We start from the raw sequence: 59,010 nt of genomic DNA on the forward strand, positions 1-59,010 counted from the left end.
TCGGATCTGTTTCAGAGATTAAATATGCAGCGTTCACTCTTCATCTTTGTGTCATCTTTCGGCACAAAAATCAAGACATTCTAGAGCAATCAAGATTCTAGATCTGCTGTTCTGCTGTGAAGACAGCAGTGAAAACAACACCAGCAACTGCTGATTAATTTAACCCAGAGGGAGCTAATGGGGTAATTGATGGGAAGTGGGTTAAACCAATCAGTGCCTGGCAGCAGGTGCGAACTCCCTGTATGGAATCCAGTTGCATTGTGGGGTATCCTTCCGCTATTCCTCTTATCTAATCAAAACCCACACAGAGGCTCATGGTACCAGTTCTGCGAGGCAGTTAGTAACAACTGACATTCCAAGATGAGGCTGTAGGGCATTCGAGTGGCGCACAAGAAAAAAAAAACCATGATATAAGTGGATGAGAAGCATGATCATTTACAGGACTGTGCTGGATCTAATAGCTGAAAAGGGGGAACTAAGGAGACTGGATGATGTAGAGCAAAGAGCCTGATTAAACACTCAGATCATTATTTCTACAAAACACTGATGGTAATGATCTTGTTTCTATACCTTGGCCTGTCGCTGTTTGAGATTAAAGTGAATCAGACTGACAGAATTATACCTAGTTTATGAGGAGACCCATCTGCTGCATATAAATGAAAACCAGGAAAGTTAAGATGGTTCACGTTGCCAGAAATCTCCTTAAAGCAAAGTTTAATAGCGACTTGGAAGTGTGTGAAATTCCCAGTGTAGGGCAAAGCAGGAACAGAGCAGGTGTGTAGAACGTGGGACATCTGGTGAATTTTTACCCCACTGACCTCCCCCCCCCCCCAGTGTTGGAAAAGCTACCTTTAGCAGGACCTCAGCCAAGTGCACGAGTTTCCAATCAGCAGCCAATGCTGGCAAGTTTAGGTGTGATATTTAGAGAGGAAATGAATGTGAATGTGAAAACTTCTACTGTATCTCGGCCCATGACTTAAATCTTTAATGGGTGTCATCTGGATTTTGCTAGTCATCTAAATGGAGCAGCATGTGCTACATAAAGCAGAGATCACCCTTATCTGATGAAGATGAAGGTAAGACAGACAGTGGGAAGAAGATAGAGAGAAGGAGGAAATACCCTCTGCGCATCTTCGCTGTGGAGTGGTTACACTGGACCCTCTGAATTTTTAGGTCAGTCTGGTCTCCAGGGCATCCATCGCTATGCTAATCAGGAGCTGGATGTCTGATGTGCTTCCTTAACATTTGGCCAGCAAGGTTTTCCGTTGGGTTCCCCTCTTGGGGTCAATATGACCCCCTGTGCAAGGCTGCCAACTTTGATACCTTTTCCAGCGTTTTATCCCCTCTGGTCACTTCTCTTCTGTCATTATTGTATCATGAGAAACTAGATATTGAGGTTCAGCACAAATGCAAGGTGACTGGACACTAAGGTCCTGGAAACCCCAAAACCCTCAAGTGGAACCACATATTCCAAGACCAAAGATTGCTCAGCCGACCCCAGGCTGCAGAGACCTGTGGGAAATAGCTATGTACCGGACTTGCACCGTGTTTACCGTGAACCACCATCCAATTCGCAGCAGAAAGGATTAACGAGATTGCCGGCTGACCGTGACCACAGCCATTATTCCGCGTGTCAGGCCATCTGCAAGCTCCGCTGCCCCAACCGTCGAATGGAACCTTTAAACCACACAGGCCCATCATGGAGACAATGCCAAGCAGTTCGGAGATGATTCATGGAGATACAGCTCAGTTAGTAGCGGATACACGAGCAGACATGACTCTCCTTCCCCGCCCTGCAGCCACGGTCCTGCATGGAAGATCTCCTTGCAGATGCCGTCATACTTGCAAGTCACATGGCAGCAAAAAATATCTACGATACACAGAGTTTACGAAAGCGTTAATACAAAAAAGCAACCTACTCCGAATATGTATTTAAACTTTCTCTTTTCATTTATTTAATATGTGTTATTTAGTATGTATCACTAGTATATTTTTGTCATGTTTTTTCTATGAAGGTTGAATGTTATAGGGGAGTAAATCTGACTTAGTTAGCGGTTTGTGGAACGGATTACTTCTGTGAGTTGAGAACTGCCAGTACATACTTATATGTTAACAGTGTAACTAACCCCAAACAACCAGGGAAAAAGAGGCAAAGATGTTCCCACTCGTGACAGCAGCATTTCCAAGAGCAGGGATTTGCAGCTAAAGGAATATTCCCCGGGAAACCCAGAGTAGAATTACAGCTGCAGTAGATCCCGCGGACAAACAGCCAACCCCCAGTGTCGGTGACCAAAAAATGCCCCCTTTATCGGGTTCGCTTTGATGCTAGGAAACGTGTCACAGATACAGATCGGAACTGCAGCAGCAGCGTGATCTAAATGCCACCCGGCTTCCGTGCCGCTCCTTTGGGACAGTGTCGTAATCTCTCCCCCCGGATTATGGATGCTCAACGTTTAACGTTAAGACTGCCGCCCGCCGGGCTCTTGGGGGCTCCGTCCGTGGTGGGACAGCCGGCTGTGATGAGAAGGCGCGTGACGCGTCTCGCATCCATGTGCGTATATTTTGGGCTGGGGGCAGGTCTGACTCAGCTGTCACATTACAATCTCTGAAATGACTTTGCTCCATTTTCAAAGAAAAAGGTAGAGGGATGGAGGCCAAAAGGGGCAGATATTGTTTTCCGAATTCACTGTCATTGCTTCCTTATAAGGCCAGTACAAAGGCTACTTTCACTTTCACTTTCTATACCAGCCCCTGACCATCAAGTGCATTCAAAATATAACATAACAAAATTTACTCCATATTTCATAAAAAACTAATGAGCTACTGACTCAAAGCCAGTTCTTATTAGTTATTAAAAAAGAAACTTTAATAGGGTCCAGTGTGGGTAGACTGATAAGCAGTCTTTGACATTTACTGATAAGGAACTTTATCTGATTTCTGGTCATATCCAGAATGTTTCCCCTGTGGTCAAAAATGTTGTCTGTCTCTGTCAGATCTTTGATTTCAGGTTTCGAGTTTCAAAGAATAAAATCACATTCTTCAAAGGCATTTAATGTGAATTTAACACAGTGTAATGGCAATAATTCCATTTTTTGCTGGGAGCAGGAGATGGAGATTGAGAGAGAGAGAACTAAGATGATAAGATGGCCGCAAAATAAATTTATGTGGACGGGAGGGGGCGACTCGGTACCGAAATCCCCCTCCCATCTCTGACTCTGAATATGTACCGTCGACAGACAGGGCTTAGCTTGTCACTTTAGCAAAGGACCAGTGTCAAATATGATTGACTCTGATAAGGTAGCTCACTAAAATGATGATTTTCTGCTAACAACCTAGTGTGTAGGTGCTCTGGCTTGCAGGTTGGCTCTGTGAGTGACCTCAGTACGTCACGGGATGGTAACAAGTCCCCATTCTCCTGACAGTTAAAAGTTCATCTGTTTAACAAGGTCCCCAAGTAAAAGGGGACATGACATCACCCTTTGGGAAATTCCAGCAGCTTGCTACCAAAAAATTAAGTTCAGTTTTTTTCCTTAAAAAGAAGTGCTACTTTTTTTAGAAAACAGTTCTTAAACCCCAATACGGTCAACCCAGAAAAATGGCTAGTAATTTGGAGGACTTCATACAAATATTTTTTTTGCAACATGATTAAACCTCAGAGAGACTTTTTAGAAAGAAACCACAGAACAAGTCACAACCTTAAGACCCAATTCCTAATCTGGAAATGAAGACACATCAATGTTTAAACGTGTATCAACCTGCTGCTCTGTGAAGAATTGATCAGAGAGTCACTAACATCGCCATACCATGAAATATAGAGACTGGGCCCACTGGCATTCTGGGATAGATGGAGGCTCAGACTTCAACCCCTTTTTTTCTTTTTATTTCAACCTGTTTATACATTAGAGCTTCCTGATTAAACATTACACCACATACGGGAAATTGTGATTATTTTGTTAGCTGACATTTTTATTAGAGCCCTCCAAGGAAATATCTTCAACCATTTATTCAAATGGCCCCAGATATCTGCTAAATTAAAACTGCATTTTTCTAATGAGATCAACTGAACTTTCAACATGAAAACATACCAATATCCCCCCCCCCCAAAAAAAAAATCCCAGTTGGTAATCGGCTGATTACTGTGGAGACAAAATTATCAAAATGAAAGCTAATTTGAAACGGCAAAAATTAGCCAAGCGATAATATGCCCATGATGGTTGTCATGACGATACAGATTTGTCGGAACACAGTATACTTGTATGGTGAATGAAAGTGAGATGGGTGGGGGGGGTTCTACACACAACACATACAACATGGCAAGTAATGCTCCCAGCTTTGACTGGCTGGAAAGGTGGAATGGCAGAACCTGGAAAAAGTCACCCATCACATTTACGAAGTCTCAGCGTGTGAACTTGCGCTCCATCTTTAATGGAACCTAAGTAGGCGACAGATGTTGATAAAAACTCACAGCTGCAGGCATTTCCTGCTGTTCCAGTTCTTCCCGCCCCCCCCCCCCCCACCAGCAGTTTGCAGCCTTGAGCAAACTCCACAGCCCCTGCTGGCCCCTCCTCCATCCGCACTGATCGCCAGAACTGTCTCCATTCTTGTCATGAGCCATCCATCCATCTCTCCATCCAGCCATCTATCCATCCATCCATCTCTCCATCCATCCATCCATCCATTCATTAACCTTTGAGCATGTCACCCAGTACAGGGCTGCAGGCATTTCACATCAGTATATATTATTAATGACTCATTTTCATATAAATGTACTGGTTGTAGTTAATTAAGGAATAAAAATAATTTTTTCTTGGACCTGAGTGTGGTTGAGTCTTTTTCACCATATACCCATAAAAAACAGTCTTTGTAGTAAAAACACTTTAAAGTAGCAACGTGAGACTGAAAAGGATGAGAAATGCGATAGTCAAACAAAGAAAGAGGTGAATTGTACTAAATAAATCTGCATATAAAAGGTGTCACAAATATGGATTGAATAATTTCTTCTTGTCTAATTTAATTTACCTGGTACTTAGGTCGTCATGGAGACTGTGTCATCAACAAGACAGGACCCTCGTGTATCCAGTCTTTTCGCCTTTGTGCGCCTCCGATTTGCCGAGGCCAGTTCCAGTCATCCTCACGTGTTATTTATATGACCGACGAGGGAATCATCCCATCATCTTGGAACTGCAACCAACAGAACTCAAACGAGGAAGAGATAACAGAGTCGTACTTTAAGGCAGAGGCTGTTTGCTCCTTTAAGGAAGACTGAGTATATAATGCTCAGATCAGATGGTGTTTTATTGTGCATAATAAAACGTTATTGCGCTCAGCACATCCCCTTACAGCACAGCCTCTCCCGCCTGACAGCGGGCAGCGTTTAAACCTCCGGGAACATTTTGGCGGCACGCAGAATGCAGCCTGAGGAGGACTGATGGGACACGGGAAGCCACCCAAGTACCCAGGAGTCAGCAGGCGGGACGGACGGCACCTCTGGCGGCATCCCGCTTCACCCCGGAGTGATGGATCATTTATGGCGTTGGCACTCGTACCAAATGGAGCCGGGGCAGCAAAAAGCTGATTAAATAATAGCAGAGGAGGAGACTGACTTAACACCTTCAGCCTGAGACCGGCAAGTGTAAATGTTCTTAGTTCTGTCCCACTGGGAGGGAGCGCTAAAGGTGTTGGTGTGGCATTGGCTCCACCCACAATCCATGACACACACCCACCCCCACACCCCCAGAGGCTCTGGCCCTGGTTCAGAGGGCATGCGATGCAGGATGCCAGAGCCATCTCCGAATTAAGCTATATCCTCTCAGGGCTCCCTGACCTCATTTTCCTTATCTGCAGCCCACAGTCCACACCCCCCCCCCCAAAAAAAAAATGCATCCCTTTGCCGGGAGGCAGGATCAGATACACATGGCATGGACTAACTGGCACTGGGGGGCTGAGTGTGTGGAATGGGACAGAATTTTGGGACGATGGGGTGGGGGGGGGGGGGGGGGGGGTGATTTCAAGGCCATGTATGTCACAGGAACTCAGTTTTTGTCAATGACACCTTGGCAGTGATGCTAATTATGGGAAGAGCAAAACCTACAGAGTGGCATGTCTGAGGAATCCGGGGGCATGTTTAAGTTGGTAGGGGTGGGGGGAGGGGTCACCTCCTTCAGATAAATTATGACCTACAGTATATACCATCTGTAGAGGCTCCGATAATTGTGCAGGAGTGAGCAGGAATAGCTCATTATCGCTCCGGTTAACGGCTCTGTGGGCCTGTCAGGAGTTCGCTATCGCGGCGTCGCACGCGGAAGCCGACAAACCCGCTAATGGGCCACATGGATCCACCCTTTCAGCTGGATAACTTTGGTAACTTATGCCAAGATCATCACTGGCCAGCAGAAATAACACTGACTAAGACCAATAATAAGGTGAGGATTTTTATCCACACACCCCCTCAAACTTAACTACCCTCCAATATTACAGTAAGTGCTCAGAATTTAGTGACTGAGTTTAAGTTATTCACTGTCTCCCTCGAGGACCATTTATATTCCTAGAACTGCAGAACTGAACTGCAGAACAGAACTGCAGAAAGGAACTTTAAAACAGCACTGCAGAACGGCACTGCAGAATGGAACTGTATAATGGCACTGCAGAACAACACTGCAGACTGGAACTGCAGAAAGAAACTGTAACCCGGAGCTGCTGAATGGAACTGAGTATCAGAACTTAGGAACAGAACGGCACAGACAGAACTGCAGAATAGAACTGCAGGAAGATACTGTAAAACAGATCTGTAGAATGGAAGTGCAGACTGGAACTGCAAAAATAAAAATAATTCCCCATAAATAAATAGCAGAGTTGCTGAACTTAAGAGCAAAACCTTGCTCCACAATCATCCACGTGATGTTCGTCCTTATAATCCCTCCAGAGGTATCTTTTCCTTAAATAAAGCACGGTAAAAGGGGATGCAACATCTAGAATAGACTGGAAAATATGATTCACAGCGGCACTTCGTTCTGGGTTAATATTATGCAGAAAGCTTTCATTCGGCTGCAACCCCCCACCGAACCGCAGACTGCAGGCGCACCGAGCTCTTCGCGGAAATGCGGAAAGCGCGGTGCGCTGATGATTAATGCGGTGAGCGTGCAGCGACTCCCGTCACCGCTGACCACCGCAGTTACACGCTACAGAGGAGCGTCTGATCGCAGCGCGGGGGGTCGCGGCGTTTATCCGGTGCGCATCTGGATGTTGGGGGGGGGGGGTGAACAGACGCCGCGGGATTTTAAATGTTCGAATATGCTGATGGAACAAACGCACAAGTTTATATCGTTCTTTACGGAATTAGAAAATACGCTGGTATAAAGTAAGGCAGGACTTAATGACGATTTTAATGGTGTTATGGTTGGATATCTGCAGAGCTGTGTGCTGTTTTCAGTCCAGGACGTACCTTCTGAGCGTTCGTGTAGCAGCTTGTGATTACAAGTAAGCCAAGTACTCCACCATCGCAGGAAACTCAAAATGCACCAGTGACAGCCTTGATGAGAACTGGGAACGCCTGAGGTATCCTCACTACTGACGGTCACATGCAATGACAGATAATAACCACAACTGGAAATTAATTAACACATAGGAATACATTTTTAACTCCGCAAACTTCCAAACCTCCCTGTTATCCCCCTGGCACAATTTAATTAAAAAATTGCAAAGCCAGGGTCAAAAACAAACACACAGGACCTCCATTTCCCCAAATGACTAAAGTATACATTTACAGTTATTTAAAATATTCCACTGAGTGCCAAAATGAAAGAGATGATGTTCTCCTGCAAAACAATCAATTACGCCACGAGAGAATAACAACTAAGCAGAAAATAACAAGATTTTTTTTATCACTATTGATCTTTCGAAGGAAAAAAAAAAATCACTGAAGTATTACATTAAAACTGGCTTCCATTTTCTGTCCTGCTGGAAATACAGTGCAGCCCAGTGCATCTGATTCATAAGTGCAGCCTCATTAGAATTTCTGTATGAGTGTGGGGTGGAAGCCGGGGTCAAAGGTCAACCCGCCATGAAAGCGATCTGGGAATGACGCCACTGAAATTTGCATTGCACATGTCTTCCGAGCTGTACAGTGAATATATTTCAGGGAAAATGGGGCTCATTTGTATTGGTCCACATCCACTATCATTCCCCGTGAGTGTAAAGGATTCGCTAACAAGGGTTGCAGGATGGGCCAGTGGCTTGCTTGACATTTAATGACTTTCGTTCTGTGCTTGTTAAGAACAGTTGACATTTGTATTGTGACGTTTGTTTGCTTGCAGTCTGGCCTGATGGCCAAAGCATGAGTTTGCTTTGCAGAAGGAAAGACAACATTCTCCTTTCGAAAGATTAATAGAAAAGAAATGGCTGAGATCTTACAACAATAACCCCCCAGGCCGGGATGAGCACGCTGTGGGATGTCTGTAAGCTCACAGTGCCTGAAGGTTGCCCAATAGCAGGCTTCAGAGGCTCCAGTGCCAGTGGGAACGTGGAGAGGAATGCAGTGCGTTCACCTTCTCGGTGTTTAATGAGGGCTGGGTCCTTGCAGAAAAAAAGGGAGGGTTTCCTCTGGGTAACTGCCAGGTCTGTTACGCAGTCCTAATACGCATAGCTATGCTAATTGGCATCTCTGGGTGTGCCATGAATTTGTGTGTCTTTATGTGCCCTCTGATGGACTGGCATCCTTACCAGGGTGTTACTGGAATACAGTCTAGGAACCCTGACCAGGGTGTGACTGGAATACAGTCTAGAAACCCTGACCAGGGTGTTACTGGAATACAGTCTAGGAACCCTGACCAGGGTGTGACTGGAATACAGTCTAGGAACCCTGACCGGGACAACAGACCCCACTGCGGACACAGAGCCGAAACGTCTTTAACCACAGTTTTAAATAATATGCGATCATCCTCATCATGTTCCGTTCGACCCGACGAGACTCTGTCCATAGCGAACCATTTCAGCTACGTGAAAACGGGCGTTTCCTTTCTCAAAAAAAAGACAGACTTGACTACTGTGAGAAAACAGCGCAAGAGTCAGGACACTGAGTCTTGAGTCGTCGACTCTTAAATCTGAGGCCCCAAACTTTTGTTTTGTTGAATTTAGTTTTTGCTTGAGACCACAGCATCGTTCCTGATACAGGTCTGTCTTTTAATGCTCTTTAAATCCTCTTCCAAGACTCACTTCCTAAAGCTCTGAAATATTGCTGAGGGGATTTCTTACTGTTCGAGATATTGAAAAGGGAAACACATGCATTTCTATACTGTAGCTCAGACTATTACAATAATTCTGATCTGTACACTGCACATTCTCTGCTGTACAGCAAATTCCAAATGCTGCACCCACAAGCAGAAAGTGTATCACACCTGCTCTCTCATCTCCCCAGTGGCATCCTCTCAGCTTTGAATGGATTTCCGAATTGTTCTGCCTGCTTTAAGCTATTGAAAGGTCAAGTACCCACTCCTGTAATTAAGCTAATTAACGTGAGCAATCCAGACTGCAGTCTCAGTCTGCAGGGTGCATGCTATCTTGTGTCTTCTTGAATATCTAAAAAAAAAAAAAAGTCTACAAGCTTATGAATTGGCTTGAATTAAGACTGAAGACTTTGTAGTTTAGCTTACCTTAGCCTACACGAGGGGAATTTATTATAATAAACTCTGTCAGTGCTGCTGTCTTACCCATCATGCCTCTGTCAGTGTGCTGGCTCTGCTCATCCATGCCTGACCTCGGTCAGCACCTGGGGAAGCATGAACGTGAGAAGCACGGCCGCTTACCCACAGATACCGCCATGCTTCAGAATGATCTGCTGACCCATGGACCATCGGCGGTTTACTCCAAAGCTTCACTGTAACAACCCCTGCAGGCTTATTTATGAAGTGTATAAGGTCAGTACCCGGACTCTCCTTGGACTCACTGCTCTCTATCTAACACAGATTTCCAGCTGCTGTATGTCAGTAACTGTTATGTTGATCTGATAATGTTCTTGGGTGCAAAGGACGCACTATAAAAGTAAATTGAATTTTACCGAATTAAAGGCATCTCTGAAAACATCACAGGGGCTTAAATTTGAAAACCAACTCGGCAAGGTAATGCAGGAGATTCATCTCATCTACAGTATAAGCATTGTGAGAATATTAAAGTATATGAAAAGCATTAAATGCTTTTTTTCATTTTCTCCCCTGGTTTCAGCCTATAGTCTTAATTATGCTGTGCTGAAATTTTAATCTCTTTTTTTTTTGCCTGGTTTATTCCTTCATTATAAGGAGAAACAATTTAGACAATGATTATCCTTCATGGTGTTAAAAAGGAGACACTCAGCATTTCACCAGAAGGCATACACACAACACTGGAAGCTATAGGAGATCCTGGAGGTCAAGCCGTCTTCGAGGAAGCCAAGGGTGGGGGGGGGGGGACGACCAGGGAGGGGAGGGGCCAGGGGGGGCGCGGGCTGCCTGGCACTGAGCTTCAGGCTCTGGGCCGCCAAGGCAGCGAAAAGCACCGAAAGTTTTAATGCCCCTATTCATTTTCTGGTGGGTAATTGATGGAGACTCGCGGCCACAGCTAATGTGATTTATGTATCCTATTTCCGCTGTTATGCTTCATGTACAAATTGTCTTTGGTGATATAAATTCGCCGTCTTTTCCTGATTTGCTGACTTGAATCTCGTCCACGACACCATCGCAATTTATTTATGTTTTTGTCCCGTGACCATTTTTTTTCTTTTTGCACCAGACATTGGCAAATCAGCCCAAGTCAAATGCTAAGAGACAGATTACTTCATCTTCATTCGTCCCCCTGCCTCCCTTCTCCGCATGCCCCTCAGATGTGACCTCCCCACTAGAGAATGTCTGATTGGCTGACCATAATCCTGAGCTCTCGGCTAAATCAATAGCGGTGATCCTATTGGCCGTCATAGAGCAGCGTATAACTGGCTGGCCAGGAGGACTTCATTCCCATGGCCAGCCAATCAGCCGTTGACTTCTGGATACTGTAGTCTCACTTTGTGGTTTTCCCATATCTCCAGTTTCACTGGAGCAACAATTTAACTGGATTAATTGAATGGGCAATCACTCATACATAAGTATCACTATAACAGTTTTATAAAATGATGAATACACATTAAACATCTAGTGGAAGTTAAGTGTTAAATCCATCTGTCCGTCCATCCATCCATCCATCCATCCATCCATCCATCCATCCATCCATCTAAAGCTTTTCAGGATCATGGTGTGGGGGGAGGTTCTGGAACTTATCAAAAGCAATAAAAGCAAAACATATTCTGTTTGTATTGATTATTCTTTTTTCATTTCTGCCTGGCGTTTTATTTTTTTAATCGTAGTTATTAGATTTTATTATTCTGTCAGTCTAATATAGATGCCAAATCTGTTCTGCTTTGTTTGATTAGTATATTGTGGCTTTTATTTTCGGTGACGGTGTTATTAAAGTTTGAGTTCATCATTACATTTCATTTCCTGCAGTAACGTTTTTCCTTTGAAATGAGAACTTAAAGGGCAAAGCACACTAAATAAAACAGCCTGATTCAGGCTTGGTCTCACACGTTTATTTAAAAGACTGTGATTGAGCACATCAGTCTATTACAATTCCTATAGTTTTATAGAAAGAATATAATTTAAATATCATAGAGGTAACCTTTTCTAGGCTGTTTTTAACAAGGTGGCCATTGACCCAAAAAAGATGCCAGTCCTTTCTTCATGGTGGCTGGATTTAAAGGTCTTGGCTGGAACATTAATCTTTGGGCACTAATGATATTGTGCAAAAGATCAAGAAACTGAATTGAGCAGGTTTGGTATTTCATGATGTCACAACAAAAGCTGGGGGCACAGTGGACTGAGAAAGGAGCAGCATTCCCCAGATTCTGGAATTATTTCAGAAACTAAGACCTCACAGAAGTAGACAAATCACCCTTTAGGTCTTCACAACTACAGAAAGTAGTTTGGTACACACTAAAAATATTAACACCAAATACTAGGTTGGCCTGAGATTGTGAAATATCTAGCCAGCAGTACAGGACAACCTGTTCCGAGTAAGGCATGTACTCACCCTTAATGGTGTGTAATTCTCACCTGGCATGCGGGACGCATCGGTAAGTGCTCCTTCCCACAATGCATTGCAAGTGGCTCGTTGTATAAAAGAGCGATTACCTGGATCCCATAGCCCAGCAGTAGAGTAACACACATATTAGCAGTGTAAATTTATAATTAGCTGCATTAGAGTCTCTCACAGCGCCGCACAAAATATGCTTACGTTTTATCTTTCCTTAAAATTGCCTCATGGGCACTTAAGGTACATTTGATTAGATGGAACGACTGCTGAGTTGGAAATGGAAACCATTCCTGCTCTTAGAATACAATGGTTCAATTAGAGTGTTTCTGTTCACCTCTGACCACCCCCCCCCCCCCCACGGAAATTCTCCAACTTCAGTGAGCATTACGTCACATCAGGAGCCAGCGAACTCAAGACTGCTAACCAATAGATCTGCTTAGCGGTCGCTTCCTGATTAGTTGGAAATGAATTCTGAAAAGCTGCAGGGAACAATTGTTGAAAGAATTCTTTTTTAATTATTTGTTTTATATATTTTGATAATATTTTAATTATATTCAGGCAACACAGGGGCATGAAGGAAAATGTAAACAAACCGTTGTGATGGGTAATTATGTTTTTGTATTAGTGTAAGAAAAATGACATGCAGTTTTTACTGTACGTGCTTTGAGCAGCAACCGGACGACTGGATCTGTGCCAGCGGCATGAAACGGTGCCAGGGGCCACAGGGGCCGCAGGGGCCACAGGGGCCGCAGGGGCCGCAGGTGCCACGTGACGAAGATTTGGCAGCAACGGGCAGATTTATCGCTAAGTTTCACCTTTCCAGGGATAGATGGTGTAAGGCTGGACCGACGCCCACACAACACACACACAAATTCTAGGAGCTGAGCTGACAGAAATGATCTAACACAGAGCTGAGGTTTAGGGGGTCAAACATGGAGATTATGGATCTGGAGAATGGAACCAACTTGGGATTCGAGGTCAAACTAACCACAACATGCTGATATTTATATATATATATTTTCAAGGGAGACTTCCTTTACCAGGTTCCTCTCTTGTTTTTACGACCGGCTTTGGTCTGGCACTCTGCTGAGCCACCTTTGGCTCTGTGTTTTTTTACAAACGTGAGGTTTTACGAGGTTACATTCCGTAATTGCTGATCGAACAGCGAGGCTCAGCGGCCTCACAGCACGAACGGTTCAGGATTCAAGGAGCCATGACTGAGAAACAGGGACACCTGCGGTCTGCTGCTACTTAAAGATTAAAAAACAAGAAGCAAAGAACATTTACGCTCGCGAGTTACGGACATCTTCTTGAGGACCCTCCCCTTCAGAAGGTCTGTGCTGCTTTTGTGTCAAAGCACAGCCAGAATCATCCCTCCATGCCAGCTGACCCATAACAACTGGAAAACTTTTCGATTTTCAGTCTCCCAACAGCTGGATAAAAAGTGAAAGTGATGCGGAAAGTTTCCTATCCAGATGATCTCTAGGCAGAACAACTACTGGAAGTAACCACAGCCCCACATACCAACATTAGCAGGGAAAACGCTTCCTGTCAGACAGAGAAGCAGTAAAGCAGTGGCTGAGGTTAAACGTATGGCCGTAACTCCTCCCAGTCCTGAGGTTCTCTGTCTCCTCTGCGCCAGACTGGTTGCCCAGCTGAGAGCTGCAATTTTCATCTGGCCCCATATGCCCAACAACATGCATCAGCACCGATCAATGTTTATTACTGTGTGCTGTTGTTTTTTTATAGCTGATTGTCATAAATAGGCTGACAGTGCTGCACCCCCCCACCCCCACCCCCAGTGTACTACCTGCCTTTGTTCTTAACGCCTGTTATGTCCAAATACAGAGACATACAGTACATGACCACAGGTGTGTTTCCAGTTGCTAGCAGTTGCTCGTTTGGGATGGGGCTGTCAGGGGGGCACTGTGCAGAGAGATCCAACATGGTAGTGTTAATGCCAGTACATGTAACATCACTGTAACACTGCTGTAACACCATTGTAACTCTGTAATATCAGTGTAACACTGCTGTAACACCCATATAACATAACATCAGTGTAACAGTGCCGTAACACCATTGTAACTCTGTAATATCAGTGTAACACTGCTGTAACACCCATATAACATAACATCAGTGTAACAGTGCCGTAACACCATTGTAACTCTGTAATATCAGTGTAACACTGCTGTAACACCCATATAACATAACATCAGTGTAACAGTGCCGTAACACCATTGTAACTCTGTAATATCAGTGTAACACTGCTGTAACACCCATATAACATAACATCAGTGTAACAGTGCCGTAACACCATTGTAACTCTGTAATATCAGTGTAACACTGCTGTAACACCCATATAACATAACATCAGTGTAACAGTGCCGTAACACCATTGTAACTCTGTAATATCAGTGTAACACTGCTGTAACACCCATATAACATAACATCAGTGTAACAGTGCTGTAACACCATTGTAACTCTGTAATATCAGTGTAACACTGCTGTAACACCATTGTAACTCTGTAATATCAGTGTAACACTGCTGTAACACCCATATAACATAACATCAGTGTAACAGTGCCGTAACACCATTGTAACTCTGTAATATCAGTGTAACACTGCTGTAACACCCATATAACATAACATCAGTGTAACAGTGCCGTAACACCATTGTAACTCTGTAATATCACTGTAACACTGCTGTAACACCATTGTAACTCTGTAACATCACTGTAACACTGCTGTAACACCATTGTAACTCTGTAATATCAGTGTAACACTGCTGTAACACCCATATAACATAACATCAGTGTAACAGTGCCGTAACACCATTGTAACTCTGTAATATCAGTGTAACACTGCTGTAACACCCATATAACATAACATCAGTGTAACAGTGCCGTAACACCATTGTAACTCTGTAATATCAGTGTAACACTGCTGTAACACCCATATAACATAACATCAGTGTAACAGTGCCGTAACACCATTGTAACTCTGTAATATCAGTGTAACACTGCTGTAACACCCATATAACATAACATCAGTGTAACAGTGCCGTAACACCATTGTAATTCTGTAGTATCAGTTGACCACTGTTAACATCTTTATAACATAACAGCAGGGTAACACTGTTGTAACACCATTGTAACTCTGTTACATCACTGTAACACACACCTGTGTCTCTATTGCCCCATGATGGTTCTGGTTTCCTGTTCTGGGTTTTATCCCACCCTGGATTTTCTATACAGCCGTATCTCTTCTAGAATCTGGCCCACTTCTTCAGAAAAATTAATTCTAAATTGCAGCTTTTTCTTGTTAGACCAAATATCTGCCTCTGAATCAGACTCCTTGCATTCATGCCAAGTTTAATTTAGCCAAATTTAGCAAGATGTCTGTGAAATTAGCTTTGGGCACGTGTACGTCTCATTGATTAGTGTAAAGTCTTCTTCTTAGCAATACAGTGTATGATCCAGCCTCACACAGTTAATAATAAATTGCTGTGGATGTTTATATGTATGGATAGCTGATCTGGAAGAAAATGATTGACGTAAAAACAGCATTGCAAGGATATATATGAAACAAATATTGTGGCATGGAAACAGCAACGGTATTCCACACATTAATATACGCCAACCAGTGATACCTGTAGCACAGGCATCTCCTGCGGACTGGGAACGTCTGGCTTTCCAGGTCCTGATGCAAATCAGGGGCATTGATAGCGTGAGACAACCTGGAGATGTGGCCCTAACATGGAAGGCGGAAGCTTCCGGAAGGTAACTGGATATTGCGTGCGCTAATTATTCATAGCCTATTAAGACCGATGGCAAGAGCTCTCAGGAAATAGCCTGGGATGCAAAATAGCAAATTCTAGCTTTGCGTGTGACGCAGCCATCCGCTCAAATGCAGTTTTCACGACTGGGGCCTCTTCACGTTTGATGGTAATACAGTAATGCATCAGCGATGCCTTCACATCACATTTAGGCAACAATCCTGAGTTGTCAGTAAGGATTTATCAGTACTAAACATGAAATATATATTCTGTGCAAGCCTTTTTTAGCCAGGGTGCATACAAATATCCATATTTGGCTGCATCAAGTCATAATATTCAACAATATAAATGTGGGTAAGTTGATCCAGAGCGTGATCTGTCGTACGCCCCATGCTTCCCGGCATCAGCTGCTATGGAAGATCGACACGCAGATAGGTGGATATTACTCTAACGATGAATTATTAAATCACTATTACTTATTTATTATGAATTGACCCGTCATCTTATTTAGAAGCTGGATCACCACCTCTTTCCCCAACGGTATACAGCCTTTTCAGAAAATCTGCTGCATGCTCTGAGTGTCGGATGAATTCTGGGAAATACCTGAGCATTTTACTCACATCGCTCACAAAGGGGTTGGGTACTGTGCAGTTCTTAAAAGTGCTTTGCATAAGTATGCACCCACAAGACAGAGGATTCTCAAACTTTGGCCCTTCGCCATTTCTTTGAGGAACTGGTCAACTCTCCTGGTGTCTCATACGTCAGTCAGACCCTAATATAATGTATTCTGCTAAAGCACATGGGCTGGGAAGGACAGCTCATACTTTGAAGGGCGTCTCCATTTTCAGCGTAAAAGTTTCCACAAAGTTTCCACAGAGCTATTAGCTTAGCGTTGCTGTTTGTCGTCAAGGGGCCAAGGGCGTATGAAACAAAAGAACATCGCTTACCATGGAATAGTTACCATTCTTCTGTGGGGCTACTTTTACTAACATTTAGGAAATAAATAAATAAATAAAATGAAGCAGCTGAAGTGCACAAACATTAATCTCGACCTGGCGACTGTCTCTTTACGTATTTAAATTAGCGCACCGACAAACTTCTCCATGGTAACCAAATATGACATCAGTAATCTTTTTCCATGACGCCTCTCCAGCGGAGCGATTTGTGAATCTGCAAAAACAGAACCGGTTTAATCGGATGCTAACATGCAGAAACTCTGCGTAAATGCCACTCTGGCTACATCCTTTAATGCACCTACAGATCGGGACAGATCCCTATTTTACCCAAATAGGGAGGTGGACAGGTCTACGAGAGAAAGGTGAAGCTAACTTAAAAAGTTCATGTCTGACATTGGTCTGGCATAGTTTTAAAAAAATCTCTAAGTGGAAAAATAAGAATGTATCATGGCATTTATCCTGTCAGAGTTATGCTTTCCGTGTGTGAATACGCCCCCTGAACACGGCGTAGAAACACCCGACAGTCCCATAGTCCCTCGTTGTTTTATTTCTTTCAGGCCCACGATTCGTCAACAGATGTGCATTAATTAGCTCTTTCTCTCCCAGCTACGGCCAGGGAGGACGGAGCAATTTCCCAGCACCCCCAGACTCAGCGCCCACTCCCTGCTCACCCTGCCCTCCGCTCTGCTCCTCCTTTCTCTCTCTCTCTCTCTCTCTCTCTCTATCCTGATTCACACAGCACTGTCACAGAATCGATACGCTGGCTCCAGGAGCAGCTGTGAGCCTGGACTCTGTCTCCATCCGCAGAACAGTGAACGCACCCGTCTGGCGAATGACTGCCGGACCCGCTCCAGAACCTCCTTCCTTTACGCTCTGAAGTCTGTGCGAACTGCAGTCAGCACCCCCACCCCCTACCAGCTCCACCCCGCACCCGAGACCAACATCCACCTCCCAGGAAAAAGAGGAGGGGAGGGGAATCGCTCGCAGTCATCAGACGGAGGGAGTAGCCAGACCGTCGGCGAGAACGCGGAAAGTTGTCAGGTGCTTTAGGAACGGGCTGGGGGGGAAACTCCTACACAACCCCCCCCCCCCCACCAGCAACCCACCTTTGTCAGGCCAGGCAAGCCCACTCTCCACAGCAGACCTGCACCCCGGGGGATGTCAACTCAAGCAGAAGAGAAAGAGAAGAGAAGCTACAAAAAGCAACAGCAGCAAGTGAGCGTTGGGCACGTCTCCGGGTCCAGGGGGGTGCTGGAAGAGGGACGGCGGAGCTGAGGATCTGAACACGCCGATCCCCTACTCAGCTGGGGCAAGAGAGAGAGAGAGAGAGAGAGAGAGAGAGAGAGAGAGAGGGAGAGTTAGAAGCTACTGAAGTGACGATTACAGCGAGGGGGGCTGTCCCTCAGCAGAAGCCGACTGGCAGGACGCTGTGGAGACCCTCACTCAGCTCTGATGGGAGCCGGGGGCGGACATAAACCTTTACCCCAGTGCTAACAAGACCCCCCCCGCTGTCCCCATCCCATGTCATACCCCCCTCCCCCGGTCTTCATACGGATAATGCCGAGGAGGGTGTTTGAAGAGATGGGGCATCTTTCCCAAAGGATAAAAAAATGGATTTGACTGGATTCTACTTCAAATAACTTTCTCTCTCTGTGTTGTCGTCACTTTGGGCTTATTTTTCCTCCTTGTTCAAGTGCAAAGAAAAGTGGAGAATTTTCTGTGTGTTTCTTCTCTACACCTAATGAATTAATATTCCGCACAGCATTCCTGATCACTGCAACAGTTTTCCCGCGCTGTGTGGACCGGGAGAGAGCGAGCGCATGTGATGCTTCAAGGCTTTTATGTGCCGTAAACAAAATTCTCCGTATCCAGTGGATCTGACACCTGTACGGATCAGGGTACCCCGCAGAATTCACCTTGAGCCGATTTAATGGATTATAACCAGGTTTCACCATTCCAGATTTTTGCTGTGGGAAACGCCGCTCGCTGCCGAACAAAATGATAAATTACAAGGAGAGAAAAAAAGTAAGTATGCCACTAACTTTGCTCTCTGTTTATCCCTGGTTCCACGGCGCCCCCTGTATTAGGTAGAAAGAACTGGACGTTGTCGTTTTGCAGTTGGAATGTAAAATATTGACACTGCTGCCTGTGACTGGATATTGACACTGAAAGAATCAACGAGACGAAAAGAGGGCTATTCGAGTTTGCGGATGCGCGGTCATAGGTTTCAGTGCCCGGGTGCAGTCTGTCGCTGCGAGTCGTTATGACAGTCGGCCATTTATCTCCGCGGCGACGCTGCTAATTCCGGAGAACTCGCTGCTCGCTGGATGGTAAGATTCCCCGGCTGGTGCTTCTCTGCCTCTCCTGGCAGAGCTGAATGAATCCAGCCATGGGGAAGATGGCCACCTGATTGCCCTCCCCAGTACTTTAAATCAGCCCTCCCCCTACACAATTGAGAGGCATCTCTTGTCACCCCCTCCTTTTTTTTTTTTTTTGCCAGAGACTCAAACCCCCCTCCCCCATCCGCCCCACCCATCTCGTTCCCCCCGGGGGCCATAATGGTGCCCCCCCCACCAACCAACAAGCCTCACGTGTGTCTGTCGACCATCCTGATCATGAGCAGCATGGCGCTGATGGACGCCTACCTGGTGGAGCAGAACCACGGCCCCCGGAAAATCGGCGTGTGCATCATGGTCATGGTGGGTGACGTCTGCTTCCTCATCGTACTACGCTACGTGGCGGTGTGGGTGGGCGCTGAGGTGCGCTCTGCCAAGCGTGGCTACGCCATGATCCTCTGGTTCCTCTACATCTTCGTGCTGGAGATCAAGGTCTACTTCATCTACCAGAACTACAAGGCCGACCGCAAGAGCCTGGACACCATCGCCCGCAAGGCCCTCACTCTCCTGCTGTCCGTCTCGGTGCCAGTGCTCTACATCATCCTGGTAGCCATTGACCACATGGAGTACGTCCGTGCCTTCAAGAAGAAGGAAGAGATCCGTAACCGGCTCTTCTGGGTGGTGGTCGATCTCCTGGACATCCTGGACATCCAGGCTAACCTGTGGGAGCCCCAGAAGAAAGGGCTCCCCATATGGGCGGAGGGGCTGATGTTCTTCTACTGCTACATCCTGCTGCTGATCCTGCCCTGCGTGTCCCTGAGTGAGATCAGCATGCAGGGCATCAACATCGTTCCCCACAAGATGATGCTGTACCCCATCCTCAGCCTGGTCACCATCAACATCATCACCCTCTTCATCCGGGGCAGCAACCTCGTCTTCTACAAGGACGCCCGGGTGTCCGGCATCCTCATTGGCAAAAATGTGCTGGCCATAATTCTGAAGACCTGCAGCTTCGCGCAATACCGCAAGCAGCTGCAAAATGCCCCGCCCGCCTTCGGGGTCGAGCTCCAGAAGAACTCAGTGTCCCACGCCCGGCCAAAGCCCACTCAGCCCCAAGTGGTTGCACAGGACCAGACGCCACTACCTGAGGTCACTTCCTGTGAACACACATGACCCTGAATGCACTAGAGTGGGCAGCCATAGGGAGCCCATTGAAGCAAACTGGAGCCCAGTACAGAGCCCAGAAAGGCGCCATCATTCCAGAAGGTTGGCTAGAAAACTCTGATTTTCCAATACTGTGAAAAAAGGAAAATCCAAAACAGGTATATTGCGTCTATTTTCTATCCATGAGTGGTGAGTAATGTGAAGAATTTAACCCCCCCCCCGCAAAAAAAAAAAAAAATGATTGCATTGTGATGGTGTAATTTTCTTTCACTGAAATTCTCTATTTTATGTGACTGTATGATATTGTTACGGCAATTCAAGGCGTAAAAGACAGAATCAGCATTGTGTGAATAAAAAAAAACAGCTGAACGAAAGGCCTTTTTATAAACGAACCGTGTTTGTATGTCATTCTTTGATAAAGTGTTGTGTACATATCAGCGAGTTGTCCTAATGTGTCTCTGTTCTGTGCGACATGCTTGTCTACTGTAGTGCCTGATTGGGGAGGCACTTCTTCACACTAATTTCATTATTTAACAACCTGTCAATACTCTGTGTTCAAATTAGAGCTTGACCACGGGTTTCTTATTAACCCGTCTCACAAAGGAGAATAGCCAACGATTTCCCCCCCACCTGCCCTGATTTAATTTGCAGTTAGACTTCCTTTAATGGAAAATGCCGCCTTCTAGGTAGTCTGAGTCAACAGAAAAGACCGCTTACTACATTCAGGTTCCTCTGTTGGCCTACAACCTGATGACGTGGCAGGCAACAGTGGAACAGCTTGGTTGTTTCGTAGCATACATAGCCTACCGCCCTCATAGCAACATGGTGGCTAACAGGATCCTGTTACCCTCTTACCCTGATGGCGAACCCCCATTGCTAACTGAAGACACACCCCGATGCTAACTGACTGTATGCCCCGATGCTAATTGACAGAAAGCTCCTGATGCTAACTGACGGCACGACCCCGATGCTAACTGACTGTATGCCCCAATGCTAATTGACAGAAAGCCCCTGATGCTAACTGACGGCACGACCCCGATGCTAACTGATGGCGCGACCCCGATGCTAACTGACTGTATTCCCCAATGCTAATTGACAGAAAGCCCCTGATGCTAACTGACGGCACGACCCCAATGCTAACTGACTGTATGCCCCAATGCTAATTGACAGAAAGCCCCTGATGCTAACTGACGGCACGACCCCAATGCTAACTGACGGCACAACCCCGATGCTAACGCATGGCACACGCTGCTGATGCTAACTGACGCCACACCTCTGATTCTAACTGTTGGCACGTACCCCTGATGTTAACTGATGACACGTCCTCACCACTAACTGACGGTGCGCCCCTGATACTAACTTGCGGCAAACTCCTGATGCCAAATCAAACCACTGTGAGGCAACAGGTCGTATTGACCTACATTTAGGAGTACAGCGCTCCATCATGGTGGAACCTTCTGGTACATGTCTGATATTGATGGCCTGTGAAAATACCCTCTGCTCACCCAGCCCAGCCACCACTTTCCAGATACTCTCGGCATTAATTAAAGGCATCAACACATACAGTCCAGCTGCCCCGAGACGACTTCCGGTGCACAACAAGCCATTTGCTGCGTGTTGCATTAAATGCAAAATCTGATCGCAAAAAAAAGCCTGCAGGTAAATCTGATTAAACGTGAATCTCAAAAGGAAACAGGCAAGGAAAGAATAGCGGAACTAAAGGAACTGAGTCGAAGGGGGAAAAGTGCCTTTTCTTTTTGATGATGAAATAACATAGATAGAAGAGAAGCCCTGAAGTCAGTTTCGGGTTTAATTCGCCAAAAATGCAGCACTAAGCAGGCAAAAAGAGGATTGCAAAACTGGCAAGAAACACAGGATACTGTACAGAACCACACTGTAGACTGACACCTTGTTTATACTGCATGTCCATGAATTTCCTGCATCACATGCATTATAAACTGGGTGTTTTTTTGTCTCATTCAGCCATACACAGGGTCCGATTGATTTCTACCCATGTTGAGCTATGGTCTATTAGAATGTAAATGACTATTTTCAAAACTAGGGCCACCCAGTTTAATTACAATCTATAGATTGCTTAAGCTGCCATTTTGTCATTTTCAATTCCAGCGCATTTCTTATTATCTAAAAGCATTCTTATTTTCACACCGGTCTTAGCCCTCCATGTCTTTCATTTATATCACAAGGACTTTCGGCCTTCAAACGAGCATGGTCTAAAAACATAGCATTATTCATACGATTTTTCAGAGCAAGATTTCCCGTTGTGAAACGAAAAGCATTGTTTCCATTGATATGGCAATGAGGCTCCGTGTGCTTGTATGACAGAGAGGTGACTTACGCAGTGACACCGTTCCTTGATTTCTGAAATCCCGCCATTCTAATAGAAACAAAGACTGACGTTCGACAGAGAACTTTTTATCCAAGGGAAGATGTCGTACGAGGGAAAGGGCTATTTTCCTGTAAGATTCCCGAAGACAAAAATGTCACAGACGCAATCGGAATACATTTAACCCCGCCTCTTAAAACCTGTCTAACAAAAACAGGAAAAAAATAATTGAACCATTATTCCCAGGAAACTGCTAACCAGAATTAACCTTTGCCTTATTCAGAATGGCAAAGAATTTCACTTTGCTATTTGGCAATTAAATAAAAGAAACCAGCTTAGCAAAATAAGAATGTACAATTTTTGGAGGACAGCACAGTACTGGGCTGGAGGACATGCAGAATGGAAGGCTGACTTTTTTGTTGTGTCCGTTTTAGAAGAACTTCTAACCAAAACTGGTATTATGAAAGCAAAAATGAGCAAATCTCCTTCAGAACCGTCTCATTACGGCTGTAGGACCGCTACTCTTCCCTGATACAGAACACAGAATCAGAGCCGTCAGCACAATTGTCCCGTCAGAATGTGTGGTCACCGTGGGTCATTTACGTACCCCCCCCCCTCTACGCCTTTCCCAAGCTGCCTCTGTTTCGTAATTGAGATCAATGATGCAATCAGTGGTCTCTTGTCGGTAGACTTTCCCCTGCAGCTCCACAAAGAAAAAAAGAAAAACACCCTGCCCCCCCCCTCGCCCGCCTGCCGCCCGTGAGGTGAAATCTTCAGGCTGTAATCAAAGGCCCTCTGCCCAATTACCTGTGCTCTTCAACACTGGACACAAAGCAGCACTCAATAAGCTCAAGTGTTAAGCTCCTAACAAGCAGGTGAGTGGGTTGGGGTGGGGCTGTGAATTTACACCCCTGACTATGGAGAGACTCCTCCAACCACTGCAGCTGGGAAGGAGCACTGTGTTCAAGGTGCAACGTGTTAGAGGGCGGGCTCATGTTAAACAAAAGCCAATCAAACGCTGAAGGTGCCCCGATACACCCAAGCCTATTGGTCTGGAAATAACTGGAGGACACTTAGCTCAAAAAAGTTATTTGCTGAAATACATGGAGAGAGAGGAGGAGTTTCTAAGGCAAAATAATGATAGAGAGGAGGAGGGTGGGACTCCTACAAAAAGATGACTACTCCATCAGCTGTCAAAATCATTTCCTCTGCTTTAATCATGTACCTCTAAGATCTGACAACTGCCTAGCTAGCATATGCTGTAAATCCTGCCTCGCTTTTGTCCGCTGTTCCACCAAAACAAGGTCTGATGAGCGGAAAGGCTTAGCTCGGCGCTCGGCGTTATAAACACCCTCTCCTGACGTTTGCGTCCCACTCAATTAGCGACTGACAAGCAATACATGTGGAATGGAGCATTTATTTATTTCATTGGCACAGCATTTATTTTGAAATTACGTCTCGAGTTGATTTACAGGGCGAATCCATCTCTGTCACAGCTGAGCACGCTGCAGACTGAATCGGATCTCAGACATATGTTAAGTTAGCAGAAATCGGCAGGGAGAATAATCCTTGCGGATCATTGCTTTTGCACGTCACGTCAATCCGCCCATGCAGGGTCATTTCAACATTTGGCAAAAGCCTACATGTAATTATAAATTTTCATTCTTACTAAAATCTGCATTTATGCGAACAAAAGCTATAAAACAAGTGGGTTAATGGTAGGCTGTTGAACACGTATGTTATTACAAAACCGAAATTAAAGTAGTGACAAGAAGGCAGGAATTAACCAGGTGATTTTTGTTTTAATGCTTTAATTACAGACACGCTGCTTAATACACAAACCTCATACGCCGTAAAGGCTGTGTTAGCGTTATCCTTCTGTGCTTAGTGCCCGAAGATCTGCACTAAACACTCGGTCGGCTCTCAAACATGCTGATTATAGCATTTGTTAGTGGCATCAAACTGACACGACACAAAGCGTCTGTAAACACTTCATTAAAACCGACACCTTATGTCTGAGCCAGTTTTCATTTAGGCATAAATGCAAATTACTCTATTTAAATATTATCTCGAAAAACACATCCAACATTTTCACAACACGCATAGGCCTACGTATACATGATGTTTTATTCGATGCTGTCCCTGAAATTGTGTGAAGATTGTTTATGACCTATCTGTTCAGTCAGATACTCCAGAAGGATAATCATGATTAATTTATGTTATTACAATCTTTATTTCAACAGAGCTTCCTTAGCAGCAGGTTCAAGTAAATAATATTAGAAAAATGGAATAATCCTCACAGCAATGACGCTTCCTCCAGCCCAATTAGCTGTCTATGGCAGAGAACTAATGGCACTGATACCAGGCCCCAATAATTCAGTCGTTTCTAAAAAGAAAAAACTCCATCCCCACCGTTTCACCAAATACACAGGCCAACGATCATCGACTAAAATTTATAAAGCATGAAACAATCTCATTCGTTTTAAATATTGGTGGAACTACCCAATGTTTGTTTCCCTTTAAAAAAATACCTCCTTATGGCGAGTATATATAGCAGGAACCTATACGTATAATGTACATATAATACATTGAATTTTAGTATTTATTGTCGCCAACTGACTGGCGATTACTCCCTCGTTGTATTAAAAAATGGACACGGGCCAGTGGTTTTACGGCTCCTTGTTTCAGCGAAATAAATACCCACATAGCAGACAGGTCTGGCCCAGATCTGGCGTCAAGCCGGCATTGCTGGCTGAGTTCTGGCATGGCAAGTGGTATGTCAACCAGATATGGGCCAGGTCTGGCAATGATGGCACTGTTTACATTATGGCATGCCAGATGTGGCCCGATTGTGGTTTGGTCTATGTGGCCCAGGCACATAGAAGACAGGTCTGGCCCAGATCTGGCGTCAAGCCGGCACTGCTGCCCAGTTAGCAAGCACATGTGGGCCGATTTTCGCTGAGTTGTGGCACATTCGGTTCACTGTCAGCAACGGTAAAAAATTGCGGGCCGATTGTGGGCCTAGCACGGCGACGATTCTGGCTGACTGTCGGCATTTTTAATCTGGGCCAGAACCATTCTGAGCACGGCGAGCGATTCTGGCTGACTGTCGGCATTTTTAATCTGGGCCAGAACCATTCTGAGCACGGCGAGCGATTCTGGCTGACTGTCGGCATTTTTAATCTGGGCCAGAACCGTTCTGAGCGCGGCGAGCGTTTCTGGCTGACTGTCGGCATTTTTAATCTGGGCCAGAACCGTTCTGAGCGCGGCGAGCGTTTCTGGCTGACTGTCGGCATTTTTAATCTGGGCCAGAACCGTTCTGAGCGCGGCGAACGATTCTGGCTGACAGTCGGCATTTTGCGTGTCGGACGACTTTGGCTGACAGTCATCCATTTCAGCATTGGTAACATGATTTGTGTCGTACCTAGCCCTCACCTGGCGTAAAATTCTGGCCTGATGTCAGATAAATATTCTCAAAAAAATTCGAACCAGAACTAGTCTTAACATGGAAGATCATTCTGACTACAGTCTATAGGAGGGGTCACCAACATGGTGCCCGTGGGCACCAGGGCGCCCCCAAGGACCACATGAGTTGCCCACGGTGACTGTTCTAAAAATAGCACAACTCACCATTGAGCATGGCGTCTAAAATTTAATTTTATCCTGTTGATATTCTTCTTTAATCACATTTGCATTTATATAGATTTGAAAATGGCAATATCTAAAAGAAAGCATTTAAAACGTGTTTATTATACATGATTTAAGAAAAATGTATCAAACTGGTAGCCCTTCGTAAGGCTCAGTACCCGTGAAGTAGCTCCCAGTTTCAAAAAGGTGACCCCTGGTCTTAGTCTATAAGAACATAAGAAATTTACAAACGAGAGGAGGCCATTCGGCCCATCAAGCTCGTTTGGGGAGAACTTAACTAATAGCTCAGAGTTGTTAAAATCTTATCTAGCTCGGATTTAAAGGAACCCATGGTTTTAGCTTCCGTTACACTAGCAGGAAGAATATTCCATACTCTAACTACACGCTGTGTAAAGAAGGGCTTCCTCAAATTTGTTTTAACATGTTCTCCCGCTAATTTCCACTTATGGCCACGAGTTCTAATATTTAGACTAATACTGAAATAGTCATTTGGCTGAACAGCATCCAGACCCGTTAGAATCTTATAGACCTGAATCATATCCCCCCTTAGTCTCCTTTGCTCAAGGCTAAACAGATTCACTTCCGCTAACCTCTCCTCATAAGACATTCCTCTAAGACCAGGAATCATTCTCGTTGCACCTTTTCTAAGGCAGTATATATGAGGTTCTCATTTCATTATGTTGTATATGTAAATCTGCAAGATGTCACCTGGGTCTGTTCGAGCATTGGTAATGCTTTGTCCCATACCTGACCCTCATCTGGCATAAAATTGTGGCTGAAGGCTCTGCTCTCTATTATATCATAACCACTGTCTGTTTGGGATAAAGCCTATACTAAAGATCATGAGAAACACAATAAAGGGCTAATGGCTGACATACAAAAAGACTCCAAGCACCAGCTGTTGACATAGTACAGTCCCACTGATATGATAATTTTTTTGTTTAACATTGGAAAACCATTAAAACTTATTGGATATTTTTTGTTAACTACGGTATATCGTCAATCATTATTTTTCATCTAACATGTTTACTTAAAAAAGGAAAAGTAAAAACAAATGAAAACATTAATTTATCTTCTCTAAAATCTTGTCTTTTAAAAATATAAACCCGTTTGGAATACTTTGTGTATAGGGCTTTTCTATTGACCGTTCGGTATTTGATCATCTACGCTAAACAACCAATCCTGAAATAAGTGGGCGTTAACGTTTCAGTTTAGACCAATCAATGTCCTTTAGACGTCACTGCAATTTCACCGGACTTTGAGGCTGTTGACGGCGTCGATCGACTTTAGATGGCTGATTCAGTTTGAATAATAACGAGCGAATTGTGGTAAGTGAAATATTTCAGTTACTTTTAAAGTTCCATTTAACCTTTTTAGTCAGAGACTTTAGCTTAAGATTCTGTCGGAACGGTATGTTGGGAATGATCGTTCATTTTAAAAAGTCGGTTCAAACAAGTCACACGCCTTGACATAATATTAAATACAGGGCTCTCGAGTTTAAATCAGATGTTTAACGTTAGATTACATCTGCAGAGCTCTCAAGTCTCACGTATTGTGTGTGGAACACACGCATTTAACACAACAATCTCCCACGCCAAACGACATTTCTCTGTCTGAGAAGTGATAAAGCTCGCGCCACAGCTAATCCAAACCTGCACCTTCTATTTTTTTCTTTTCATGGGGGACATGTCACTTCAGTCCACTGCTCCTTTGTTGCTGGTGATATCTGAAACTTGTTTGGTTAAAAATGAGCACCGCAAGTTCCAATTTACGACTTTGTGCATTTAATTCCTAGTGATGGAAATATATCCTTATATATATATATATATATATATATGCGTCTAATTGATCAATCGACAGATTTATCAGTTATGCATGATCATAAGTTGGTAAAGTTGTGTGTCATATTAAAGTCACAGTAAAAAAAAACAGGGATGAAATTCATATGGAACAATCATATATTCTGTGCAGTATTGGATATAGCAGCCTTATGGACAGTTACAGTTCAGCAATGAGTGTTTTTTATGTCAGATCAGAACAGATATTACATTTCAGATTGCATACATATATGCATACAACTTTGACGTGTTGTGAATTAAATGGTGAAATTAACAACCCTGTTTAAATATTGTTTACTTGTTCATGATATTCTGTCATGGACATAATGATTCATATCTCCTTATTTGTGTACTACTGTATGTGTTTTGGAATTGTTTTATACTATAAATGTTGGGTGCTGTCTTGATCTTGATGGTATGATTTATGTTCTATGCCTTAGAAGCAGGTGGCATTAATAGTTTTGTGTTGTGTGTTGTGGCTGCAAAATTCCTTAACTAGGAGTGCAACGGACCGGGAGGCAGAGAAAAACATTCAAAGATGGCTTCAGTTGGCACCTGACAGGGATGGAGGAATGAAGGAACATGCAAAAAGGGCAAATGACACTTAATTCCATTGTTTGTGATGTATTTACTTGTTTTGTATTTGGATGTTTTTGTGTGTGTTTTTGACCACCCAAATTTCACATTTTATTAACCAGTTTTACAGGGCCATGTTCTTAGATATTTTGTATGTTGTGAAGTGCTTTAAACGCCTCATCTGTCTGTTGATGTTACAAAGTAAAGTGTAATTAAATATCAATCAGTGGTTTGTTGAAAAGCATTTATATGTTGTTTATAGTAAAAGTAAAAATAAACTTTATTGATATCAATTGTGTATCCATTGTGCTTTATGATGTCACTGGGCCTGTTATAGCCCAAATCAGGTAGAACCATGTCTGGGCCATCACTGGGCCTGTTATGGCCCAAATCAGAAAATCCATGTCTGGGCCGTCACTGGGCCTGTTATGGCCCAAATCAGGAAGAACCATGTCTGGGCCATCACTGGGCCTGTTATGGCCCAAATCAGAAAATCCATGTCTGGGCCGTCACTGGGCCTGTTATGGCCCAAATCAGGAAGAACCATGTCTGGGCCATCACTGGGCCTGTTATGGCCCAAATCAGAAAATCCATGTCTGGGCCGTCACTGGGCCTGTTATGGCCCAAATCAGGAAGAACCATGTCTGGGCCGTCACTGGGCCTGTTATGGCCCAAATCAGGAAGAACCATGTCTGGGCCGTCACTGGGCCTGTTATGGCCCAAATCAGAAAATCCAGGTCTGGGCCGTCACAGGGCCGTCATTCTTTGCGGTATCTGGGCCAAAGGAAAATGAATAGTGTGGGCCAGATCTGGCCCAAAAGAATTTTGCTATCTGGGTAATTCCTGCGTACTCCTTTGATTGGGGGGGCGCATTGTATAAAAATACTGCTAAACCGCTGCCGCTTTCCTGTGCGATCGTGGAGCAGAAGCAGCCGAAGTCACTCGCTATCTCAGCAGCCTTTTCGCCGACACCTGTCCCAGTGCTGAAGGCAGCTGGCACACAGGAGAAACTCACGCCTGGTCGCATTTTGACAGAAATTTTCCATTTGGCACAACCAGATCCAACCGCATCCACACATCCCAAACCTAGAGCCTGTATCATGAAGCAGGATTTCATGCTTAGCGGAATAACTTGTCGGATGTAAGGTAGTCTGAGCTAAATATAAGTAATCGAAGATAAAATCCATTTTACTTACACTTACGCTTGTAGTTCACGGTTCAGCTGACCTCTTAATTACGCTTGATTGATATATTAACTGAATACATAAAATGGTTCAAATCATGACAATATGCAGCCTGAGGGCTTCTTATTCATTTAATAATTTATTAATTAGCTTTTATTTACCTTTTCAGGAGTTACAAACAAGTAATGATTGATTAACTGAAAATTCAGTGCTATAATGAATTATAATTAATTATAATGATTCTCAAAAGAAATTGGTTTAACAAATTAAATGAAGGCTCAAGAAACTGAATTTTTGGTTAAATGTAATAAAGCAATTTGTTCAATTAATCTCAGATCATCTTGTTAATCTGGATGGTGAGCAGGAAATCTCCATGACGTTTCCATGGCATTTTCCAAACACACTGTGTAAACTGGACCGAGGGAAGAGTCAGGATACAGTGTTACACTGAACTGTTACACTGTCTGACATTATTATGTAAGCTGGGTAGCAGGGAACAGTGTATTGCTCTGCATTGTGATGATATAACTTTAGACAGTGCCGACACTATTCAGCACTATTCTAGGTTATTGTATACCATGACATAAAAAGTTAAAGTTATAAACTTAAAATTATTTGAGAGAAAAATCCCACCTCACTGATGAAGGATTTCTCTCCCACCGATATTAGCAGGATCTGAGGGTTAAATACTAAGCTCAGTTGTTTGTTTGAGCTGACAGAAGTAGCAATATAACTGGATTTCTACTGGTATTAAAGTCCCAGAACCTCTGACAAAATGCCCAACTGGCTTAAAAAGAACACAGGTCAGCTAAACAAAAAAGGAGAGACCTGTACAAAAAGAAGGGACACACAAAAGAAAATTTCACCTCCCTCATGCCAGGCAGCAACCGTATTCCTAAAAACTGTTACTAAAACCTAATCCATACGATCCCTGCCATTGGCTGCCGACAGTCATGTGACTAATCACATTTTACCCAGCTCCATGGCTACATTTATAGACTAGTGAGCAAACACTTGAAAGTCTGAAATATGTAAAAGGTGCCATGAACCAGAAAAAGCACTGATGGGAGAAATGAAGCTTGAAATCTTGCAGTAGGTGGGATTATTTCTTGTTGTCAATCACTGTCTGCTTTAAACCTGTTCTCAGCATTGACTTTTTTGGTTGCCGTTAGGCAGAGCGGGCAGTAAATGATGCCACAAATTAATCCCACCCACTTCGGGATCAGAAGCCTGCCTAAATCCATTACATGTATCCAATCACAGCGCCGGCCTGGTCTCAAGCAGCCAATCACAAAGCGCGTGTTTCCATGTTTCACCATAGTCCTCTCAGAATTATCCTTCAACCTTACAGGGTGAATTTTATACAGTGTCAGTTGCCTCCTCAGTTTGCTGAATTTTCATGGGGCCATCGCAAGCACGGCTGAGGAGCGGGACGAACGGATAAAGCCCCAAGCCACCCCTCATCAACTGGCGCGGCATGTTAGCAGATAGCAATGCTTATCAGACAGGTGAAGAATCCTGGATATAACGTCACATTTCATTTATCCTGTCTGGCAGGCAAGAGGCTTACTGTAAAAACACCTTAAGCGGAGACAACAGGGCTGAGAAAAAAACATTAAAAGCACAAAACTGGACCTGGAAGAAATATGGCCGCCGCCATCATTTTTCAGAGCTATGCTAATACAAACATGAAATGGGTCAAATCATGACAATATATAGCTTGAGGGCTTCCTGTTAATTTAATCATTTATAAATTAGCTTTTATTTACCTGTTCAAGAGTTACAAACAAGTAATGATTGATTAACTGAAAATTCATTGCTGAACGCCACACAATAATTTTAAGAAAAAATAACAACTTGTTCAATCAGCGTCTTAAATGAGTTTAACTGGGGGGTTGAGCTGGAAATCTCCACGTCGTTTCCACACCATTTTTCAAACACATTGTATAATGTATCAGTTTTCAAAGCTCTGCAGATCTTCCAATCAGATTGCAGGTTTTCTCAAGGTTAGTTTCATTGGCTTCCAGGAAGTGAAAAATTCCTGGAACCAGCGGCTGGCTGTAATTGCCACCATAGGTGAGCCAGATGTTTACAGTGCGGTTCACTGGACAGCCTGTCATGGCAACAAAGGGGCGGAGCTTCTTCTGATGTCATGTGACCTCAGCTGCCCTGTCACAATGACACAGAGCCTGGCATTTTATTTATCCGCTAACCTCATCATTGGGGTCCTGAGTCAGCTTTTCCTGTGACTCCTGTCTAAGCTTTTAACAGAAGGCTAACAGGCTCTGAAGGCCTCTGGTGTAGGGTGGGTGATCAGAAGAGGAGAGTGTTTGATCCCTTTGGTGGTTTTTATATTGGGAGGTGAACAGTACCATTATGGGGCTTCATTAATCTGGAGCAAAGCGGGCAAAGGTGCATCAGCACATTGTAAATGTGGGTAATAACCAGTGCCGCTCTGCTGGCCTTCAGGAGACAAATGACCCAGTGTGAGGTTCGATGGAGCAGCGCAGGAATGAGGGGAGATCATGGGGGTGGGGGGGGGGGGGGGGTGCAGAAGCTGACATTACAGAAATGCTCCATCAGGAGGGAGCAACTGGGGAGCAAGTCTGAACAGTAACACAAATGTCTTCATCTATCTAATTGACAAATTGTTTTCAATACCACACCTTCTCCAATAGCAAGCTTCCTCCAATGTCAAACCTTCTCCAACAAAGACCACACAAATTTCAAATCTTCTCCAGCAGAAAGCCTCCACCAATGGATAGACCCATCCAGCAGAAAACCTCCACCAATGGCCAGCCTTCTCCAGCAGAAAGCCTCCACTAATGGATAGACTCCTCCAGCAGAAAGCCTCTACCAATGGCCAGCCTTCTCCAGCAGAAATCCTCCACCAATGGCCAACCTTCTCCAGCAGAAAGCCTCCACCAATGGCTAGCCTTCTCCAGCAGAAAGCCTCCACCAATGACAAGCCTATTCCAATAGCCAGTCTCCACCAAAGGCAAACCTTCTCCAGAAAAAACTTCCACAAATGGCCAACCTTCTTCTTAGTCATGACAGCTTCTTAAATGAACCAATTAAAAAGCGATGCAGTAATGCAAAACATGTAAGTAAACCAAATCAAACTATATTTCTAGAACAAAAAAAAAGACTCCCACTATCTTCAGATGTTGAACATGAGCAGTCACAGCCCCCGACTGTGATGCTGTTTTGAGACACGATGAGTAGAACAATGGTTGATTGGTGTGTAAAACAAGCATCACCGTAACAGTGGCTGGATTCTGGTTGAGTCACTACATCCATTAGACGGTGACCTTTCACTTCAGCCTGTGCAGATACACTCGGCTTCCTAGTTAAGACGTGATTAATGCATGTCTGCTTCCTGCGATTGATTCTGCACTTGACCCATTATGTTTTAGCTTGAGGTTTTTTTTTTTTAAGAAAAATGGCATGAGGGCCATAAATAGCCATTCCAGGGTGTAAATAAGCCCGACATGTACAGGGGTTTTTACGAAAAGGGGCAAAAAAGAAAGAAAATGATGATACAGGCACAAGAAGATCACTTCTGTCGCAAAAACACACTGTGAAAAATGTGTGCATGAATTTTATTAAATGCTTAGAGGACCAAGCATTATGCAGCATAAATATAGAACAAGATGACCTTGAGCTGACCTCTGCCTCCTGCCGGCCGTTGGGTGACTCTGGTGAAAATTCCGCCCTGAATACCTTCACTGAGTTGAGGCTGACACCTGTATTTAGCCCGGGGAGAGGAATGAAAAAAAGTGTAAATAAATATACACACATACTTCCGTTAATGGCTCAACAGTGATACCTCTGAAATTGTCCCATAATGGTTCCTAAACTCTCCCACAGGACAAACACCTGCCGACATCCTGTGAATGCGATGACTCGTGAAATAAGAGGTCAGCCCACCACCCAGAATCACTCACACATCCCGGGAGCGCTGTTCTATGCTGCTATTAGATTTAATTGTATATAATTATATTTTTTATTCTAAAAAATCGCTAACCGCTTACTTTTCTTCTTCAAATGTCAGGTCCGCAGACAGGCAGCAGATGAGGTGAGGTTTTACCCGGCAGGCCTGAGTTCTCGGCTGTTTTCTCAGCTCTTTTTTCATCGGTGAGAGAAAACTTTGGATTTCTGTTCTAAGGCAGAAAAAAGTGAAATAACCACAAAGATCTCGGAGTCTTCTTTTCAAATGTAAATGTGCTATTTTCACGATGTTCTCCAAGTTCCAGACTTAATGAGCAGCATAGGTCAGTCTCATCTGGCAGTTTGGGAACAAGCGACATCAGGGGAAAACACCAGGGCCTGGATCCTTCAGATCTCCGCTGCCCCCTACTGACAGGGTGGCACGAGATCTGCAAGTGTCCCCACCGCTTTATATCCTCCTCTGATATCTGCCACCTTTCTGCTACCCTTTCTTACAGGTTTAATGAGCCCATAGGGGTAACCCCCCCCCCATCTCCCATCCCCACTTACCGGGTTCCGTGAACCCGGACTCCATCCCAGGAAGCTCGAGGCAGATGAGAGCGGTGCCGGTCAGAGCAAAAGATACAGGAATCAACAAGTGGGGGAGCATTTTCTGATGGGGGGGGGGGGGGGGGCAAAACAGAACATGTAACTTAATGGGACTTCCCATCCATCGACCTTCACTCCATCCAGCTGCCACACCCCCCCTCGTCAGAGTGCCAGCTCACTTGGGAATGGAGCTGCAGCTGGCGCATCGTCCTGTCCCAGGTATTGTTCATTCATGTGGCTCTCCTGACCTGCCCGCTCTGCTCCCGTCCCCGATCCCCTGCCCCAGATCCCTGCTCCGTGTCTGCCCTCCTCCAGCGTTGTCTGTGTAGACTGATCTCCCCAGGTTCCCCACAACTCTGCTCCATGGCCCCAGCCAAGCCTCTGCTGTTCGATTCTGTCTTTGGCTGCCTTGGAAATAATCAGACCCGACTTGCTCAGCCTTTGGATCTTTCCCGAATGTTTTCTGGCGTAACATCAGGCCTCCCTCACCTCCTTAATCATCTGATTATTTTTAAGAGGTTGTGTGGGATTAAACAACTCCCCATCTCCTCCTTTCTGCTTTAAACCACCCCCACCCCATCTTTTAATGGTAGTGGCTCTACCCCTTGCCCCTCACTTGTCATCTATAGCCAAACACCGCAGTATAAGTTTATTATGCATTAGGCCTATAAATAGCATATTTCACATGTCCTGATTGAACCAAACCATCTGTGACCATGCTATGTCAGAAGCTGAATATTAATGCCGTTTGGCTAAAGTTTAGCATTACCGGCCAACAAACTCTAGTGAGGTGAGATGAAGCTGCCTTTTTATGACACAATCCCATGAAGAGAGTGACAGAGACAAGGATGGACGTGAAGTGATGAACTGTGGGGATCCTGCAGCATTCTGGAGAATTCCCTTCTCTGTGTTAGTAATTGGGTGACACTTCACTTGACAGGCAGAAATACTTAGTAATAACTCAGTTACTACTGAAGTACAAATCATTACCAAATAGTGGGTACTTAAGATGCATCATAATTCATTGATGATGGACAAACATGAGATCATTTCCCTCAGTAGTCGATAAAAGTGTACAGAATTAACCAGTATAGTAACAAATATATTAAATGCTTGTGATAAAACATGCATCATGATTCATAAATGATGAACAAACAAGAGATCAGTATGTAAGTAAGACTTTTCCTGCTAAATATCTGGTTTGGATCTTGATGGTTCCAGGTGGTCGTACACAGAAACAGGACGTGCTTCGATTTGGCACGTGAGCAGACACCCAACTATCTCCTGGTAGAATCTCATGATGGACTCGGTTTCAGACAGAATGGAAGTCTGCCCAAATTATCCTTTGCAAACTATAATGGATAGACAAAGGAACCAATAAAAAAAATGGCCGGTTACGCTAAAGGGAGGAAGAACTGCCACGTCGAGTCATTTTAAGATCGATAAACCGCTAAAAACGTACATCTGTCCATTCTGAGTCATTTAACTTAACTGAGGAAAACATTCACAAAATAAGGTACTAAATCAGTCACTAAATGTGCCAAATCCTTGTCTGTGTGCACACATATTTTCCGAAAGTATCTTTTCAGTAAACTAAAAACTGGATTGTACTCACACCTACACTGTCTACTCGGTCCTTACAAAGTCACTCTCGGCTATAATGTCTCGCTATACGGGCTTAAAAGCACTATAAATCAAAAGCGCTTCTGTGGAGCCATACGGCAGGAGATCTTTGAGGAGGATGACAAAAGACAAACAGCGGGGTGCACGGCGGATGCAGAAGAAAACAAAAGTGGCCCCAGTGATCGCAGTGCCAGAGAGTTTGAAAGAAGGTGAAAGATGTGAAAGATAGTACCATCCTGAATCCAAGACGGTGAATTACCAAGCAGTAACGGTCAGTCTGATTGGCAGATGACAGGTACCCATGGACTCGCGGACCAATTGGTTGAGACCAGTGCCTTATCAGCCTATTAGGTGCTACAGGCCTGCTGTGCTGCAAACATCTATCTGATGGATGGGAGGAAGGCAGGGTAGCCTGAGCCGCCTGGACAGACCGTCTGCAGGGTGTCCAGCTGGACAGGATTTTCCACGAGACAATGCGCCCGTAACGGGGAAAAAAATTGCAATACATGCTAATGGGAGGCAAAGCTGCAATGTCGAATAGCGTCCAATTGATTTGGCTCAGAACGACATTCACAGCCGCCATCGGGCTGATTTACCGGTGCTTGTAAATCAGGGCCTGTGTCTGGCCACCCAGAATGGCCCTCCACAATCTCCTTGCTCATTCATTAGGTATAGAGGCAAAGACTCAGCCTTTGTTTTTACCTATCATGCAGCATAATGGGAAGCATGTGAGGTACTGGTGCTACAGCTGTCCTGTGCTCGCGATCGATGCAGTCCTTAATGAGTGGCAGTATTTTAGGATTATTGTTTAAAGGGGATTTTTATAGGGGACACAAGTCCTTTAGATGCCTGATATTAAATGGTTTAGCCATTCAAGTGCTCAAACTATTTTCTGTCTAAATTGAAGCTTGTGAATTTTTTGGGTTTTTTTGCAGTCTGAATAAACACCCCATCTCTATGGACAAAGGATCACAGAACAGTGAGGTAATATGTCAAACCAAACAGATTCATTTTAGGTGGCAGTCTTTCTCGAGGTGGGGGGGAAAAGCCTCTCAGTCACGAAGTAGGAATGTAAAAGACCCAAGTTTGGTAGCTAATAACTCAGGAAAGACGTTCCTCTTCACCACAGATATCAGCACCGAAGATCTGCACTCTGTGTCCTTCAGCATTTCTAAAAGGCAAAAAAGACAGCCCCATGTTTCAAATCACAAAGCTACCCACCAATAAAAAGGTTTTACCAGAGAGGAAAAAAAGTTCTCCTTGTTCTATGCAACTGGGATCCCACAACTAAACGCAGGCGCTACAAATATTAACTTTTCCACTTGTGGTAAAGTTTACTCATCACTGTAAGCAGAATAAACCACAGTAAAGTGTGATTCCTTCCCACAAATGGCACTTTTTAAGACCACCGTAGGGTGGCGGGACTCCCAGTGGTCTCTGGGGATTCTTTCGTGGGCTTTTCCCCTTGTGCCGACGCTGAATCTGCCGTCTCATGTTGTCCTTCCTCCCCACCAGCCAAACCATCTCCACTCCCGGGCCCCAAATTTCTCTCATCACATGGTTCAGTTACCTTCCAGAGCGCCTGTTTCAATCACACAGCCATTCACCCGAGAGGTTAGGAAGGGTAAACCAGCTGTCTTTGATTTTTATTGCAGAAACTGGAAATGTTGCTGTATAAATGGACAAAAGTCTAAAACAACAGGAAGGAGAGATAGAGGTGCTGAAGGCTGTGGGTCCATTTTTTGATGAATAACTGCTCTAAGGGCTCTGGGGTTTGCCCAGGATCCGTCTTGCTTCTTTATGGCAGAACCTCAGTCCTGGTAATGGGCCCCGGAGGAGTTAGAGGGGAAGGGAGTGTGCAGCAAGGACTAAAGGCATCAGGGAGACTCTCCGACTCTGCAGTGAACGCGTAGGGGTGTCACTGCACGAGGGTGACAGAACGGGGACACGCCGGAGAGCTTGGGACATGGGATTAGGGAGGATGCTGCTTTAAGAGGGTTGGGGGGGGGGGGGGGGGTAACAGGCAGACCACAATCAACAGATCTTCAACCCCGTCGTGAGATCTGATTGGCCTGCGTCGTGAGATCTGATTGGCCGGACGGAGTATCCCCCCAGCTGGAGGTAAGCTGCACTTTTTCACAGGGTCTTCATCACCCACCGAACTCCAGGCTCGTGCTGACAACGGCACAGTGCTGGGAGCTAATTACGTTAGCATCTACCGATGGCAGCAACAGCATTGCTGCTTAGAGTGGTTCGATGCCTTAATTAAAATGCTCTCCAAGAAGCCTGATTCAAAATCTATGCCTGTAAATATGAACTTAATTACACTTCTCTTAGCAATTTGTTTAATGATTTTTATAATGAGAATTTGATAAATACATTTTGATAGTTCTTTCACTGGGTTATAAATGTGACAGCATAACATAATATAAGTTTATCAGTCTGAACTATTAATATTTTTTGTTGCTGGGTAACAAGTAAATGTGAGTAATAAAACTGTGAGCGCTGGATGTCATTGTCATGCTACAGTGTCTGCAGTTGTGGGTCCACCTGCATCAGAAGATCTTGGAGTAGAAGTGAAACAAAGTGAAGCAAAGTGATGTGAAAGAAACTGAAGCAAAGTGATGTGAAAGAAACTGAAGTGAAGAAAAGTGAAGTGAAGCAAAGTAATGTGAAAGAAACTGAAGGAAAGTGAAGTGAAGCAAAGTGATGTGAAAAAAAATGAAGTGAAGTGAAACAAAGATAACTTTTCTGTTATCTCATCTATATGCAAGGGCGGTATATACAGAAACAAAGCAAAGTTCCTCCAGGACTATGGAGCAATATACACACAAGCGATGTGGTGCACTTAGATGTGACAAAGACAAACATACAGGATAGCACAGAGGGCGGGGCTAAAATGTGTGACATACCCATGAAAGATGTGAAAGAATTGTAAATATTTCATCCTTCATTTAGCAGGTGATGCCTTCCCAACCACTAATCCAAACATGGCTGTGCCCTATGCCCTCCCCTTTAATTTAGCCAGTATAGAAAATTATGTCTTTAAGAGAATGCCTTTAAGAGGAGGCAGCTTGCTGGCCAAATACGAATCTACGGCAGGGGGATCGAAGTGTGTGAGGCGCCTGCGAGGTGTGTGTTACTCCTGACCGCAGGCTCCTGCTCAGGTCTTTCACCTAAACGTGAGCCAAGGTCGTAGGTGGGGGGGGGGGTGTTCAAGGAGCCCCCTTCAGGACAGCAGCATGAATGGTGGATGACTATGACAGGAAAATGACGGTTATTCAGTTTAGAACATGAAAAGGAGATCAAAGACGCAGGCTAAAGGCAGCTCCTGCTAAAAACAAAATGCAGAACACAAACCTGGATGTAAGCCACCAAAGGGACCGTCACACCCTTCCAGCCACAATAACACACAGCACAGGGACGACAGAGGTACATTTCCGCTTAAATTAAGAGCCTGTGTGCGGTGCAGAGGCTGACAGCCCAACAGCTCCATCCCGAAGGATTTCTGACGGCCCCGTGCGGCATACCGCCCCAGAACGGCAGGAACCCGCAGCACCCACATCTGTATGATTACCTGTCAGTCCGCTATATGACTAATGTAAGCTAATTTAGCGGCGGCGCGCTATTGGCTGCTGGTAAGTGGGTCGTGATGGGGAAGGGACCGCCTGAGTTGGCCACAGGTGTCCACCGGGGCAAAGTTAACGAGCCTCAGACCAAATGCAAATGGATGCGGCCCCATCCCTCTGAGGTCGGAAGGACGATTAGGTTAGGAGATCATCTGTCTGCCCGGGCGCCCGTAATACGATGGCCCATTCCTCTTCACCCACCCTCACGGTCCTCCCGTAAAATCTATTACCGCGAAGAGGAATTATAGCCGTTAGCTGGCTAGCCATTAACAGCTCTAATGAGAAATATCCAATCAGGTGAGGGGGGCGGGGGAGCGCATGAGCCGCCGATATGTCATTATTCCCCATGTATTTAATGTTATACTCCAGCTTGACAGTACCACATAGCTAACCACAGCGGAAACACCAAGAGTCCGGCCGTGTTTATCCCGGACAGGGACGCCCTGGGCCCAGAGACATTCTCAGGCAGCACAGGGCTCAAGCTAGGGGGCACCCTGGCAGGGATGCCAGCCCATCGCAGGCACGCAGGCTCACACAATCAGGTGGTGTGGGCCGCTCCGTCAATGTCAAGCCGAGTCAAAGTACCTCTGTTCTCATACATGACTCATGACATATCTGGTTGATTATAGTTCAAGTATGAAATAGAATATAAATTGGTAAAACATTAAACCATGACATACCGAGATATGGACATAATATATAGACAGAAAAATGCTATTAAAAATACAATTGAACAGCTAAAGCAGTCTACCAAAAAGACATTTTTTGGACATACACCGGCGAATGGTACACAGACACCAAGAGAAAATGCACAGTGTCCAACCCCAGGCGAATCGATACCTCCATACTGCCAGCCGTGGAACCATGCCACTGGACACTGGGCCTATTTGTCACCGATAATCTGTGTAGTCTGAGGTTCCAAAACCAGAACCCCAGTGATCGGCAGAACCCCAGGGTTCCGTGGCGGGGAATGGCGGCTTCGTTAGTGACATGGCTCCTGGCCGCGCTTCAAGGGGTCGATGATGACCGAAGACAAGCAAACTCAAAAACACATGATGAATAAAACATGGAGACGGGATGTTTACTGACCTGATGGGTCCAGGGCTCGGTTTTTATCTCAAAACGCCGCTTAAAGTGCACAACTGCAGGTGCAGCAATATTTATAAAATATGTCTCTGGGCTCCTTAATGGATAAGCGGCGAAATCGACCATGTCCGACAAAGTAATCAGCGTAAATACACTCGTCGGGATGAGCTCATGACGGTGACGGACGGGAAACGCTTTTAATTCTGTAAAATCCCATGTTCCTCCTCAGCTGGGAAGCCTTGGGCCCAAATCCGGATTCGCTCGGGGCTTGTGTACGGAAATTAATTAAGATTGGGACAAACGTGTAGGGGAGCTAAATCCCAGAAATCACCACCATAAGGACACAAAAAAGCTGCAGGAAGGACTTGGGTTCAAGGTGGTTTTGCCTCATCAGCTGTCTGTGGTGAGGCGGGCTCTCCATAGGTGGGTGGGGCAGGTGGGGGTGCATATAACACACTCCTGTGGGGCTACGTTGCTCCATGAACAGGAGCTAGTGTGTCCCAGTCTGCAAATCCTCCCCAGTCTGGGTTCCCAAGTGTTAAGGAGGAGGCCTCTGGGCCGCCCCCCCCCCCCCACGACGCCCACTGGGGACTCGCACTGTCCAGCTGGGTCGAACCCAAACAAACGGATGGCCTTGGCTGTGAAAGGCAGGTCGTCAAACAGCGACGAATGATCATGCACCGTGAGAGCGGCGGGGGCAGCGGCCGGCTCGATCGTTCCATTCGCCGGGTCCGCGGCCAGAGGCCTGGAACCGTGGGCGGGGAACAGATCAACAGATCGAATAACCGAAGAGCGAACGAGGGCGAATCTGGCCTGGGAGCGCCAGCAGTATCGCTCATCCATCTCCCCTTCACATCTCTGTTTAAAACGCAGCAGTGACGAGCACGGCTTTGGGGCAGCCGCTTACAAGCAGAAAAACTCAAAAACCCATAAACACAACATTCATGTCATTCCTAGAGAATGTTTTTTTTTTCTCCATCTGCCTCGTGATGGAAAAGCCTGACCGAGAAGCAGCCAGGCAGCTTACATTGTCCCTATCCCTATCCTTGACACATTAACACCCAAAGGGAAGCAGTCATCATGACAACCATTAAAACATCTGTGTTTACATGAACTGGGGGGCGTATTAAAGGTTCTCTTATGTATTTCCTACCATTTTTAACATAAGTCAAGTTATACGTATGTTGGCAAAAGTCCACAAAAGGGAAACATCTAATGGCAGAATACAGGGTGAATGCTGTTATGGTGAAGGCAGGGCGACCGCTGTTACAGTGAAGGCACTGCGACCGCTGTTACGGTGAAGGCATGGCGACCGCTGTTACGGTGAAGGCTGGGCGACCGCTGTTACGGTGAAGATGGGGCAACTGCTGTTACGGTGAAGGCAGGGCGACCGCTGTTACGGTGAAGGCAGGCTGACCGCTGTTACGGTGAAGGCATGGCGACCGCTGTTACGGTGAAGGCTGGGCGACCGCTGTTACGGTGAAGATGGGGCAACTGCTGTTACGGTGAAGGCTGGGCGACCGCTGTTGCGGTGAAGGCATGGCGACCGCTGTTACGGTGAAGGCTGGGCGACCGCTGTTGTGGTGAAGGCATGGCGACCGCTGTTACGGTGAAGGCTGGGCGACCGCTGTTACGGTGAAGGCTGGGCGACCGCTGTTACGGTGAAGGCTGGGCATCTCGTTGCGGCAGGATGACATGCTGACGACTCTCTGGAAAATTTCACACCAAACCAAGCACTGAGCCTGCATGTCAGCTGAGTGACCGGACCTCCACCCCATTCCTTAAGTCTCAGATCAAAAAGACCACCCCCCCCCCCCCACCCCACCACACCAAGACACGTTTGTACTTCACTCTGAGCTTTACCATTCTGCTAAGGGGTGTAAATTGGTACAGAGAGCATGGCTGGGCCACAGAGGCTGCAGTTCATGCTGTGCAGAGTCGTGCTGCGCCAGACTTGGGGGGGGGGGGCAGTACATTAGTGACCATCAGATCAGACTTTTGATTTCTATTCGATGACTTACACAGGGCCTCCTTGGAAAAATAAGCCCCCTGCAGGAGCGAAGGGGGGGAGGCCTTTCAGGACCACCTTCAAAGTGTGTTCTGTTGTGGGGGAGGGGGGGGGGGCAAGAGCCACAAATGTGAAAGTGGATGACGTCTTCAAAGCCTGAAACCCATACCGTTAAAGGTCACCGAGCAGTAATGGTGTGCAGTCGACGCTATAGGAAAGTCGATAGAGACGGAGATCGAACCCCCCAGCTCCCTGGCGAGGGGAGACTGGGGAAGGACACAGGGCTCAAGGTGCATACTGGGGCCTGTTTATGCTCCCGCCCCACTGCCAATGGTTATGGTGTCATTGACCACGCTATGTGGCCAAGGGATTCTGGGTAGGATACATCTATATGGAACTCCATGCTGATAATGAATTCCTTTTCCATCAGCGGTGGGGTAAGGAGTGGGAAGCCCCCACCGAGAATGACTTGTCCGACAACCGGAATGGATCATCTGTCCATCCAACAGAGACCAATTGTCACTGATTTACCCACCAGGGGACCCCCTCACGTCCTCTGACACAATTCAAACACCGCTGTCCATCCATGCCAGAATGCCACCTCAGTTTGGATGCATGCAAGACACAATAATGCTATAATAATAATGCACATCAGACTTGTTAGTAGTGCGATTCTCAAAACCAGCCATCATGGCCCTGCGAGAAAACTGAAGTCTGAATCAGTGTGTCTCAGCCCAGTGCTCCAGGATCCCCAGACTGTCAGGCAGGGAGCTGGGAAGGAGCAAAAACGTGGACCGTCTTTGGGTCCCCGAGGTCTGGGCTAGGAAGCACTGCTCTAAATCTCATTTTTACAGCTATGATGGTCTGTGGTGACTGGACGTTTCACGCTAACGTTTCACCGCGAATCTCACTACACCTGTTGTGACAGCCCCGTGATAATGACCCGCGTGCCACACTCGCCGGGCAGGTGTCGGGTCGCCGCGCGATAAGAATGCCCGCTTCCCCGTTCCGCCTCCCATCCGCGTTGTCTATCTACCTGCTGCTTTTACCTGCATGTCTCCTTTGGCTAAAACAAACATGAAAGGGCCGACGCCTTTCGGAAAAATCTGCATTTCCCTTGGGATAAAGGCGTACTGACAGACAAGTCGTGAAACCACGTTTGGGGCTTTGCTGGGGACGCAGGCGTAAGATTCTCAGAGGCCTTGAGCGTTTTTTGAAGCATGAACAAGATTTTTCATAACAGATATATTCTGAGCGGGGAGTCCAGGGAACATTCTGGGTTCAATTCCTCTCCCAGGAGGATGCGTTCTCTGTTTTAATGTCCTTTTTTTGTGCAGGTTTCCACCAGTTACTCCAGTTCCTTTCTAAGAACCTAAAAGTCTGTAGATTGGGTGTTTTTTTTTTTTATTTTTTTTATATTGTGCAATTGTCTAGACAGATTTTGTGTTTTTGCTGCTCCCACTATCTGGAAGATGCGAGTTGGTCCAAAACACGGGGGGTGATTGTGATTTTGAATACCGTCCATAGGTCAAAGTCCGCTCTCCCGTGTGCACCACCCCCCCCCCCCCCCACCTACATACGCTACCCCCCAGTCCAATCTTACCCATTCCCACACACTCATCCGGATTAAATACAATCCGCCGAAAAGGGGAACGACAACAAGGAAAAGCAGCAGGTACCCTGAGCAGGAAAACAGGGCAGAGAACGGAAACCGTCTGGAGATTGTGCCTCAAGATGGAGAATGCTACTTTACATAACCGTGTGACTAAAGTCGAGGCTTATTTTTTCCCTCATTTCATGTCTGTCTGTGCCATGCTTAGCCACCTGGAGCTATGCTGCAAATTCATTCATTTGTCTCTTCAGGAAAGTGGTGCAGGTGGTCGGAGACAGTGGGAGCCGACCAGTCAGCTACCCCAAGGTCCCAGTTCTGCGTCAACGGGAATGTGGATGACCAGACAGAGGGTGAAATTCCACTTTATACCATCATCACTTAAGACAATGTCTCCCATTCTAGTTCAGAGCGTCAAGAAATTTCTTAACCGCGGGGGTGGAAAGGCGTAATATTCTATGACAGCATGACGAAAAAGTATGTGCCCCCCCCCCCGCCCATTTTCACAGCCCACACACAGTGGCCGACGCAAAATAGTGGAATCATTAGTGAGGGGAACGGAGCTGGTGATATGATGGATGTCACGCGTATCGTGGACCGCACTGCCCGGAGATAATAGGGGGCGCTTGTCAAAATTGGGGTGCGTCGCTGCCAGAGTGTGGGTACTGATACCTCTGCGTAATAATCTCCCTTAAAAAAGGGTAAAGGGGTTGCCATGGAGAAAAGAGGGTGTTCTGCACGGTGCCAGTTTGCAGGTGTTTGTTCCACCCTGTGCGACTCACGCTTGGAAGCCCTGGAGCTGACGGGGTCCCTTTGCGGAGGAATCACGGGGGGAGGGGGGTGGGATTCACTGGGTGTTTGGGTTCCGCAGTGCTCCTCTCTGCTCCACCTCGACCGTGGCGTGACGGATGTGCCGAATTTCAGAGGCACTGAGGGGAAAAATTAAATACATATTTAGAAGAAACAGCAGCTCTCTGTCATAAACAGACAAACAGCATCACAATTCCTGCAGGTAAACAGGTTCTGAAACAGACACCTGCTATACCACTGCACTTCACCAGTCCATCCATCCATCCATCTTCTATACCCTCCTACTGTATCATATACCAGCATGTTTCTGCACAGCAGCAGAAAGCCAGGATACCTGGGAGACGGGGAGGACACAAACACAGAGCCCGGGCTGGGAATAGGATCGCGACCCGGTAGGTGTGAGGTGACTGAGGGTTTCCATCATCCATAAGGTAGGTATGTGAAGTGCGCGACCAACATGGCCGCCTTTTTTGTTCCAGATTCCTGTTCCACCATCGGGTCATCTGAGCGCTGGGTATACCCCGGAAAATACGCATTCTTATTGTATCGCATTGCGGAATTCCGCGGTATTCCCACTGATAACATAGATGGGGAACCCCTCTTCGTCCTCCCTTTTGAATTTTTCAATTCTGTGTACATTTAGACCTTTTCCGGAAACATTGAAAAATGCACTCGATTTCAACATACAAAAACCACTTCAAAGGATTAAGTGACGCTTTTGAAAGCTAAATTGACATATTGTTTATCATTTCATCTTTCTAATCCTGCAGTTTCATAGCTTTCTATGGATCAGAAAAAAAGTTTACTGACCAGGACAGGCAGCATATTAAGCAGAAGATGAGATATTCACATGGTCACGTGACCTAAACCAACAGCGGCGCCTGTTGATACACCATTCCAGTCTTCACCTTGTATCAATTTTATTTCAGACTAAGGACATACTTGGAATATATATTATTCTTTCGGATTGAAGAATATAAAGAGATACACCTTCCCTGAAAGTTTCATTGAGATATCTTGATTATTAAGGAAACTACAAGCGTTTTTATATAAAAAGTTAGGTATTTGGTCACAGTTTTCTACACACATTCCATTTTAAAAAATAGGGCTAATTAGCGAACTTCTTTTGCCAATATTTTCCTTATTTGTTAAGATATCTGAGTGATTTTGGTGTCATTGTCTTTGTTTATTCAAGCTCTTTCCAATGGTACCATTGGCATTTAATTTGGTTGAGTTTTAAATTTTTCTTCACATACCTACATAAGGCTGTCTGAGGGTGGCGTGTGACTTAGGGGGTGAGGATGCTAAGCCAGTGACCAGAAGGTTGCCAGTTTGAATCCTACAACCTGCAGACTAATTTCATTGCTTCCTCCTTCAGCAAGGCCTTTAATCCCCAATTACTCATCTGACCCGACCTTCTGAAAAAATGTCTGTTGCAGTATCTGCTAAATAACATTATGAATACATCTGCTGTGTCCTGCCCTCTGCAAAGTATCAGTGCAAATACCAAGATTATCTCCAGTCGGTGTGTTCAGTACAGCCCCCCCCCCCCCCCTGCTGTGTGCAGTGACTGCACACAGCTCACTCTCTCCCTATACGGTGAGAAAAGAGGGGGCAAGTTTTTCAGGAGAAATTGAGGCAATACTGGGGGGGGGGGGGTCATCCTCTCTGTTACATGTTGCCCCCCCCCCCCGAGCCACCAGCAGCATCTCTCACTGCCAGGGAAAAAAAGTTATTAATTTCATCCTCTGCTAAGAAACCTGACGCTCTTCTGGGATTTTCCACACCCCAGAATGCTAGCCGGGAAGGTCATCGGCGGTGGTCCTGTGCAGATCCCGGACAGCGGTGATGGATACATGCTTCATACTGACATAATGGCGTGTGGCGGGTCCTTATCAATCACAGCTCGGCTGGGGGATTTTTTCACCGTTCAGATGTATGCAGTTAAGGGGACCATTTATAAACTGGGGGTGGGGGAGGAGCAGTGGTCCTTGTAGCTCAAAGACTAATTGGCTGCTAAATTGTACTGCAATATCACATGCCTTCACTGTACTTTCACCAAATACTGCCCATGCTCTCGTACAGTCTCAGATCTGCCTCCCCAGGAGAAAACCTCTAGCATTATGACACATTTCGCAATGTGACCTTTAGCACCCCTCCCCCCGCCCGTGCAACCTGCAGCCTGGGCTGCAAAATCACGCTTCACGGCTCGGTGCCATGTGCATGTTTGCATGCGGCAACTGCAGGAAAAATCCACGCAAACTCAGGGGGACCTGGAAAGATTCCCAGCAGTGGATTCAAACCTGCAAACTCTGGAGTGAGAGGGCATGGAGCATATCACTGGAGGAGGGGGGGAGACTCAAAGGATTAACAACACACTGCTATAAGCAGTGGCGTATACAGGGGCGGGGCCACAGGGGCACTGGCCCCAGCTGAAAGCTGATTGGCCCCTGGATACCCCCTCCCCCGTCACTCACCAATTCAAAACATATCATTGGCTAATCAGAAGGTTAGCTTCTCTGTATGAATTAGGGCCCCTCTAAGCCTCTCTCCCCCCACCATAAAAAAAATCCTAGAATGGGTGAATACACCAGGATGAGCGCAAAGCACGCCATGTGACCCACTACAACCACCCCCCCACGGGCCCGCTGGTCCAATTCAAATATCAGTCAGCCTGGAAATATTATCTGCAAGTTTACCTCAAAGCCTGGGTGGTATTTAACCCCGACTGTCATGTCCTCACCCCAGGAAAGGCAAAGACCGAATAGCTGTTATTATCTGCCAAATTGTTTAGTGTAATCAGTAACGTGGATTCGGCGGAGACAGAGTATAGTTTTTACATGCCCATTGCCTGGCAGGTGTTTCCGCCTGACCCTCCTTACACAGAGCCGAATGTCCCCTGTGTCGTATGCATCCAAGGATCTAACCTCTAGCATTATGAGCACCCCCCCCCCCCCCAGTGAAAAACCGCATCGCAGCCCCGCAGTTCTAACACGCTCTGTTCGCCATATTGTTGCCCCCTGCCTCGTCTCCCTGCCGCAAAGTCATTTCTGCTCCACAAACAGGCTGCAGGCGACAGTCCAGCTGTGGTTTTTCACTTACGAAGGCGTGTAACCCTGAATTCCCTTCCTTATACATTCAGCGGGATCATTGCATATGGTTTTTACCCCCCCACCCTCCAAGTTCTGCTGCAATATCAATACCTATTTGCTGGTTTGGGGCTATTTTTTTGTGTTATTGTTATTTGCAGCCCTTGAAAGATTATAAACAATCACTTACCCGCTCCCCAGCAGGAAGGGGGGACCTGGAACCCCCCTCCCCACCCCTGTGGCTGCATCGTGGAGCAAGCAGGGCCATAAGAGATGCCATAATTCATACAGGAGGGCCAACCTTATCATTAGCCAATGAAATGTTCTGAATCAGTGAGTGACATGGGAGAGAGCCAAACAGCTCTCAGCAGGGGGCAGTGCCCCTGTAGCCCCACCCTAGAGCTTAGATCGGGCCCAAAAAATTAAACCCGACCCTACCCGAGCCCGTGCACCTTGTGTCCGAGCCCGACCCGGTCCGACACATTAACTGTAATTATGAGCCCGAGCCCGATTTAAACCCGACTATTTTTTAATACGTGAGCCGTTGTAACAGACGTTCTCAACTACAATTCTAAGTTGTTTGAACTACAGAAATTAGTTTAGATTTATCTTAATGAAAAATGCAACAAGGACGAAGCATGTAAACTGCATTGTTTGTTTATTCAGAATGGATTTTTGAGACACGTTTAGAAGAAAAGCACGTTTTCACTTATCCAGTTCGCTTGCTGCTGGAACCAGTTTGTGTGCTCGGCATCGAACTTTAAGTAAAGGGTTAAGAAAAAGGTTAAATCCTTCCGTAAGCAGCCAACGAGGTATGTGTTAATTAAGTTTTAGTTAAGTTTGTTGTATTTAGCCATGTAAATGTAAATGCTAACTGAGGTTCGTGTTAACTGTATATGAATTCTCTAAGCTGTCTTTATTGTTATTTATGTTTATATTTCATTTGAATTTCAATGTTTGTTAGCTAATATTGTAAGTAAATGTGCTTGATTTTGTGTTTCCGTATCTGTATTTAGTTCTCACGTCTGCCATGATGGTGATAATAACGAAGCCACTGTCTTTCGAATAAACCGTCGGCTCAGTTAAATGCAAAGGACTCTTGTGCTCGTGTCTTACGGGAGGGAGCTACATTTATAATTATGGCATAGCTCTCCACCCAATTAGGCTAATTAAGTAATGATTTAAAAAAAAAAAAACACACACAAATGCTTGATCATGGCCCCGCCCAGCCCGGCCCGGCCCGAAGATAGTGGCAGGAAATATCGGCCCGACCCGGCCCACGGGTCGGGTCGGGTCGGGTCTGGGCTCGGGCTCGGGCAGAGAATCTAAACTCTACCCCACCCTTGAGGGAGAGGAATTGGATTGGTGGAAAGTCATGTAGAGGATGTATTTACCTGGTGGATTTAAACCCACCCTGGACTGACCAAATGACCAGAAAATGCCAGCAAGCCAAAGTGCACCCTGCCATTAAAGGAATCCAATTGGTCCTCTATCTTCCAATCAGTCACAGGGGGGCCTTGAGCCCATCCTAGGCAGCATAGGACACAAGGCGTGTTATTTAAACACTGCATGGGAAACCAGTATTTAAATTATTTCATCCAAAAAATCATACTTAATTTAGTTCTCCATTGTGCCAGGGGACCCCTTATCAGTTACGGAAGCCGCAGAACGGACTGTCTGGGGCAGCATCCTATAATGTACTCAAGGCTAACAGCCCTTGACATGATGGAAATGGACAGGACTTCCTCTAAAACATTTATCGTGCTGATTATGTTACCACACCATGGACTTTTGACTATTTTTCTGTGAAATGAAATGAACTCAAAATGAAACGAAAGAGGAAAACAGGGAATATGGAAGACCTCTTTCTAGCAGTGCTCCTCATGCAGAGGTGGGTAATCCAGGTCCAGAGAATAAAAGTCCAGACCAAGATTTAGTTTCAACCAACCAGTTGAGTACTCTGTGACTGTGACTCTATACTCAGCTGGTTGGGTGGCCCACCTCTGTCCTCATGCTTCCTGGTCGGAGTCAGAACTGCCCATTGCAACTTTAGCCAATCGCATCGGTTTCTGGGGGACACGAACCCTGGAGGCTGGAATGGGGCATCCGTTTCATTGGGTCTCAACCCATCCGGTTGGATCCAGCCCACATATGTGGCAGATATATCTGAAAATGTCTCTAGAGAGCTGAATGGAAGATAGTTTTGAAGATCAAATTTCAAAGACTTGCTCAGTCCACAAGATACATTTTCGGGAGAATTTCGAGTGAGTTTTGAAAAGTTTATGAAAGTTCTTCATTGGATTCCATGATGATTGAGTGAGTTTTGGTTCCCGGAATTCTAACATACAATGAGGAAGCCTGACGTTAGATGCCTTCACAAGAACAACAATCAATGGAGTGAGTGATTTTCGGAAATATGCTCTTCAATTACAATCTGTAAAAGCAAATGCATCGAAAAGGGTCTTTTTCCTGACAGCACGGAATGAATAAAAGCCCTTCACACAAACACGCTGCTGTATGACCCACCAGCCAGGAATGAAGTACCACTAGACAGCTGAAGTCACACAACTTCTTTGAAAGTGGCAGCGTGGTCGATGAGCGGTCGATAACCTGACCGCCCTCCGCTGGTGTGAGACGAAGCCCAGCGACCGCAGACCCCCCTCCCAGTCGCTCCCGCTCAGCTGTCCTGCTTCACTTCAAGCGTCAGAGATGCATTTGGACTTGATGGAATCAATCTCTGTTGTCCACATCCATCTTTTATGAGGTTCCCGCTTTTTCTGAGGTTTTCCCATTACATAAAAGGGTGTTAACATTTCAGAAGCTTTCTTTGCCCCCCCCCCAGCCCCACAGCACCTCATCCTGTAGCAGCTCCTTATTCCATTTCACCGCCTCCTTCCAAAGAGCCTAAACAGGCCTTGCATCACTTTCCAAATTCAACTGAAAAATAAAACTGGGTAAAAACTTAAAAGAGCAGAGAGATTTCCCTGCTGCCCCGACTGGGCCGGTAACCCAGTCATGTTTGGAAGACTAAAGAGGAATAAAATGAAAAAAAGAAAACAGGTTTTGTTAATCACCACCCTAAACACGTTTGGGGCTCAGCGCATGTTAGCTATGCCCGCAGCGGGCGCCATGGGGTTCAGATCCACCAAGGATCGAGAGCTGCGAGACTGGAATGAGAGAGAGGTTATAAAATAGCATAGTGGGTCTATGGCACTACAGTGGGTCGGGCCAGAACTGATACAGTGTGCTAAGTGGGTTAGGACACTATACTTATGATCAGAAGGTTGCTGGGTTAAATCCTAGGGTTGGCCCATGAGCAAGACCCTTTACCCCAGGTTGCTCCTATTACTGACTGACCCCGCATCTGCTAAAGAAAATGTAAATACAGACTTAGATTCTCTGTGGCCCCGATTCCGTTCAAGCATGGTTTTCTTTGTTTGGTACCCTGTTGTTTCTGCGTTCACCTTGGCATCACAGGCCTGGTGCTTGGTCCCTCTGAGTATGACTGACCGCATTTTATACTCATGTTGTCTCGTAGTCAGAGCCGTTATTGACTGGTAGACCTGATGGTAGGATGGAGATTGTGAAAATGAGGAAGGGAAGTAAGGAAAACCCAGACCGGCAAGGAGGCCCGTTTCCGCCCATGAAATCCCTCCGAAATCCAGACCCACGTGAAAGCAGTAGTACAGCAGCAAGACAATCAGAGCAAATGTTGAAACAGGAAAAGCCTTCGCTGCCTCGCTATGCCAAAAGCCCGCTGCAGCCTTTGTCACCGTAAAGGTCACAGATGGAACTGAACCAAGAGCAAATACATAAATACAGCATGAACAAAAAACACACAAGGTGCATTTGGGAGGAGGCTTTGTGAACCACACCTCTGATGCCTGGGGGGGTGGGGTGGCACTGTCCGCATGTGGCCATTGGCTAATGCTGTCTTTTTCCTGTGGTGGGGGGCACCCTGTCCCCTGCGATGGAGCCGGTTTCATTTCCCTCCCCGGGGAGTCCCTGCAACAGTGAGCCTTTCCAGCATGGAGGGGTGGGGGGGTGGGATGAAAAGATAAAGAAAGTTAGACTCCAATTAAGAGTAATCAGACACTTGTATTGATTAACTCTATATTTACACATATGTGGGCTTCAGCATTATTTTGTTTTAATGGAGAGGGATTTTGCAAACGTATAATTATGTCTCATATATCATATAAGATATAATCTTAAAACATAAAAATGCTAGATTTACCTGTTATAGAGGTTAAGTGTTTCGTCTAAGATGGAGAGAAGCTGCAAACCAAAGCAGCAAAAAAACCCAAATCCATTTCCATGATGCACCCCCCCCCCCCCCCCAAAAAAAAAGGTTGAGCAGATACTTCATTCGGGGGGGATTCATTCGGGGATTATCATCATTCACAGCCAGGATGAGCTGCGTGGCTCTGTGGGTTCTGCTCGGGGACACGGGGCCCAGATGCAGGATGGAGGTCCGTCTCCAGCCTTTTGAGCCAGAAGCCAGGCAGAGGAGCGAAGGCTGGAAAGGGCGTCGCTCTTGGACCTTTGATTTCAATTTTGCTTGAACAAAACGCAGCCATCTCTATGCCGGTGACCTCGGGTAGTTACGAGCGAGTAAGATACGGCTAAGTAAAGTCGATAATGTTGTTTTAAAAAAGGATTGTGCACAATTACCGGAGAACAATGTAATCAGAGTCACAATCAATGAAACAACACAACAAAACTTGGATAGAACCTTCCCTAGTGGATCTGAGCAATGCACACACACACACACACACACACACAAATGCACACACACACACACACACACACGCAGAGACACACACACAAACACACACACACATGCAGAGACACACACACACACACATGCAGAGACACACACACAAATGCACACACACACACACACACACACACACACATGCGGACACACACACACACACACATGCAGAGACACACACACCAGACAGGCATACACCTGGAACATCCCCCCGGTAGCTGATGCCCTGTGCCGTCCGCCAGCCCTGCGGAGTCTCCGCCCCCCGGTAGCTGATGCCCTGTGCCGTCCGCCAGCCCTGTGGAGTCTCCGCCCCCTGGTGGCTGATGCCCTGTGCCGTCCGCCAGCCCTGTGGAGTCTCCGCCCCCTGGTGGCTGATGCCCTGTGCCGTCCGCCAGCCCCGCACCAGGCTCAGTCCCTTTGAAGTCCCTCTTAGCATTTGCAATCACGTTCCATTTATTTTCACCCATCTCCCCCCTACCCCTCAAACAAAATTATTTTGCACCCCTCGCCCCCATACCAGAGTAGTTGAATTTCACACGGTTCCTGCACTGCGGGGGACACCAAATCTATCTTGAAATCTTGAGCTTGAAACGTAATCTGGGCAAATTTCAGGAGCAATCTGAATTGCTAATCCCTGATGCCCCCCCCCTCTCATTTGGGGAACTTAGCATCGCTTCTGGATGCCACAGAAGCTCCTCTTGCGCTCCTGATGAGGCCTCTTAGCAGTCCAAGGTCGTCCGGCGGAGGTAAATGGATGAACTCCCTCCCTGCGATTGATAATTGCCGGGCTGGAGGTCTAACTGCCTCAGCCCACAGGACAACCAAAGGTATGTGGTGGGGGGGGGCAGCTATTTATTTTAATGAATGCTTTTGGGGGGTGGCTAATGAGATGTCTATTAAAACAAATGATGTATAATTTAATGATGATTTAATGCCGTATCGAGCATGAGCATATGTGGGAAATACCCGGGGAAACAGCCTGGGGTGCAGAAGCTCTCATCACAGGTAACATCCGGCAGGCCAGAGCTGTCTTCTCTGCTCTGAAAAGGTGCAAAAGGAAATAAAAACACACAATAATGTAAGGGCTCCTTTTTGGATGCTCTGAACAAACCCTGAACAAAAACAGTCCCGCATTTGCATGCAAACAGGCTCTTGGGGGGTTATGGTCAAAGAAACTAAAAACGGCAATACTGACATTAGGGTGGGGTAAATCCACCCAAACAATTAGCCTGTCCTACTCCATCCTACTCCCTACCCTGCCCCACTCCTACTCTGTGCTACTCCATCCTACTCTGCCCCACTCCTACTCTGTGCTGTCTGACTGTATCACGACCTGGTATGGCAGCTGTAATGCTCTGGACTGCAAAGCTCTACAGAGGGTGGTAAGATCAATGCAACGCATCACCAGGTTTGAACTGCCAGCCTCCCGGGACCTCTACAAACAGGTCTGCAGGATGAAGTCACAGCGGATGCCCTCCGATCCCAGCCGTCCGGGACCTCTACAGACAGCGCTGCAGGATGAAGTCACAGCGGATCCCCTCCGATCCCAGCCGTCCGGGACCTCTACAGACATGCCTGCAGGATGAAGTCACAGCGGATCCCCTCCTATCCCAGCCGTCCGGGACCTCTACAGACAGCGCTGCAGGATGAAGTCACAGCGGATCCCCTCCGATCCCAGCCGTCCGGGACCTCTACAGACAGCGCTGCAGGATGAAGTCACAGCGGATCCCCTCCGATCCCAGCCGTCCGGGACCTCTACAGACAGCGCTGCAGGATGAAGTCACAGCGGATCCCCTCCGATCCCAGCCGTCCGGGACCTCTACAGACAGCGCTGCAGGATGAAGTCACAGCGGATCCCCTCCGATCCCAGCCGTCCGGGACCTCTACAGACAGCGCTGCAGGATGAAGTCACAGCGGATCCCCTCCGATCCCAGCCGTCCGGGACCTCTACAGACAGGTCTGCAGGATGAAGTCACAGCGGATCCCCTCCGATCCCAGCCGTCCGGGACCTCTACAGACAGGTCTGCAGGATGAAGTCACAGCGGATCCCCTCCGATCCCAGCCGTCCGGGACCTCTACAGACAGCGCTGCAGGATGAAGTCACAGCGGATCCCCTCCGATCCCAGCCGTCCGGGACCTCTACAGACAGGTCTGCAGGATGAAGTCACAGCGGATCCCCTCCGATCCCAGCCGTCCGGGACCTCTATAGACAGCGCTGCAGGAGGAAAACACAGCGGATCCTCTCTGATCCCAGCCATTCCAGCCACAGATTCTTCACGTTCCTGTTGTTGGACAGGCGATAAAGAAGCATCCAGATCAGGTTACTTAACTGCTGAAACACTGAAATACTGAAACACTGAAATACTGAAACACTGAACACCTCGCACATCCCCACTTGAACTCTATTCCTTCTCTGATCTTAGAACTAGTCCATTTAAAAACTACAGTCACATTAAACTTACCACATGCAGGAGTGTAAAAATACAGGCACTCTTTTGTACTACAGTCTTTTAAAGGTTTTTGCAAATCACTGTGTACTTTGGTCCTTGTTATTTTACCATCTTATTTTGCTACTTTATTACTGAACTATTTTGCTCCTTATTTTATTCTCCTTAAGTGTTATTATTTAACTGTAAAGTGTTTTTTTAGTGTACAAACTTAAGGGGGCTCTGAGTCCAAGAACTTTCATCACAGGTAATAATGTTCCATTGTTATCTGTATATGACAATAAGCTTGAAACAATGGTTATGCATTGGACTTGACACCAGGGGTTCACCAAAGCACACCAATGCAAAGCTGCATGTCTATCAGAGCAGGGAAGCCGCATGTGAATGTATTTCATCAATCTGGGTGGGATGGGAGTGCCAAAGGTCCTGAAAGATGCATAAATCTGGGTGGGAGAGGAGTGCCAAAGGTCCTGAAAGATGCATAAATCTGGCCCAAGCTGCACTTTAACCCCGGGGTCTATTCAACAATGCATCATACCTCACAGATAAGAGACAGCTGTGGGGGGGGGTTCAACTCCCAGGAAATGCCACAGCTACCAGAATTGTTCTCCCACCCGCTTTATGCTTGTAAATATATCCTCCCCAAGGTTCACTGTGGCTGGTTTGTACCGATCTGGGGGCTGTGCCAATCCTTTGCCATTGCGATGTTTGTCTATTCACATTTATTCATCACTTCATTACCCAGAATCCCTTGTCCGATGCTGAGTCGTAGTGAGACTGGATCCTAATCCAGGAAGCACAGGTCATAAGGTGCGAGTCCATAGTGAACTACAGAGACAGGAAGGAGTGGGGAGAACATGTGAAGCCCACCCCCCCCCCCATTTTGATTTATTATAAATATTATTTTAAAATAGAGCCTTGCTCCCATGGCAACATGGCGAATGCTGGCTCTGGCCACCAACGGAAAAAGGTTTGAGGGCTGCAAGGTCCAACATGGGGGCAGGGGAACTTATATTTAATTCAGTGGTGATGGCTGAGCAGAACGAGTCTGGGCTGAGGCTGGAGGTTTTAAATCCTCCGGGGCTGCAGTGGGAGCAGGTACACGCAGTGTGGTTCTCCGACTGATTTACACACACCCCTCACCTGAGCCGGGGCCTCACAGAACGGGAACGCAGTGTCAGCAAAATGGGGTTTCCCAGCCTCTGCCACCTGCCAGGGGGGCTTACGACGGCCCAGTCACCCCAACCCCACGAGCCCTTATCTTCATCATCTTCGTCACCGTTGCTAAGACAGACCAGTGTGCATAACCCATAAGCTAACACATCAACAGTGTTTCTATCCCCTTGAAGCAGGGAGGGGGGATTTACTTCAGGTGTGCTGTTGTGGGCTGCAACAACAGCAGTGTTTGTGACAAAGTTAAAGGATCCTTTAGGACTCGTAAAACTCTAATTAAAAACAAATGCGATCCAGCGAGGAGAGATGAAGCTTTATCTAGTCATCCCTGCAAACAATGGTCACACTGCAAACAATGGTCACACTGCAAACAATGCTAACACTGCATCTCAGGAATGGATCATACTGCAAAGAACCTTAACAGCGTCAGACTTCACTGTATCTAATGATCCCCATTCTGTTTATGGCTGTGGCAACTGATGCAACTTACCGGGAATATTAAGTGAGATTAGTCTGAATCTTTTTGACACTGACATGTTTGCCTTATTGACAACAGTACACGCAAGTCCATATAAAACATGAAACCGTTCACTGACGGCTGTGTAAAGACAGGTTTCTATTTGTGATGCTAAGGGCGTCTCTTAATGCTGTTCTAGGTTTATTTTGTGAAGTAGTTTCTGAGAAAAGACATCTTTTCCTGCTCCTGAAATAATGGATTTTTGAAGATATGTGTTCATCATTGGACCTTGATGATGTATAACATGGAGTGAGTCATAAAATCCTGAGTATTTATTTTATTGATGCGGACAAAGGCCTCAGTCCAGGCACCGTGCTGATTCACCGTCATTCGGTGCACATCTGCATGTCAGAAGCTGATGCCGCTGGGCGGCTCAGTGGGCAGCTGTGTCTGTGACCAGAAGTTTGCTGGTTCAAATCCCAGGGTCATCAAAATGATGTCACAGTTGTCACAGCCACTCTTAACCGTCCTCACATCCTTGCTGCAGCTCATCCCCAGGCTGGTGACCGAGTGGAACCAGGCCGCGGAGCAGAAGACTGATTATGACACCAGGTATCGACACCAATGGCTTTGCCGTGTGAGCAGATCATGGACATGGAGAGCTGGGGTCAATGCAACCAGCAAACCAAACAAACTCATCAATCATGCAGTAATATACTCGCTGTATTATTAAAACACAACCCAACAGTCATAAAAGAGCCAGCAAATTTCAGCACTGCAAATATACACCATTAAAATTTACACTTTAATTTTTAGAAGGCACTTGAAAGGCCACTAAAACTGGGATCAGGCTCAAATGAGCCAAGAACAGTCTACAAGGACAAGTTAGAAATGTCTTAAACATGTAACACAACTGATATAAAGCCTTTACCTACTTTAAATTCCACTTAAAATGACATTACAATGCCGGTATCAGATTGCAATGAATTACTTTGACTTGCGTGGCACTTTAAAGGTTGCAGGTCAATGGTTTGCTTTCTTGGGTATTGACTGTAAGAGTCTGTGAAGGACTTTGCTATTGACCCCGTTATAACATTCAGGAGAAGTCCGCTGTCATGAGACATTAGGCTGGCTTGGGTGTTGCCGCACTGTCCAATTACAGCTGACGGATTGGCCCAGGAGTACGGCTTTGCGTCTTGTAAAAGAGACATCCGGTAAACAGGACTAGCCTGGAGGTTATGCTAGATCCGGGCGCTTCGGAGATTGTGGGTTGTATTCCCTAGCTACGTGTGTGTGTGTGTGGGGGGGAATTGTTAGCTTTAAATTGCCAAATTATAGATGGGTGGTGCTCAGACATAGAGGAAGAGGTATCTTCCCTATTTTGAGATTAATAGATACTTGTTTCAGACTTTAAATAACTCATTATTAAAATGTTATTGTCATTTAAAAACACATTCTCTCTCTTCTGTTATGATACTGTAAAATGTATTATTTTCTTACCGCTCTGATTTTTTTTAGCTGGTGTGAATACATGCCCTTGGTTGTACTGGTATCCCATCCGTGGTCTCCTCTGGCCAGTAGGACTGGGACCTGCCTGCTGGCCTCCGTGGAAGGATGGCTAAAATGAACATAACAGGAAAACAAACTTTCTGCCTGTAGCACAAACTCACAGAGCGATAACAACCTCACCGAAATCGGCGGGTAAAACCACTTCGGTTTCTGTCTGTGATGGGTGCATCCAGGACCCGGAACATTCTTGTCGGAACATGGGACACGGGAATAAACAGAACAGAATGTGACAGAATCTTCGGTTATCTTCTCCACCTTTGTCTGGCTGATGATCAGAAGGTTT

The 59,010-nt window shown here is 46.0% G+C and overlaps 1 protein-coding gene and 1 long non-coding RNA gene across 2 annotated transcripts; both read left to right on the forward strand.

Annotated features, from left to right (window-relative positions):
• The first annotated feature begins 17,586 nt into the window (after positions 1-17,586).
• LOC111835755 (transmembrane protein 121) lies at positions 17,587-20,719 on the forward strand. The gene has a single exon (XM_023796373.2). The coding sequence runs from the start codon at positions 19,380-19,382 to the stop codon at positions 20,328-20,330; it is 951 nt and encodes a 316-aa protein (XP_023652141.1). The 5' UTR covers positions 17,587-19,379; the 3' UTR covers positions 20,331-20,719.
• Positions 20,720-27,538: 6,819 nt separating this feature from the next.
• LOC140588163 (uncharacterized) lies at positions 27,539-29,020 on the forward strand. The gene is made up of 2 exons (XR_011989452.1): positions 27,539-27,641; positions 28,651-29,020. It is a non-coding gene; the product is annotated as an uncharacterized lncRNA (long non-coding RNA).
• Positions 29,021-59,010: the final 29,990 nt, after the last annotated feature.

The sequence above is a fragment of the Paramormyrops kingsleyae genome, chromosome 3 (assembly GCF_048594095.1).
Source record: "Paramormyrops kingsleyae isolate MSU_618 chromosome 3, PKINGS_0.4, whole genome shotgun sequence".
Lineage (NCBI taxonomy): Eukaryota > Metazoa > Chordata > Actinopteri > Osteoglossiformes > Mormyridae > Paramormyrops > Paramormyrops kingsleyae.

Coding starts and splice junctions, on each gene's coding strand:
- LOC111835755 (XM_023796373.2), top strand. CDS start 19,380: ATGGTGCCCCCCCCACCAACCAACAAGCCTCACGTGTGTCTGTCGACC.